General features: G+C 50.0%; 2 protein-coding genes across 2 annotated transcripts; both read left to right on the top strand.

The window, feature by feature from the left end:
* The first annotated feature begins 30924 nt into the window (after positions 1–30924).
* LOC120370311 (E3 ubiquitin-protein ligase TRIM7-like) lies at positions 30925–46315 on the top strand. The gene is made up of 5 exons (XM_039484822.1): positions 30925–30961; positions 40933–40976; positions 44058–44279; positions 44911–45211; positions 46272–46315. Exons 1-4 carry the CDS (start codon positions 30925–30927, stop codon positions 44935–44937), a joined length of 330 nt encoding a protein of 109 aa, XP_039340756.1. The 3' UTR covers positions 44938–45211; positions 46272–46315.
* Positions 46316–46332: 17 nt separating this feature from the next.
* On the top strand, positions 46333–51668 carry LOC120403017 (zinc finger protein 213-like). Its single transcript, XM_039533668.1, has 5 exons — positions 46333–46384; positions 46685–46717; positions 47596–47700; positions 49623–49711; positions 50434–51668. Exons 1-5 carry the CDS (start codon positions 46354–46356, stop codon positions 50587–50589), a joined length of 414 nt encoding a protein of 137 aa, XP_039389602.1. The 5' UTR covers positions 46333–46353; the 3' UTR covers positions 50590–51668.
* Positions 51669–70609: the final 18941 nt, after the last annotated feature.

The raw sequence follows: 70609 nt of genomic DNA, 5'->3' as shown, positions 1-70609 counted from the left end.
GCCGTTTTCCAGGACAAATATAGAAGGGAACACGTGGCCAAGGGCTCAAAGGGGGCTCCCATAAGCTTGGCTAAGACCAAGTTCAAATCCCAGGTAGGAGTTGGGCGCCATACCGGAGGGTATAATTGTTCTAGCCCCTTAAGAAAATGGGAAACCATCTGATTGGAGAAGATGGAACGTTCCCCTATGTTGGGCGTAAAGGCGGAAATTGCCACCAGGTGCACTTTCAAGGAGGAGACTGTGAGGCCTTGCTCCTTGAGGGACCAGAGATAGTCCAGGATCTTGGGAATAGGTATCAGGAGAGGGTTGAGACCTTTCTGATCGCACCAGAGCGTGAAACGCTTCCACTTGGCGAGGTAAGTCGACCGAGTGGAAGGCTTCCTGCTCTCCAGCAGCACCTGCTGCACTGCAGCGGAGCAGTCATGCTCCGCTCGGGTTAGCCACGCAGGAGCCAAGCTGTAAGGTGGAGGGACTGCAGGTCCGGGTGGCGAAGCCTGCCGAAGTCCTGTGTTATGAGATCCGGCCATAACGGGAGGGGAATGGGATCCGCCACCGAGAGGTCGAACAGCAGGGTGTACCAATGCTGTCTCGGCCACTCCAGAGCAATGAGAATGAGGCGGGCCCTGTCCCTCCGGAGCTTGAGCAGTACCCGGTGTATGAGGGGGAACGGGGGGAAGGCATACAGCAGGTGATCTGTCCATGGGAGGAGGAATGCGTCCGAGAGGGAGCCCTGGGAGCTGCCCTGGTGAGAGCAGAACAGATGGCATTTCCTGTTCTCTCTGGAGGCAAAAAGGTCTATTCGGGGAAAGCCCCACGTCTGGAAAATTGTGTGGACCACATCAGGACGAATCGACCACTCATGGGAGAGGAAAGACCTGCTGAGACGGTCTGCCAGCGTGTTCTGCACTCCCGGGAGAAACGATGCACACACTACCTCTGGATCCAACCACCAGTTGAGCGATGTGAGGGTCAACCTCGGGATCGTGACCACCGTGTCTATAGAGTCCCTGTGCGGGCGGTAAACTGACGCCAGCCAAGTTTGAAAGGTGCGAAGGCGGAGCTTCGCATATAGGGTCATGAAAGTGCACGCTGCCATGTGGCCTAGGAGGCTGAGTCAGGTGCGCACCATTGTTGTTGGAAAGGACTGCAGGCTTCGGATGATGGAAGCCATGGACTGGTGCTGAGGCAGAGGGAGGTAGGCCCTGGCTAGATTGGAGTCCAGGACCGTGCCGATGAATTCTATCCTCTGCTTAGGGGTGTCGTGGAAAAATTGACCACGCCTTTGATTTTGGGTCAGACACACTGAGGCACTTTTATTATAGTACAAGCATGCATGCAGGGAGAGGGTTAAAACTCCCCTCTGCCTGTTACAAATTTTACCAAGCTTATAAAGTTTAAAACCGCAAATTAGCATTTACTTAAAATACCCTTATTTGGGAGTATCAGTTGTGACATTTGCAAGCTACTTCAGTTTTTTTCATACATGGTGTTTCCTTTTATTGTTTCTGGGCAGTTTTCGTTGGTAGTCTGCCTGCCTGTAAGACCCCTCCTTTGCGGTTGCATTGGATAAGGCTCAGCATTCTAGCTGAGCTTCCCTCAGTTCCCCTTTCTCTGGTTTCTTCATCACCCCCCCCCTCATGCCCCTGATATAGACAGACAAGAATTGCAGAAGTTAACCTTTGTTCTATATAGCAATTGGGTTTTGCTAACAGACCTGGGCCTGAAAGGCAGGGGTTAGGATGCAGTTTGCTTCTGACCCTATGGGTGGGGGTCTGGATCTTAATTGTTAATAACGCCTTATTGTTTACCAAATTGCCCAATACAACTACTTCCAATAGAGTTGCACAGCAAGCCCCCTCCCAACTACATGTGCGCCCACCTACGTGCGGCTACATTGTACAAGACTCTTTATTAATTTTCCATTGCTAATATGCTGTTATACTAGGCCATGTTTCACAATTATCAGTAGGCGTTGGTTCCCCTTTTCTATAGGCCTCTTTAATTACGCCATATCATACTATTACAAATTTTCCACTTGGTCTATAGTAGCCTACTGTTACTTATGCTAAGCCAACTTAATGCTAGGCCTATTGCTTATGCCAAGCCAAGCCAACTCACTTGGGCCTGCGAGACAGAGTCTTGGGGTCTTGTGCATGGGTTATAAGGAGGGTTTAGAAAATCCCCAACAACCCCCTCCTTTTGATGCATTTTGCATCAACTTCCTCAATGTGAATATTCAAAAAGGTTGGGAAGCAAGGGTTGTTATGTGGCCGTTATCTTCCCAACAAATATGATCATGGTCAATAACAATTTCTCCAGGGTTAAGCTTTCAGACGGACTGGAGTTGAGGGGGTTCTAAGGACCATAATGTCCATAGATTACCTAGTTCTATCCAGAGACCCTGTCTTATTTTCATGGTACCGATTAAGAACCAGTTAGGGCCCTGGGGTGGTTTAACTGGTTCACCACCTTTTCTGTAGTTCCAAAAGCAAGCTCAGCTGTCATAATATAATAGATATTCTGGTTTCCCTTTATCCAAGTCTAGTTCCTCTTTCTGGGGCCCTGACCACATCTTCCTGCCCCCACATGCCCTTTGTACAGAAAAACCACTGTTCCATTTTGGGAACTTTCCACTGTGACTCCTTTTACCTTTTGACACACAGGAGCAACTTTCTATCACTCTTTCATCACTCTGTCCCCTCCTCTCTTTTCCTTATACACAGAGACAAGTTGAACCAAAGTTTAACACAGTCTGAAGACAAACTTATCCAAAGTCTAGGTCCAAGAGCCTAGTCAAAGTCTTAAGCCTACCGTATTTTCCCTCTTTTCCTGCTTATCCGTATACACATTCATCACTGCTCCTGACTTCCTTTCTTTCCAACTGTTGCCATAAAGTTCATTAACAATTATTAGCTTCATTCGCTCTTATGCATTAAATCTAGCAGGTTTAGGACTGGGCAAGTAATAATAAATGCATCCATTACAAAGGCAACAATAACATAAAAGCAATAACATTTCTATGGCAATAAAACAATGGGGTTGGGATTACTAAATGGTTACAAAACACAAAACATCATATTTAGTACACAAAATAGAAATCCTATAGGCTATATTAAAAGCATTATTTTTTAATTTGATATATATTCTGAACTATGTGAATTTGCCATTGAAGTTCAGAAATTTTTTGTGCTACTGGTAAGACTGCAAACAAATTCTGGAACCAGTCAGGTACTAGGGTAGTCCAATTAAAGGGTATCTAAGCCTAAAGGGCTGGTTGTAAAATTTCTCTTTTAGGCCAATTTAATATATGTCTGTCTGCAGCAGTGGTGAGATCAAATGTATGTTTTGTAAATAGTGGTCTCTACAAGCACACAACTATCATTAGCTTAAAGAAGCAGGTGTCCTGTCAGGATAGTTTCTTGTTCTATATTCTTCTAACAAAACTGTGAGAACTTCTCCTGGCTTCAGTTTACATACACACTGAAGCTGTGGGGGTTCTAATGGGGAGAGCATCCATTGGTTACCTATCCCAATCCAAATATTGATATTTCAGGAGCACTAACTATGAATTGGCTAGGCATATCAGGTGGCTTAATTTCCCAAATGTCTTGGTGAATTACCCAATCTCATATGCATCCTTCCCACGGGCCTGGCAGGATTCGGTATGTGGAAGCTCACACTTTCTTTAACTGGTCCATATGCTTGGAAGGAGTACTGTGAATGCACACGCTTTTGCCCAGAGAATTTCCAATTATGCTTCCATGACCACAGGTCAGATGGTACTCCTGAGATGTCTGTAAGGGCCGTGGGCCAAGCCTGGTGCTCAAGATCACTCTGAATGGCCATTAGCTGGTCACTCAGGAAATCCCAAACATGCCAGATCCCACTGCAATTCCTTTCCAGCATCAGTGATATTTAATACCACCTCTTAATACCTTTTGGGTCATAGAACTAAGGGCTGAAATAACGTGCAATCCACCCATTCCTGCCTACACCTGAGTTAACTGCGCCCCAGAAATAATACTGGGTATACTTTTCCAGTTGGCCCAATTTACCTTCAGGCTGTTGGGTTTCACAAATACTTGGACAAATAGCGGCAATTTGAAAGGGAGTTAACGGTAAAGTAAACCTGATAGTTCCTAACGTGGCATTAAGTATAATTTATTTGAATCCCTCTGGGTCTCTTTTCTATAGGGGCTATACCACAGCTATTGGTTAATATTCGTGGACAACTTCCTGCGATGCCTCTGGGTTTGTAGTACGAGAGGGAGAATACTGTAATAAGGTACAGGTGATGTTATCTGCTACAGGGATGGCCTCTAGGCAGGAAAACAGACTTTTCCATGAGTATCGTGGCAGATTCCAGAAACTAGCATTTTATCTACCTTGTCATAGAATGCATCTATGTCAAAGATTGTTTCCTTACACAGTTTGGCTAGTTTGTTTGCAAGTTCCCCTTTTCCCGTTCCACTGTCCCTACATACTGAGGGTGGTGAGCACAATGTAAATGCTGCTCAATGTGGAGAGTCTTGCAGACTTGCTGCATGTCCTGACCCATAAAGTGGATACCTCGGTTACTGTTTATAGAAACAGGGAGACCGAATCATGAATAAAAATCCCTAAACAATTTCTTTGCTACTGTGATGGAGGCAGCCTCTGCACAAGGCAAGGCTCCAATTTATCCAGAGACTATACAGACACATATTCATATGAGCAACCGTTTGGCATGTTGATAAAGTCAATCCAGATATTCACAGACAGGCCCCACAGAGTGGGGTGAGCTGCCGGTTAGTCCGGACTGGCTTACCACTATTGTGTACTACTAGTGTCATGACACCAGTGTAATCATCCCTCCTTTGCTCACGTGGGCCAAACCATGGGTCACATGAGCAAAGCAAGGCAACAAAGTCTTGGGCGCTACCGAGCGACCATCCAGCTGCTCCATCAGCCCCATCCCACCCTAAGTTCATTAAGGAGGAGAGTTTGAGGAACACTACAAGTTTCATTTTCAGGTAGTTTTGGCTAGCTTCCGCAAGCTATTCTTCGAGATTTCGTAGTCTTAATTCACTTAGCTGTCCGGCAGTGAGGCAGCAAGGGAGAGGTTGCTAGCACTATCACCTTGCTTGCTTGGAGGCTTTATTATGTCCTCAGGTGGAAAGGTTGTGTTCTTAGTAAGATTCAAAGGCTCAGTGGATTTGTCAGCAGACAAAGGAAAAGTTGCCACATCTTTACCCTGTCCTTTACTCCTGTTGTCTAGAAGGAGCAACAACGCCAGAAGGAAAGATAGACCGCTCATCAGTCGGAGAGCCATTACAGTGAGAAACATGGGCAGGTAGTCAGTTCTCGGCACTTCACAGTGGTGTTGGTAATTAATAGGATTTGATAAGGGTCTTTCAGAATGAGGCCAGAGTAGTTTCTCACTGGTGGACTTCCATGTAGATTCAGCCTTCTGGTTCCAGCAAGCAGCAGAGCTATTATATATAAAAAGACCTAACACATTTCATTAGTCTCTTGCAATAATTAAGCATTGTGTTATTTATTAAATGAATGTCCATCTGAGCCAAAGCCAGCAGGGCACTGTTGATAGTTGCATTGGGTGCCCTGGTATAAATTTTATAAAAGCTTAATCTGGCCTTTCAATTGGGAGTGGCCTTCAAAAGGCATTTAACCATACTAGATCTATGAAGTTGCACAACTTGTTATAATTTTTTTTTCAGTACATTAAGTTCATAATCACTGTTGCTACTCACAGTTTTACAGCAGTTTTGGCATTTGTCTTTTCACAAGAGAATACTTTACTAAAACTAACACATACTTACAATTACAACATTCAAACAAAATTAATCTAAATAATTTTCCTTACTGATTGCAGGCAAAACTGAGGAATTACTTAAATTACTCCCCATATTTCCTGTATTTGTTCTATAGACAGGTCAGGTTTTAATGGTTTCTACCTTTTAACTTCTGTTCTTAAATACATGTTGATTTTTAAATGGAAAACACAAGCCATTTTGGCTTTTCTTTGACAACATAACCGTTGATTGCATAGAGCCACCTTAAGGCTTAGTGTGGGGGTACTTACTACAGCTTTTATTTGCTATTTGTTACCAAAACAGATTTAAAATCTCTTACCAAAATTTTATAACACATTACATTACCTTAAGAATCAAATATTAAATACCAAAATTAATACTAGTTTCTTTTTGTTTGTTTTTACAACCCCAAAACAACACCAATTTATTATAAAAGAAAGATTGTACCCACCATACGTGTTTTTTAACAAAATTGACTATCTTTTATAGTCAAATAATTTTACTTATATAACCTCTTGCCTGGATTATTCACAGACACTCCCAAAGGAATGACTGCAAAGAAACCAAGATTTTTCTTTTCATAACACCTTCTTTTAATATTTATACATAGTTTTACTGCTTAATTTTCTCCAATAACTATAGAGTTAACTTTTAACTTTCCTTCTTTTAACTTCCTCAAACTGCGGTTGCCTGCTTGTATGGGCCCGATCCTTTTTCTTGCTACATTTTTTCTTTTCATGGGCACAGGCATTGTTTCACTACCAATTTAACAAGGAGGGCGGGCTTTTGACTTAACCCCCCATCTATCTATTTACATACACACATCACATTTTGATGCATATTATTTATTAATAACATTTTTATATGTCTAGACTTAATACAATCCTTCTCTGAGCTGGTGACAACCCCTCAGCACTGAAAACAACAGCATGAACAGCACAGTAAAATTCCTCTCTCGGTCTAGTTTGAGAGAGGGTTTACTACACTTTGGGAAGTGGTCCTGCTGGGTTTAGACAAATTTCAGCCAGTTGGGCAGCCCCAATGTGCCCAACCCGGTTGGCATGATCGGCTCACAATGCCCACAGGGAGGGAGAGACTTTAACCAGCTGTTCCTGTTGCAACGAGGAAGGGCTGGGGTCAGTCTGCTCCTTCAGAGTGTCCTTCTGAAAACCTGCCAGGACCTCATTGTGAGCGGGATCAGACACATCCAGATACACACCATTTGGGGTACAACAGATTGCACAATTTAATTCGCAAAGCAAATCTTTTGATATTTCTTCCCCTCGGGGCCAGTGGAGGCCGGGCAACAGCTCCCTGCCTACTTTCTAGGACCATAATATGAGTATATATACGTGGCAGGAGTGCCCTTCTCTGGCATGGGAATCTACCTAGATTCCCCTTTTGCCCCCATTACGGATACCGGGCAGACAATTACAACCTAGCTGACAGGCATCCCCAAAGGGCTAACTATAAAACACTTAACAGACATGCTAGCACAGTGGACAAAACATACAACAAAACACATCACACCCCTTTGCTCTCTCACCAGCAGTCAGGGTGTAACGCTCAATTATTTCAGCATTCACTGGCACATCTACGGGCTGTTAGCTTCAATTACTGACAGCTAGTTTTACGGCCCTCCACTGTCTGCCTATTGCTGACGGGAGCCTTGGCCAACCTTATTCTCTAGGACCACTCCGGGTTACTCACTTCCCCAGGGTTCATAGCGACTTCTACCTCGGGGTTCTAACCCCAAACCTATAACCGACACAAAACAACCTTCACAATACAGGCATGGCGTTGACAAGGAGTGCACCCTGAGGTGTACAATCCCGTCAAGGTCAAAACTTCCCTTCAGGGGAAATTGCAGTTTTGGATCATTTCTGGTATACCAATTCCATTTTTCTAAATATTTACACGTCGACGACCTATAATGTACGTACATATAAGCAGCAGGCGTGCCTTGGGGTGGGACCAGCAGGACTTTCGATCCTTTGGCCCCCATGCTCACCACAGCACACTTCACTCAAGCCAATCACACCAGGATGCTAACTCGGGGGTTACCACAGTTCTACACTAATGGCCCAACTCGGCCTGCCCTTTTTCATGGCAGGAACACAAGGAGCAGGTTCCCAGGCATTTTCCTCTAGCAAACCTGCAGGAAGGCAGACAAGGGGGGGCGGGCTGACAGAACAACCCGTGGTCCCCGTACGTCTCTCTCCAGCCCTGGGCACCAGCCTGCAAGCCAACGGTGCTGCAGTAGCTTTTGAGCTGACGGTACGGTTTCCTGGGGCTTCCCTCCTCTCCGAGGAAGGGAAGGGAGCTTATGGCTCCGGGGGGAACAAAGAGGGACTCTGTGGCCTTTTACAAGGCAGTGCTCAAAGGGCGGTCACAGGGCCATGGGGATATGGAGGGGTAAGGGACACAGGATAGGGAACAACACAAGCACCCTGACTGGTTAGCCACTTACCAAAGCCTGCCAGTCAGGGAAGCTTTTCAATCTCTCTTCAAGCGGGTTGTGGAGCTTGCTTTCCACAACCAACAACACTCCGGCTGCTCGGCCTTATACACACACACAGGCCGCACGGCCTCACACACACAGGCACGTTTCCTGGCACAGCTCGCCAGGGCGGAAACTACCCCTGGTCCCTCCCAACCTAGTGGCTCCGGGACGCCGAACGCCCAGCTCTAATAGGCGATCAGTTTTCTCCGGACCCAAAGAGCGTGGTCCGAGGGGCTGCCGGCACACCGAGATTCCCGAACACCGGGCCGAGGCAGGGCTCAGCCCGGGGTTGAGCCGGATACTCAACCTGATTCCCGAACACCGGGCCGAGACAGGGCTCAGCCCGGGGTTGAGCCAGATACTCAACCTGATTCCCGAACACCGGGCCGAGACAGGGCTCAGCCCGGGGTTGAGCCGGATACTCAACCTGATTCCCGAGACGTCTCCCGACTACGTCTCCCGACTGCACTAGACACCCGTTCCCTCCCAAACCCCAGCTCGAGTCTATCAAGGCCTAAGTAAGGGCCTCAGGTGTGTCTGACCATGTCCCAAGGTTGGATCCAGCTTGTGACTTACCCCAGCCAGAGCCTACGGACCAGTCCTCTCCCAAGCCCCTAGCAGCAGAGATTTCAAAAGGTCTCTTACCTCTCAGATGGGCCCTGGGGTTGGAAGGGAACTGCCCGCGGTCCTCTGATCCAGGGATGTCATCTGTGGATCCCGGACGAGCCCCCAAATTGTCGTGGAAAAATTGACCATGCCTTTGATTTTGGGTCAGACACACTGAGGCACTTTTATTATAGTACAAGCATGCATGCAGGGAGAGGGTTAAAACTCCCCTCTGCCTGTTACAAATTTTACCAAGCTTATAAAGTTTAAAACCGCAAATTAGCATTTACTTAAAATACCCTTATTTGGGAGTATCAGTTGTGACATTTGCAAGCTACTTCAGTTTTTTTCATACATGGTGTTTCCTTTTATTGTTTCTGGGCAGTTTTCGTTGGTAGTCTGCCTGCCTGTAAGACCCCTCCTTTGCGGTTGCATTGGATAAGGCTCAGCATTCTAGCTGAGCTTCCCTCAGTTCCCCTTTCTCTGGTTTCTTCATCACCCCCCCCCTCATGCCCCTGATATAGACAGACAAGAATTGCAGAAGTTAACCTTTGTTCTATATAGCAATTGGGTTTTGCTAACAGACCTGGGCCTGAAAGGCAGGGGTTAGGATGCAGTTTGCTTCTGACCCTATGGGTGGGGGTCTGGATCTTAATTGTTAATAACGCCTTATTGTTTACCAAATTGCCCAATACAACTACTTCCAATAGAGTTGCACAGCAAGCCCCCTCCCAACTACATGTGCGCCCACCTACGTGCGGCTACATTGTACAAGACTCTTTATTAATTTTCCATTGCTAATATGCTGTTATACTAGGCCATGTTTCACAATTATCAGTAGGCGTTGGTTCCCCTTTTCTATAGGCCTCTTTAATTACGCCATATCATACTATTACAAATTTTCCACTTGGTCTATAGTAGCCTACTGTTACTTATGCTAAGCCAACTTAATGCTAGGCCTATTGCTTATGCCAAGCCAAGCCAACTCACTTGGGCCTGCGAGACAGAGTCTTGGGGTCTTGTGCATGGGTTATAAGGAGGGTTTAGAAAATCCCCAACAGGGGTCAAGGTAGACTTCTTGGCGTTGATCATAAGGCCTAGCTGTTGAAACAGCCCTATGATCATGGACATTTGTTGCGCTACGAGCTGCTGGGACGTTCCGCGGACCAGCCAGTCGTCGAGATACGGGTAAACATGTATCCGATGATGGCAAAGGGCCACGGCGGCCACTGCCATGCACTTGGTGAAGACCCTCGGTGCCGTGGAGAGGCCGAAGGGGAGCACCGTAAACTGGTAGTGCTGGTGGTTGACGACAAAGCGCAGGTAGCGTCGATGAGGAGGGTAAATAGTGATATGAAAATACGCGTCCTTCATGTCGAGGGTGGCAAACCTGTCTCCCGGATCCAGGGAGGGAATAATGGTCCCCAGGGTCACTATGCGGAACTTGAGCTTGACCAGAAATCTGTTGAGCTCTCGGAGGTCCAGGATTGGTCGCAGACCTCCTTTTGCCTTGGGGATTAGGAAATATCGGGAATAAAACTCCCTGCCCCACATGCCTTCCGGCACTTCCTCTATGGCACCCAAACTCAACAGAGTCTTGACCTCTTGCAAGAGGAATTGCTTGTGAGAGGGGTCCCTGAAGAGGGACTGGTAGAGTGGGTGGGAGGGAGGGGGCGAAACAAATTGGAGGCGGTAACCAGACTCCACCGTGCAAAGTACCCAGCTGTCGGATGTTATCTGGGACCAAGCCAGTAGGAATTGGGAGAGACGGTTGGAAAACAACGGGGAAGGATCCGGTAATGAAACTGGTGGGCCGTCCTTGGGCGTCCCATCAAGAGTTCTGTTTGGGCCCTGAAGTAGGCTTCGAGGGCGGTTGGGACTGGTTTCCCTGATTGCCCGACTGTCTGCGCCGGTTCACTTTGCCCCGGCACCTATTTTCGGCCGCGGTCTGGGCTGGTTGAACGGGCGGTATGGCTGTGGCCGGAAGGACCTCCTCTTGGTAACCGGGGTGTGCATGCCCAGGGAGCGAATCGTGACGCGACCATCCTTAAGGGTCTGCAGCCTTGAGTCGGTCTTGTCAGAGAAGAGACCCTGGCCATCAAAGGGCAAGTCCTGGATGGTGTGTTGGACCTCCGGTGGCAGTGTCGAGGCCTGAAGCCACGAAATTCGCCTCATGGTCACCCCAGAGGCCAAGGTCCTGGCTCCCGAATCTGCCGAGTCCAGAGAGGCTTGGAGGGCCGACCGGGACACTTTCTTACCCTCCTCAACAAGGGCCGTGAACTCAGGCCGGGAGTCAGGTGGCACAAGCTCAGAGAATTTCGACAGCGACACCAAGGTGTACCTGCTGAGGAGAGCCAGTTGCTTGGCAACTCGTAACTGGAGGCCACCGGCCGAGTAGACCTTGTGGCCCAAAAGGTCCATGCGCCGTGCTTCCTTGGATTTAGGCGCTGGCGCTTGTTGGCCATGTCGCTCACGGTCGTTAACCGACTGGACCACCAATGAGCATGGAGCAGGGTGAGTATAGAGGTACTCGTATCCCTTGGACGGGACCGAGTACTTCCTTTCCATCCCCCGGGCAGTCGGAGGGATGGAAGCTGGTGACTGCCAAACAGTATCTGCATTCCGCTGGATAGTGCGGATAAATGGCAGGGCCACTCGAAGAGGCGCATCCGCTGAGATTATATTGACGACGGGGTCGTCATCTTCCGCCACCTCCTCAACTGGCAGGTTTATGTTCTGGGCCACCCGTCGTAACAAGTCCTGATGGGCCCGAAGGTCGATCGGAGGAGGGCCCGAGACGGATGCCCCTGCCGCCGCCTCATCCGGGGAGGAAGAGGATGACAGGCCCGGGACCAGAGTGTCCTGTGGGGGTTCAGCGAGCTGCTGGGGGGCCTCATCGACGGGGGGATGCTCCGCCTCGATGGACATCAGCGGCCCCTCTTCCATGGCTGTGGGAGTAGGCCTGCTGACCGTCGCCTCAGGCGCCCTGTGGTCGGAGGGCCTGGAGCGCTGAGTGGGAAAGGGGGCTCCTTGCGCCTCATGGTACGCCCATGGAGTCCAGAAGGCCCATTGAGGAGGACCTTGGTCTTGGCCTTGAGGCTCGGTGCGCTGGTCAGCTGCGCTATCGGCCTGGGAGGAGACGGATGGCTGTCTCGAAGGCCACGGCAGTGCCGAGAGACTGTGTGACTGCGCCGTCGACTCCACCGGTCTGTCCCTGGACGGTGCCGGGGAACGGTGCCGGTCTTCGCGGTGCTGGGAATGAGACCGGGACCATCTACCGCGCCGGTGCCGGGAGGTCGACCGGGATCTCGAGTCCCGACGGTGGGAACGGCTGCATGAGGACCGGTACCGGGAACGGTAACGAGAGCCGGATCGGTGCCGATAGCGCCTGTCAGGAGACCGGGACCGGGATCGTCTCTGCGAGTATGACCAGTACCACGATGGAGAGCGGTACCGGGACTGCGAGCGATGCCGAGATCTGGAGCGGCGAGAACAGGAACGTCTCCGGGACTGGGACCTGGAGTAACGTCTGTCCTGCCTGTCAGGGGAAGGAGGCCTCATTATAGCCGGCTTCCCCGCTGATTTAACAACCCTCACCGGCGGTGCCGGGGGTTGAGGATGCGTTGGCTCCGTCAACGCTATCAGCTCTCTCGCCATCGAAAAGGTCTCAGGCGTCGACGGGAGAGCGAGCTCGACCACAGTGTGCACCGGGGAGCAAGGAGGTACCGGACTTGACGGCCCTTGCGGCGCCGGAGTCAACGGTACAGCGCACGGTTGATGCGCTGTCGGTGTCGGTGCCAGGGGTGCCGGAGGTCGGGCGACAGGTTCAGGTGCAGAGACCTTGGAGGAGGTCTGTGCCGTCTTACGTTTCCTCGACGGAGAGAGGGAACGGTGCTGGGGGGCCGGTGCCGGCTGCTGCTTCCTTGGGGCCTCGGTACCGGAACGGATGGGAGCCGCTGGAGCGCTCCGCACCGAAGGTGTCTGCGGAGCGGCTGGTGCCGGCGCTGCAGGGCTAAGTGCCAACTCTATTAGGAGCTGCTTCAAACGAAAGTCCCGCTCCTTCTTTGTCCTTGGCTTGAAGGACTTGCAAATGCGGCACTTATCTGTAAGGTGAGACTCTCCTAAGCACCGCAGGCACGAATCGTGAGGGTCTCCAATCGGCATCGGCCTCTGGCAGGCCGAGCACGGCTTAAATCCCGGTGCCTTGGGCATGAGCCCGCACCGGGTTGGGAAAAAGAAGGGCTAGCCCCTCAATTTCCCCTAAGTAACTAAACGCTAACTACAACAAACTAGTAAACTAATCTAACTATATTTTACGAACGATATACAACTATGAGAAAGAACAAGTGAGAAGCTAGGGCTGTGGAGGTCAGCAATGTTGCACTCCACTGTTCCAACGACTGTCACGGGTGGTAAGAAGGAACTGAGGAGCTGACGGGTCGGCAGGGGTATATATCTAGCGCTATAGCGGCGCCACTCTAGGGGGCACCCAGCCGACCCACCGAGCATTGCTAGGGTAAAAATCTTCCGACGAGCGTGCACGCGATGCGCGCACACCTAACTGGAATGCATATGAGCAATCACTTGAAGAAGAACATTTTCTCCCCCTGAGCAATGCAGTTATATTAAACTAACCTCGGTGCAGATAGTGCTGTGTCAACAGGAGGGCTTCTCCCATCAACATCGCTTGGGGAGATGCTTGGTTAGTGAAGACCCAGAGAATAGGTGGCCCATGACTCTTGCATTTGGGGAGGCTGGGCATGAGCACTGGAAGCTCTCTAGAAGTAGGGGGGGCCATCAGTACCTAGACCGTGGCACTGCCCCCAACTCCACCCTCTTCACTTGTTCTCCTCCATCTGAGGCCCCACCTGTACTCCGCCCTCACTCCCGTTTGGCCACTTCCCACTCCCGCTCTGCCAGTTTGGCTGAGGCCTGCTGGTCCACCTTTTACTCACTCCTTTCCTTCCCCTAGGTCTCCTCACCTGCTGCTTGTGCCTCTCCACCCTCTACCCCAAGGTCTGCCCACCGCCCCCACCTCTCTGACCCCTCCCCTGAAACCCACCCTGCCCATCACTCACACCTCTCTGCCCTATACCCTGAACCCGCCCTGCCCACTGCTCGCATCTCTCTGCCCCCTCCCCTGAGACCCACCCTGTCCACCTCTTTCTTCGGTCATCTGTTGTTATTCCGTGAAACATCAAGGATGGAATAAAAAGCTGAGTTTACTCCAGTGTGAGGAAAGAAAGGAGCCAACAATCCCCTGGCAAAGCTCAGTGCCCCAGAGAAAACCTGCCCCCTGCTATCACAATCACTGATGTGCTGGGGATATGACGGTAAAGGGACTGTCTGATTGATCAAGGTAGGAAATGGACAACAATCTACAGCAACGTCATTAACCACAAACACACTCTCTTCATGCTCCAGCCAGAAGGGAAATGGGCAGAAATTCTTCCAGTTCAGCTATGGACACACTTACACAATGGCACAGCAGTGAGTGTGCTGTGGAAGCTGGTCTGAGGAAACAATTGGAAATGATCAGTCAGTGAGAATAGAGCTAGAGTGTAGTGAAAAATATGTATAAAGCAAGTAGTTATGGCCAAGTGGTTAAGGTCATGGGCTAAAAATCCATTGGGGTCTTCCTGTGCAGGTTCAAATCCTATTAACTGCAGAGAAAGTTGTGGTTCTTTAGCTTCAACAGACACTGGGTCTTGTCTAAGGGCATGTCTACACTATGGGATTATTCCAATTTCACAGAAAACAATTTTTGGAAACAGATTGTATAAAGTCGAGTGTACATAGTCATACTAAGCACATTAATTCGGCGGTGTGCATCCATGTACCTAAGCTAGCATTGACTTCTGAAGCATTGCACTCTGGATAGCTATCCCATAGTTCCCGCAGTCTCCCACGCCCATTGGAATTCTGAGTTGAGATCCCAGTGCCTGATGGGGCCAAAAATTTGTCGCAGGTGGTTATGGGTAAATGTTGTCAATCAATCCTCCCTCCGTGAAAGCAACGGCAGACAATCATTTTGTGCCTTTTTCCCTGGATTGTCCGGGCAGACGCCAGAGCACGGCAACCATGGAGCCCGTTCAGCCTTTTTTCACTGTCACCGTACGTCTATTGGATGTTGCTAACAGACGTGGTACTGCAGTGCTACACAGCAGCATCCCTTGGCCTTTGCAAGTTAGCAAAGACAGTTACCAGCCCTACTGTACCATCTGCTGCTTTGCAAGTTGATAATGATGGTTACCAGTCATACTGTACCGTCTGTTACTGTCATGGGTGCTCCTGGCCAGCCTCAGTGAGGCCTGTCAGGGGCACATGGACAAAAATGGGAATGACTCCCCAGGTCAGTCTCTTCTTTAAGTTTTGTCTAATAGAGAGTCAGTCCTGCCTAGAATATCAGGCAAGCCTACTAAAGAACCAGAGAGGCAAACGGCCAGTCTGGGTAGGGTGATCAGACAGCAAATGTGAAAAATCAAGACAGGGGTGGGGGGTAATAGGAGCCTATATAAGAAAAAGACCCAAAAATCGGGACTGTCCCTATAAAATCGGGACATCTGGTCATCGTAGGTCCGGGTCAGAGCCCCAGCCATCCCACAAAAATGATGAGCTGCATGCCATTCTAGGGGATGCCCCTGCAACAACGCCACCCATTGCTTCCCTCCTCCTCCCCTACTCCTCCTGGGCTATTGTGGCAGTTATCCCCCCATTTGTGTGATGAAGTAATAAAGAATGCATGACTAAGAAACAACACTGATTTTATTGCCTCTGCAAGCAGAGATCAAAGGGGGGAGGGGAGGGCAGCCTCCAGCTGCCATGATATTCCAGGCAGGAGTGAATCTCCAGGAGACAAAGCTTCGAGAAGAGAATGACCAGGAGTCATTCCCATTTTTGCCCAGGCGCCCCCGGCCGACCTCACTGAGGCCAGCCAGGAGCACTCACGGGATGACGATGATGGATATCAGTCATACTGTACCGTCTGCCATCCACAAGGGAAAGGAAGGGAAGGGGATGCTGCTGTGTAGTGCTCCAGCACCGTGTCTGCCAGCGGCATCCAGTAGACATTGAAAAAAGGTGAGAAATGATTTTTTTCCCTTTGCTTTCATGGGGGGGTGGGAGGCTGACGACATATACCCTGAACCACCCGCAACAATGTTTTTGACCCTTCAGGCTTTGGGAGCTCAGCCAAGAAATCAAATGGTTTTTCAGAGAGTACGGAAATTGAGTCATCAGTTGCCCCTCCCTCCGTGAGTGTCCATTTGATTCTTTGGCTTTCTGGTACGCTTGTCTCAGCTCCTTAGTTTCACGCAGCACTGTGTTGAGTCCCTGTTGTGAGCTCTGTCTATCATAGCCTTGGAGATTTTTTCAAATGTTTTGGCATTTTGTCTATTGGAACGGAGTTCTGATAGAACAGATTCATCTCCCCATACAGAGATCAGCTTCAGTATCTCCCATATGGTCCATGCTGGAGTTCTTTTTTTGATTCTGGGACTGCATGGTCACCTGTGCTGATCAGTGCTTCACGCTGGGCAAACAGGAAATTAAATTCAAATGTTTGCGGGGCTTTTCCTGTCTACCTAGCCAGTGCATCAGAGTTCAGATTGCTGTCCAGAGCGGTCACAATGGTGCACTGTGGGATAGCTCCCGGAGGCCAATGCCGTTGAATTGCGGCCACACTAACACACCAATCTGAAATGGCAATACCGATTTCAGCGCTACTCCCCTCGTCGGGGAGGAGTACAGATATCGATATTAAGAGCCCTTTATATCAAAATAAAGGGCTTCATTGTGTGGATGGGTGCAGCGTTAATTCAGTTTAACGCTGCTAAATGTGAAATAAACTCGTAGTGTAGACCAGGCCTTAGCAGTCTACACAGCCACAGCCTGCTCCTCCATCCGGCGCCCTGAGGACTTATTCGTGTTTTAGTTAAATATCAAACCCGGGAGAAAACACAGTAATACAAAGCAAAATGAAATCACAAACAGAAATGTCATTGGAAATACAAAAATTAAAAAGGAAAATGCAATCCCCATCACTTTATCATATCTGGGCCATTCCTGTATCGAGAGCACCCGCTAAGGTCCCTGTGTGCTTACGAGAAACTGGAGGAACTCATACCACAGCCTGTACATGAAACTCAACTGCTCCCAGGTACTGCAGTAAAACCCTTTCCCTGTTGTGACGTTGCACTCCATAGGATTTTATGAAAATATGCTAATGAGTGTGAATATAAAGTAACTGGAATATGCTTCATGCAAAAGGTCTCTTGTAAGATATCATTACAAAGCTTATTATCTATTGTGTGTGTTCATCCTATTTGTATGAACCTATCCTTCTTTATCTGAAACTAGACATATGAAATATAATTCTGAGGTCCTGTTGTAATGATGCAAGGTGTGGGCCATTAATAGTGGTTTGGAATCTTGATGGCTCCCATTAACCAGGACAATTGACTGTAGATGGCTCTGTCCTGCACCATCTGTGAGTCAGGCCAGGAAGAATGAAGACTTGTGGGGTCTCACAGGACATGTGACCATGTCCCCTGGTACAGGAATCCATCTTAAACCTGGGGCTTTTCCATAGGAGAGAGACAAAAGATTCCTGCCTTGTAGCAAAGCTGTATAAGGGGGTAGAACAGAAGAAAGGTGGTTGCAGTTATGAGAAATCCCCTAGCTACCACCTGAGTTGGAACAAGGACTATACCAGGTGAAAAGATTGGGCACAGTCTAGAAATAAGTCTAGTCTGTGAAAGAAGCTTATTGGAAGATCTGTGAGGATGAGATTTTATCTGTATTGAGTTTCATACTGTATAAGGCTTCGACTTGCATGTTTTTGTTTTATTTTGCTCTGTGGAGAATACAAACTCCACAGAGAAGGAAAAGTTAATGCCTTAGAAAAGTCTGTGTGTGTGTGTTAGATGGGTGGGAGGGTGTCTAGAAACCACTCTCATAGTTTCTTTTCTCTGATTTCCTTTAGAAAATCTGAAGCAGGGAGCAAAATTCATTGCCTTCTCTGAGGCTTGAACTCAGGACCTTCAGATTATGAAACTGATGGGCTGCCAACCCCACTAAGAAGGCTTGGAAAAGCTTTTGGCTCAGCACATTTAGGACCCTCCTACAGCAGTGACTGGGGCAGGGAAGGAGCCAGGAGTGTGCTGGAAGAAGCAGGGAGATCTGGTGCCCCCACACCTGTCCTGGCAGCTTTCTCAGCAGCAAAGAAATCAATTTGCCCTGCCAATGAACAATCTACTGGAGCTGATGGCAGCACAGAGTGGATGTTTCCAAGCTATGCACTCACCTCCACATTTTAGAACTTACTCTCCTTTTCCTAGTATGGCACTTTCCATGGGAATTAGGTAAAGCAAAGTACACAGGCTGGGGAAGCTACATGGGTAACAGAAACCAGTGCTCCAGATAAGGCTTGAACTCATAATCCCAACAGACTTCCCCTCTGCATTAACCAGTTGCACCCCTGCAGGTGCTTTTTTGACACTTTCAGGAAGCAGGCAGTTATCAGTCTCTGTGGTTCACACCTTTGCCTGGTACTTGAAAGGCAGCTGGTTTAAACCTAACTCAAGATGTGTCTTTTCAGCTATGAAACTCCAGTACCTTTTAACAGGAAGAAAATCTCCTCTATTCTGGGTTAGCCCCATTTGACTCCTTCTGCCCATCTTCTTCCCCCTCTCCCACCCCGCAGTCTCTTTCCTTCCCCACTGGGGCCATGCAGAGAGGAGCCCCAGTCAGTCTGTGTCACAGTGAGTCTGTATCCCATAAAGGGAGGGAGGGGTCACTCTAAAACTTTGATAATGGGGAGGGGTGTGCATGGTTAGGGGAAGAAAGGATGGAGAACTAACAGTGGGGCCCCAGATTGGGGAGATCCCCTGCTGCCCCCCATCAGCCAGCTGTGGGAAGAACAACTGTGGTGGTGGGGGGTCTCCACACACTGCCCCAGCTCTGAGTGCCAACTCCGCCAACTGTGGCAATGGGAGCTGTGGGGGTGGAGTCTGCGGGCAGCGGTGCACAGAGACACCCCCGGCCCTCCTGCTTAGAGGCTGCTGCCAGAGGGGCGTGTGGGTTGCTTTTCGGAGATGCCCAAGGTAAATGCTGCACCTCTCACCCTCTCCTGCACCCCCAACCCCCTGCCCCAACCCAGACTCTACACCCGCACCCAAACTCCCTCCAAGAGCCTGCCCCCCGCACACCCTCCTGCACCCAACTCCCTGACTGAGCCCAGACCTTGCACCCAAACTCTTTCCCATAGCCCAATCCCTCTCCCTCCCACACCCAAACTCCCTCCCAGAGCCTTAGGGTATGGCTACACTTGCAGCTGTACAGCGCTGGGAGTTAAACCTGTCTTCGTACAGCTGAGCAGGGAAAATGCTGCAGTCTGACCACACTAACAGCTGCCAGCGCACTGTCAAGGCCACATTTGGAGCATCTGCAGCAGCATTGGGAGCGGTGCATTATGGGCAGCTATCCCAGTGTTCAAGTGGCTGCAACGTGCTTTTCAAAAGGCGGGGGTGGAGTGTGACAGGGAGTGTGGGGGAGAGAGAGAGTGGATTTTTGGAGCCGACACTGTGTCAGCAGCTGCCTTGCAAGTTTCGACCCCCTCCCCCACCCCTCTCTCTCACTCAAACAGCAGCTGTTTGTTTTTTCTCACAGACCAGATAAGCAGCCCCTCGCCGAAACAGACCCCCCCCCTTCCCCCTCTCTTCTAGCAAACACTAGCTGTGGGCATTCCAAAGGGAGCCCCCTGCCTCTGCTCATTCACAGCAAACAGGAGCTGTGTTTTGTTTTTTTTTATAAGTAGCTCCGGGAGCCCGGAGTTCGCAACAGAACAAGGAGCAGAACCTTCACTTAAAAGGATTATGAGGTGTTTCTGGAGGTCAGTCTCTGCGTACTAAGGTTACTCCCCGTTTACACTGGTGCCCCAGCGCAGCAGCAGCAGGGCTATACTCTTTATTCCTCTCATGGAGGTGGAGTACAAGCAGCGGTATAGCCAGGGAGATGCAGCGTTGTATGTGCCTTGCCAGTGTGGACAGGGAGCACGTTACAGTGCTATAAAGCCACCAACAGCGCTGTAACTCTCAAGTGTAGCCAAGCCCTTAGATTTCTGTCCATTGGCAGGTCCCTGCATACCTTGCTGGTCACAAGGTGTATCTGCCTTCTCTCAATGGCTCGATTGTATAGCTGATGGTCCTTAATGGGCCATCAAGCAAGCTAAGCAGAACTGACACCAACTTGTCTGGGGTGTTCCCCGGAAGCATAGCACAAGTTTGAAATACGGGCAGCATAGAGCTAATATTCATAACGTCAACTACAATAATGATACATATCTAGAGATAGCATCATTATAATCAGCCAATCAGAACCTCTCCATAGACCCCTTACACGATAACCTTTATACAGTATTGGCTGCAAATATAGAACAGTGGTCGCAACGGTGATCTATACAGTTACAGATTATGTTAATAACGTAACAGGAGGTGACACGGCATCAGTGAGACTGATATTGGAATACTGCCTCCAGTTTTGGTGTCCTCATTTGAAAAAGATGTTGTGAAATTGGAGATGGGGAAGCAAAGAGCCACCAAATGTTTTGAGGGCTGGGGAAAAATGCCTTCTAGTGAGCTATTGAAAGAGCTCAACCTGTTTAGCTTATCAAAAGAAGATTGAAAGGTGACTTCATTGAAGTGTTGAAGTGCCTTAATGGAGAGAAAAGATTGGCTATTAAAGGGCTCTTTAATCAAGCAGAGAAATGCATAACAAGACCCAATGGGTGGAAGGTGAAAAAAGACAAATTCATATTACAACTAAGGCACAAATATTCAACAGCGAGGATGATTCACCACAGGAACAAGCTACCAAGGAAAGTGGTGGATTCTCCATCTCCTGATGTCATTTAACGAAGACTAGATGCCTTTCTGGAATGTGTTTTTCCCCAAAGTAGCTCTTGTGTCATACAGGAGGCCTGTGAGCTGCAGGGGGTCAGATTAGCTGCTCTAATGGTCTCTTCTGGCCATAAAGTCGACTAATTTATGAAAAACTGAGTGTAGCATTGGGAGCAGCGCCTGATGTTTTACTGTCTAGCCGGCTTGCTGCCTAGAACGAACGCTCCTTGAGTGGGGTGATCCACAGGGAGTAGCTCAAACCTCCAAAGTGCCTGGCCAGGGGCAGGACATTAGCACAGCAAGGGAGGGGTGTGGCAGTGACATCACAAAAGCCTTTTGCAGGACCTCAGACTATTGGTCAAAGGTGGTGGGGAGGTGGTGACCTCACAGAGAGATGCTGACTTCAGCCAGGCAGGACAGGGGCGAGGGGCCAGGGGCCCCTCAGAGACCCCTCAGAGACCCCTGTGGCTTTGCTTTAGCAAGTCTCCTTCTCCAGGTCTCTCTTTGAGGACTGAGAGAGTTTTTGGGTTCATGTACGTGAGCGCCAGGAGGAACCTCTTTCGAGTTTTCTCCTTCCCTTTTAGTGATTTTACTAGAAAACAGCCATCCCTGTTTAGAAGGTAAGAGCCTCCTTGAGGTTTGAAACCTGTTCAGTCTGATCCATCTGGTAAGACTTGAATTCTAGGTATGGAAAACACGAGCTTAAGGAGACAGAATTTTATTCTGCACCTGGGATTTTGTCCCTCACACTCACTGGGGACATTAGAGTTTGTCCTTTTTGTTTCACCTTTTCCTCCACCTCTCCCTCCCTCCTTTCTCTTCTTCTCTTGCTTCTTTTGTCCTTTCTCCTCTTCCCCTCCCAACACCAGGAGGTAGAGTGTGTATGTGTGTGTGTTGTGGGGGAGTGCTCAGCAGCTCCCACTGTGAGAGGTCCACCCAAAACTGTGGGGCTGCGGTAGTGCTTGGGCAGCGATCTCCACCAGTGACCCGGGCCATCCTTTGGGCTCTTTGGTGAGAACCCTCCGCCTCCCGTCCTCAGTCTCTACCCTGATTAGCTCAGCAGGGGGTTATTGACAGGAAGGATACTCAAATCTTTGTTCTCTTTTAAGACCAAGTAACTAAGTCATAACCAGTTATATGGTTGATGAATTTTGCTGCTTCTCTGCATTAATTGTTTCTGAGCAGTTCATGATTCTCTCTAACATTGCAGTTCTCAAATACTTGCTGAATAATTACTGTGCACAGTTGTTGGTCTGGAGCTCATCTGAGAGCACTTTACTCAGGTCATTCAATGTCTGAAATTCAAGATCCGATGGTTAGTTTGAAAATCAGGGCTCTTGGGTCCTATTCCCAATTCTGCCACTGACTGGGTGTGTGACCTAGGATAAGTCAATTTTCCTTTCTCAGCCTTAGCTTCTCCCTCTTTCAAGTAGGGTAATAATGATCCGCTCCTACCTACCTCACAGTGTGTGGAGGCAGGGCCAGCTCTAGCTTTTTTTCTGCCCCAAGCAAAAAAAAAATTTGGCTGCCCCCACCCCAGCCCTGGGCTCCCCCCCAACACACCCCTGCTGCCTGAGCCCTGGGCTCTCCCCCCCACACACACCTCATGCTGCCCCAGCTCTGGGCTCTCCCCCCCAACCTGCATCCCCTGACGCCCCAGCTCTGGGCCTCCCCCAACCCGCAGCCCCCTGCTGTTCCAGCCCTAGGCTCTCGCCCCACACCCACACCCCTGGGCTCCCCCCCGCACACCCCATGCTGCCCCAGCTCTGGGCTTCCCCCTCCCCACCAGTGCTCCCCCATCCACACACCCCAGCCCTGGGCTCTGCCCCCTCCACCCGCACCCAGGACCGGTACAAGGAAGTTTCGCCTAGGGCGCGAAACTTCCACCTTGCACCCCCCCAGCCCTGCGGCAGCTCCCCGCGCCCCCTGCTTTGAGGCACCCCCCACACACAGCAGCTCCCCCACTCCTGGGGAGCCGTGCGGCACCTCCCCACCCCAGCTCACCTCTGCTCCACCTCCACCCCGGGCACGCCGCCTGCCGCTCTAATTCTCCTCCTCTCCCAGGCTTGTGGTGCCAAACAGCTGATTGGCACTGCAAACCTGGGAGGCGGGAGAAGTGGAGCAGCAACTGCGTGCTCAGGGAGGAAGTGCTGTAAAAAAAAATTGGGGGCACTGCTTTTTGGCACCCCCAATTCTTGGTGCCCTAGGCAACCGCGTAGTTTGCCTCAATGGTAGCACCGGCTCTGCCCGCACCCCCCTGCCGTCCCAGCCCTGGGATCTCCCCCACACACATCCTGTGCTGCCCCAGCTCTGGGCTCTCCCCTTCCCCACCAACAGTGCTCCCCCACCCACACACCCCCTGCTACCGCAGCCCTGGGCTCTGCCCCCTCCACCTGCACCCCCTGCCACCCCAGCCCTGGGCTCCCCCCCCCAAAACCTCCTTCTGCCCCAGCCCTGGGTCACTGGGTGCCAGGAAGGTGTCCCAAAGGAACAGGCCCGCCGCGATGCAGAAAGAGAGGGATCCTGGGACCTCCCATAAGGAAAACGTGGAGAACTCCCTCCCAAGGGGAACATCCGGTGTCAGGGCCAACCAACCAGCTCGGGGGGACCAATGGGACATGGGCTGCTATCACTGGGCCAAAGAGGCCACATACGGACCCAGTGCCCCAGGCTCAGGTACAGACCAAGCAAACTGGACCCACAGAGGGTTAACTGGGTAGCGGCCCAGCTGGACGAGGGGCAGGCTTCCCAGGCAAGGGGGGCTGGCACCTTATCAACTGTTCAGGAGGGCCCCAAGCCAACTCCTCCGCAGAGCTGGATGCTCCGGACATCAGGTTTTCTGTTTACAGGGTGGGCACAGGGCTGTCCCTGCGGAGCGAGTGCCTTGTCCCCCTGGAGGTGGATGAGAGGAAAGTCTATGGATACTGGGACACGGGCACTACGGTAACGCTGGCCCGGCCAGAGGTGGTAGCTCCAGATCAGGTGATGCCCAACACCTATCTGACCCTGATGGGGATGGGCGGGACCCCATTCAAGGTGGCCGTGACAAGAGTACACTTGACATGGGGGGACAAGGAGGGCCCCAAGAAAGTGGGGGTGCACCCCAATTTACCCACTGAGGTGTTAATGGGGGGGACATGGAGAACTGGCCAAGCAACCCCCAGGGTGCCCTGCTCATGACCAGTAGCCAAAGCCTGCATGGGACATTGCACCCTGACCTCGGGAAGGGTACCTTGCCCGAGTAGCAGGACCCTACCCTGGTGGGGAGGAAATGCCCAGGGACACGGCTCAAGGAGGCTGCAGCTTCAGACCCAGCCGGTGAGCGAGAACAGGTGTCCATCCCTGCCCCAGCTGCTGAGTTCCAGGACGAGTTGCAGAAATATCCCTCCTTGCAGAAGATAAGGGACCTGGCTGACCTCAGTGTGGTAAAGACCATGGGGAGAGATTGCTGGAAAAGGTTCCTGTGGGAAAAGGGGTTCCTGTACCGAGAATGGGCTCCCCCAGGGAAAATGGAGTTGGGGGGATCAGGAGGCAGCTGGTGGTACCCCAGAAGTATTGCCGCCAGCTGCTGTGCTGGGCCCATGACATCCCCCTCTCAGGGCACCAGGGAACTTGGCGTACCCAGCAGAGGCTGCTACAGAACTTTTACTGACCTGGGGTCTTTACTAATGTCTGGCAGTACTGCCGATCCTGTGACTCCTGCCAGAGGGTGAGGAAAGCCCGGGACAAGGGGAAAACAGCTGTAGGACCCTTGCCCAGCACAGAGGAGCCTTTCCAGAGGGTGGCCAAGGTCAAAAGGGGGGCTCTGAACCAAGAGCGCTCGAATCACAGCCCTCCAGACTGGACCGCTGGGAAAGGACCTCATCCCAGTTTGAGCCCCACGGGTATTGGGGTGGGGAAAGAGCACGGGCTGCATAAGCTTTCTCACATGCAAACTACAAGTGCCATCGAGCACCCCCGACCTAAAGGCGGGTGTGAAACTGGAAGGGCCTGGTGTAATTCTCCCCCCACGAACAGGGCATCCATAGGAATGTCGGGGGGGTTCAAACTTCCCCAGGTCACTGGCTAAAGGGGCGAGAGATGTGACGAAGTCTCCATGGCAACTAATGGCCAGGCCCTTCCCCCCTTTCAGGGGGATGCTAAAGGTGTTGGAGACAGAGATATCAGGTGACCTCCTGGCCAGGGAAAGAGACAAAGCCCAGAGAGGAGGGGCTGGAGGGGGTTTGGTAGTTCTGGAAGCTGGCTGGAAAATGGAGGAGAGCCCCGAGGAGGCTCAGGTCTCCCAACGGGGCTCTGGCCTCCCTGGGGGCCCCAGATGGACCTTACTAAAGGGGGTCCTGTTGTCTGTACTGGCAAGACCTGTTTTGCACTGTGTTCCTGTCATCTAAATAAACCTCTGTTTTACTGGCTGGCTGAGAGTCACGTCTGACTGCAAAGTGGGGGTGCAGGACCCTGTGGCTTCCCCAGGACCCCGCTGGGGCGGACTCACTGTGGGAAGCACATGGAGAGGCAGAGGATGCTGAATACTCCAAGGAGAGACCCAGGAGGTGAAGCCGTGTGAGCTTCTTGCCCTGAAACAGTCTGCTCCAAGGAGAGGTGGCTCCCCAAAGTCCTGACTGGCTTTGTGGGGAGCAGTTCCAGAGCATTGCCTGGGGACTCCATGAAAATCAGTATATTTGATTTGGGAGAAGTGAAGTAACAGCTGCCCAAACTGAGGTTGAGCACTCCTGAATTTTGAGATGTTCAAATCTGGAAGGCAGGTGCTAGATTCCCTTTCTGAATATTAGCTAAATCTGGAAAGGAAAAAGTCAATTTCTGCTTCCATGGCTCAGAAGTGGAAATCCTCCTATGTGCCTGGTACTGTATCTAAAGCTGCCCAGGTCCAGTAGAGCCTCCCCTCCCTTACTTTTCATTTTAAATTCTAGTGGGATCCACGTACCTCCCTTGCCAGGCTTAAGATAGAGAGGGGCACTGTCCACTTAGTCCACCCAATTCCTTCTTTGGGGGCTGCAAGGTGAGGTCACACCAGTATCCCTAATCCAGTCTGGGGATGTCTTCTGAAGGAGATATCTGGGCCAAAGCCTTCTACTCCTTGGGCACACTTGTTCCCCATTCACAGTGCCACCCCGCTCTAGCAGTGAGATCTCCATTCACAGCAAGCTGCAGCAAGAGGTTTCAGCTACCATACTCCCTCCCCCTCCCTTTCCTGTTGATAGCAGCCAAGGGAATGCTGGGAAATGTAGTTCTTTCCCTGCTCCAGGGCTGGCTCTATAGGCAGGGAGCTAACCAAGGAACTACAGCTCCCAAGGCCCCCTGTTGGTTCTCAGCTCCCAGGCTAGATCCCTGCCAGCTGTTGCCCCTGCAAACAGGCTGCCTCAAGCACCTGCTTGCTTTGCTAGTGCCTAGAGTCGCCCCTGGGAGCGACAAATGTTAGTTTTAATCCTCTGAGTCAGGAAAACCACAAAAGCCTCTTCTTTTGTACTAGGACAGACAAAAATAAGGTGACACTAAATTATTCTGATTGCTAAAAGCATGTTTAGGGGGTTGTGTATTTTTGGGGAAAAAAAATCAATACTGATCCTTCTAACTAGCAGCATGAGATAAAAAAAGAACACAGACAAACCTTGTCAGTAAGGGCTAATGTCCTAAATGGGAAATCAGCAGCTGTTTGTAGCTGAGGGAGCGTACAGTCTGAATGTGTATGACCCGACGCCAGCCCCCACACAGCAGTAGGGCTTGGCACTCTCTCTGTGCATTGGTGTGGTGGCTGAGTGGTTAACTAAGCAGTGACAATCCAAGGAGGTTCCCTAAGTCAGTCTCACTCCTGAGGAGATTCTGCAACAAAAAAATTCTGTGCACAATATTTCAAAATTCTGCAAATTTAATTTGTAAATAAATAAATGTAGAGGCTCCAACATGGCAGTGGGGAGCAGAGGCTCCTGGATGCACAGATGTGGGATCTCACACTGCAGCCCCCTCTCTCCTCCAGGGAAACAGACTTAGTGGTGAGGCTGCATCTCTCTGCTGCCTACTCCAGGAGCCCCAAAAAGACTCCCCAGAACTGCTCATGACCACTCTTGTGGCTTCTCTTTGCTTCCCCATCAGAAAGCCTGAGCAGCTGGCCCTGGGCAATTTGAAAGGGCCCGGGGGCTCCTGCCACCACTACTGGCAGCACAGTCAGGCTAAAGCAGATTCCTGCCCACCCTTGCCCATGGTGCATCACTGCCAGAAGCATCTGGCATGTCCCTGCAGCGCCTGTGAGGTGTGTCTCTTGCATGCTGCCCCCGCCCCAAGCACCAACTCTGCCATTGGAACTCCGGCAAGGGGGCTGCAGGGGTGGTACCTGTGGGCAGTGGTGCCAGGAGACCCACCACCCCGGCCTCCTCCATGTAGGAGTTGTGCCAGAGGGGGCTGTGGGTCACTTTCAGGAGCTGCCCAAGATGGGTGCCACACCCCAACCCTCTGCTCCAGCCCAGAACCTGCACCTCATGCACCCAAACTCCCTCCCAGAGCCCGCCACTGCCCCCATGCCACAGCCCAGATCCCGCACCCCACCCACACCCAAACTCCCTCCCAGAGCCCGCCACTGCTCCCCCTGCACCCCAACCCCCTGCCCCAGCCCAGAGCTCACACCCAAATTCCCTCCTAGGGTCCGCCCCCACCTCCCCTGCACCCCAACCCTCTACCCCAGCCCAGATCCTGCACCTCATGCACCCAAACTCCCTCCCAGAACTAGTCCCCCTCCTGCACCCAAACTCACTCCCACAGCCCACCACTGCCCCCCCCACACCCCAACCCCCTGCCCAGCTCAGAGCCCACATCCAAACTCCCTCCCAGGGTCTGCCCCCTGCCTCCCTTGCACCCCAAGCCCCTGCTCCAGCCTAGAGCCTGCACCTCATACACCCAAACTCCCTCCCAGAGCCTTAGGCAGAGGTGGGGGCGGGGCAGGACTTGGACCAGATGTTGCAGGGTGTGTGGCCGCATAAGGAAGAAGACAGGGGTTTGGAGGGGAAGAAATCTGTCCCCTGGGTCGAGACAGCTTGTCTTCAGGTGGTGATTCCACCCAGTGGTGGGTGCAGTGTGGGGTAGAGGGACCTGGGACCACCCTACTCCACCAGGTCCTGACCCAGGGCCTTTCGGAACCAATACTCCTGTGTCCAGGCTTGATCGCTCACTCCAACAGTCCTGTTCCCTGAGTCACTTCCCACCCTTACTTCCAGCATCGGTAATCTCCCGGCATCCGACGTCTTGGCCAACCTTGGCAGTCGACTGGGTGTCTGCAGGGGCCTCAGCATGGCTGGACACTGCAGCCTGGGAGTCCTGTGGCTTCCTGGCAGGAGCCAACAACATGGTTTGGTCTCCTCCTCAGTCCACCCAGGCTGTGCTGAGCTGCTCCCTTTTATACTCTGTCTCCAGTCGGAGCATGCCCAGAGAGGGTGAGGGGGTGTGGCCTCTTCAGCCCACACAGTGCAGTTAACCCTAGCAGTGCCAGTTCAGGGTTGATACACCTCATCACAGACAGCATTTCCCAACTTTTGGGATTAGCTAGGAGATCTCTTCAGGAGTAACCTCCTGTAGGGACTGGGTCACAAATACCTTTGGAACCAAATACCTGGGCATTTTGCCTAGTTCCAAGTCACTTGCTGTGGAATTCTATCCCTGGATCATCTGAGACAATATTGACTTAAACAATTTAACTACTCTGTGACCATGTGCACTTACTTCTGTCAGTTGCCCCATTTGGGGTCTGCTGCTGTTCACCTTTTCAGAGTGGAGATTTAAACACACGACTTTCTCTGATAATATGTCCAGCAGCTTGGAGTATTCTCTCCTGTTGACTGAACTGTATTTGAATTTTCTCCATGTCACCATGCAGGGATAGGGGAAAAAACAAACCTAAAATAAAAAAAAATGATGGTAATTTGTCTTAAATTTCCCAATAAATCTGAGCTACATTGTGTCAAACAAAACTAAGATGACCAAGGAGCCTTCATGAAAGATAGAAAACCCATATCAAAGAGAGGTAGAAAGCACTTTCATTTTAATTTAAAGTGAAATTCCAGAGTAGGTTACATCTGATGTCTCAGAATCAGGATGAGGAATTCTCCCATGATCCACTGAAACCTGCTTCACCCAGCACTGTCTCATTAGTGTTATTTACAGAAGTTTTAGCACCTTCATAATGGGTGGAAAAAACAGCCGACCTTCCGAGAAGTGGCTTTGACAATAGAGGGAAAAGGGGATTTTAACAGTGCTTGGGATCCATTTGAAATCCCCTTCCAAGTCTGTGACATTTTCATCTCCTGCCAGACTGACTCTGATTTAGGATCAAAGACGTTCAAGCACCATTCCCAAGCATGGATAGCCAAGAACACGACTTCACTGGACACTTTGGGAAGTGAAGGAATATGAAGGGGTGAACTGTGCATGGCTCAGATACAAGGTAACAGTTCTGGGGTGATGGGGAAGGAGGTAATCTCTGAGTCAGCCCACCTCCTTCCAGTGTCAGAGAACGTGAAATGACATTTCCCTGACGCTGCTCTCACTCTTTGTTATATTTAAATATATTTTAAATAAGGGAAAAAAGTCAACAAAATAACTGCTGTTCTGCACAATCCAGGATAAAGTGAGAACAACTAGAAATGAGAGAACTTGACAACTCGAACAATAACTTTGCACTGGGAGGAGGAATATAAATGTCAATCTCCAGGTTTGTTTAGACAAGGAAATGTGATGGTGGTTAGGTCAGATCAGGAGGAAGTGTGCTAGATAACCCCACCCACTATCCATGACCCATGTCTTTACTGCAAGAATAGCTGTGTTTTTACATCAGGAAAGCAAACTCAAGCTAGTTAACTCCATGGAAATCACAGTGATGAGGCCCAGGTAGATTTTACCTCTATGTAGCTGGCTGAAGACACCCCCATCTCCCCCACTTGGGGTGATGGACATTCCTGGTAGAAAGGACAATGGAGTTGATAGAAAGGACCACAGGATCCACCCCAAAGACGGGCGAGCTTCAAAAGTGGGCAACTCATGAGTGGGAGCTGAGGGACTACAGTGTGCAAAAGATGCAAACAGCCTTAAACTACCTGGGAACTGTCAAAAGAATTCAGAAAAAAAATCTTCTGACAGCTCTAGAGCAGGTTTTTATGAAGTTTATCTCCTTTACGGATTCTCTGATGATAGAGAAGGCCTGAGCTCTGAGAGAAGCTTTTCCCACACTCACAACATTCATAAGGTCTGTGTCCTGTGTGGATTCTGTGATGTGTAATAAGGGTTGAGCTCTGAGAGAAGCTTTTTCCACACTCACAACATTCATAGGGTTTCTCTCCTGTGTGGACTCTTTGATGAGAGATAAGGGAGGAGATGTCAGTGAAACTTTTCCCGCACTCACTGCATTCATAGGGTCTCTCTCCTGTGTGGATCCTCTGATGCGTAGTAAGGTTTGAGCTTCGGGTGAAGCTTTTCCCACACTCAGAGCATGTGTAGGGTCGCTCTCCTGTGTGGATTCTGTGATGAGAGAGAAGGGCTGATCTCTGAGTGAAGCTTATCCCGCACTCACAGCATTCGTAAGGTCGCTCTCCGGTGTGAATTCTCTGATGAGAGATAAGGGCTGAACGATGATTGAAGCTTTTTCCGCACTCCCTGCATTGATAAGGTCTCTCCCCGGTATGCCTTCTCTGATGGGCAGAAAGGTCTGAGCTCTGAGTGAAGCTTTTCCCGCACTCACAGCATTTATAAGGTCTGTCTCCTCTGTGTATTCGCTGATGTCTAATAAGGGCTGAGGTATGATTAAAGCTTTTCCCACACTCACAGCATTCATAGGGTCTCTCTTTCGTGTGGATTATCTCATGTCGAATAAGGGCTGAGCGGTAATGGAAGTTTTTCCCACACTCACTGCATGTATTCTCTCTCTCCTCCCTGAGGATTTTCTCCTGGGATGTAGTTTCCTTGAGGTCCCTGAGAGTTCCCTGACAATTAATGGGTTCATCCACTCTCTCCTTCGAGTGGTTTCCCTGCTTTCTCTCTGGTCTGTGGTAACTTTCACCAGCTTTTCCCAGCTCATGGCACCTGGACACATTCCCTTTAGATCTTCGCAGTAATGCCCCATGCGCATCAGCTAGCTCAGCATCTTCCTGGTGAGGATTCTGCTCCTCGCTCTCCCTCACCACCCCATCACCTGCTAGAAGAGAAGAGAAATCTCAGAATTGGGGATGGAGGCAGAGAGCAAACCCAAGTAAGTGCTGGAGAGAGAAAATAAAAATCGGGGCTGAATTCCCCCAAACTCTTCCCCATAGGAGACAGTGGAGGGGATCAATTCTGCTCCACACCCAGGAACAGCCTTTAGGGTGGGCCGTACAGGTGCCCCACCCAAGGGGTGCCAGGCGCAGGGTTTGGATTCCCACCTGACCTGCTGCCGAGAGGCTCGCTGGGCTGATGAAAGCAGCACGGGGACCAGATAAGCAGCTGCGTGGGGGAGTGGGAGAGACCTGAGCTGCAGGGGGCAATTGGACGACCAGCCGTCAGAGCAAGGTGACTGCTCCGGAGCAGAGAGGCGGCTCCTCCACCCTGCTCCACCTGTGCAGCTGCTGCTGTTCCTGTCCCCCCACTCTCTGTTCACCCCTGGAGTCGCCCGTGTCCACTCCTGACTGGGAGCATCCTCCTGACTGCTCTGCAGGGGGGAGGGGGAGGTGCTGATTGATGACGGGGTGTCCCCCTCCCCCCCCCTGAGTACCCGATTTCCACTGAGCTGGGGTGATGGGACAGGGGGAATCTGCGTGTGCTGCTGCCTCTCTGGGGCCGGAACTGCCGGCAGCTGCTTGTGTCTGAACAAGCCTAGTTCAGGCTCCTGACCCTGAGAGCTTTCTTAAAGAGACAGCGCACTCACTCACTCAGGCACACACACACACAGTCCTTCACACACTCCCTTCAACATACACACACTCCTTCACATCCTCCCCTCAACACACACACACATACACACACAGTGCCCCTAACACACACACCAGGGCTCCCTGCATCCAGGTCACTTCTCCACCTGGGCTGTGCTGAGGCATCAGGAGCTGCTGCTCTCCTGCCCTCCCCTTATGCAGCCTGCAGGGAAAGTGACCTGGGTGCAGGAAGCCATGATGTCGCTCCTTGCTCCCCTCTCCCAGCCCCCTAGGGCTGCATGGGGTGGAGGAGCAGCACTCCAGTGGGGGAGCGAGCAGCAACGCCAGCTGCTTTGTGCATCCAGGTCAGGTTCCCCATTTGGGGTGCAGGAGGATGCAGGGGTTAGTGGCAAAGGGGGCACAGTGCAGGGGTTGGGGGATCAAGAAGGGGCAGGTGTTGAGGTGCAGGGGTTGGGGTGAAGGGGGTACACACCATGCAGGGGTTCAGAGTGCAGGAGGGAGGTGCAGGGGGTACAAGTGAAGGGGGCACAGTGCTGGGATTAGGGGCACAGGAGGGAGGGGGTACGAGTGTAGGGGGCACAGTTCAGGGCTTAAGGGCACAGGAGGGGGCAGGTGTGGGGAAGGGTAGAAGGGGAGGGGCAGGAAGGGGCAGAAGTTAGGAGTGAAGGGGTGCAGGAGGGGGAGCAGGTATTTGGAGCGAAGTGGCACAGTGCAGGGGCTAGGGAGGAAGGGAGGGTGGGGAGCCTGGGGAGCCCATGGGGGCCAGAGGGAATGGGGGGGTGCCATGCCCATGGGAGCCAGGGGCACCAAAATGCAAGTTTGCCCAGGGTGCCATTTCCCTAAGGCCGGCCCTGTCCACATCCCATCCAAGCATTCAGTAGGAAGGGAGGGAGCTCCTGTCAAGGTGTCAATCATCCTCTGTAGGAAGCCAGGAGTGAGATCTGCTGGGGACTATCATGAGCTCACAGAGTCTGTGTGGAGAATCCCGGCTGTTTCTCTCAGGCACTTACAGTTTCTGGGTTGATTTGATGTTTCCTCACCTGTGCAGGGACTTCTCAGGATCTCACTTTCCTCTGAACCCTGGAGATCCAGGGCCCACAGCGCTTCCCCTCCTTCCAGCTGGGAGATCACAGAGGGTTTGGAAACTGGAAACCCTGCTCAAGGGAAAGAAAACAAGGAAGCTCAGGGGCTGGGCAGGAGGGTCCCATGGGCCAGATGTGGCCCGAGGGCCATAGTTTGCCTACCTCTGGTATAGATGGTGACTAAACTTAAACCTCTGCAAACCAGGAAATGAGAAGTTAATGTAAATGCCACCCCTCCAATGCAACCTTAACTTTGCCCCCAACCCTTAACCCTGCAGCTGGCAAGAACCACTGAGAATGGCTCTGTGTGGGCCGTGCAAAGGTTAACAAACTGCCACAGGAACTCAGGGATTCAGCTCAATGCAGCAGTAACGGGATGAATTCTATGGTCTGTGGTATAAAGGACGTCAGAGTACATGACCTAATAGTCACATCTGGCCTTCAAAGCTATGACCCTATAATCGATCCAAGGAAAGACTAAGAGAACATCCCATTGTCTGTGTTGTGTTCACAGATGGGAATTCCAGCATCTATCCGCATGCCCTCAAGCTGTGTGCAGTGGGTCAGCTGTAGCTGTAACTGGCTGATGGAGGGATGGGTTGGAGCAGCTGGACAGAGCTGTGCCTGTGCTACGCAGAGAGGTGCATGTGAAACTTGAGGGGGCAATTCTGCCTCATATCCGTGCTGAGTGTTGCAGGCTTTGTCAGCAAAGATGCCCACGAGTGTGTTCTTGCCATGGGGATTGTCAGCACCCTGGTGGCGTATGTTTGAGTGATCTGTGGGGCTTAGTGAGGGGTAAGTGAAGGCAGTGACTCAAAAGAAAAACTCAGGTTGAGGGCAAAGGGGTGGTAACACTGTGCGAGTCTCAGATGGTCTGTGTGCAGGAGGTTCAGTACTGGAGAGCAGGCCAGGGGGAGGAAGCTTCTCTTTGCTATGATGGAGATGAACCTGAATATTATCTTAGCAAGGAGAAGTTGTGAGACTTTCTGCTGTACTGCTCTGTTCCCAGCGCGCTCTGTAATAGGGGAGGGGAGAAGGCTAGTGTGTGTGTCTCTGGCATGTTGGGGTGATGCTGAAACAGGGCAGAGTAGGGGTAGCATTGTGGGGCTGGCGTGAACCTTAACTTTTCATTTCCCCTTCCAAGGACCGAGGGGACAGGAACTCTTACCCAGCGAGGTCACAGTCTCATAATCCTCCTGCATGATGTCTCTGTAGAGGGCTCTCTGAGTGGGGTCCAGCAGAGCCCCCTCTTCCCTGGTGAAATACACAGCCACCTCTGCGAAGGTCATCGGCCCCTGAAAGAGCAGGATTCCAACTCTCAGGACCTGCTGCCCCACTCACAACCCCACTATTCATGGGGGAGAGGAGCCAATCAAATGGATGCTCTGAGAGAGAAACCGTCAGCAGAGTCCTATCCCCATACTGTTGAGAGCAGCCAGGGGACATCACGGTGAGAGAACAAATAGAGACCCCTTGTCTTTGCCAGCAGATCCATCACACACCTACAAGCCAGAGGCTGAAACAGCCCCATAGTAGGAATCTCAACACCCTCCCCACTGCCAGCAGCTGGATGTGAGGGACTCAGACATCTTCCCTACACCTTCCTGGTGGGTGCCCCCTTTCCATGTCACACCAGTCTCTGGCTAGCAGGCTGAGGGTTCAGCACTGGAAGTCTGGTCAGTTTTCCCAGCCCTGCCCGGGGGTTACTTTGTCTGTTTCCTGTTTCACAAATTAGGGAATTTTCTCCCCCAACACCCAAGCGTTTGTTCTGAGGATCTAGGCCCACGTTAAACAAGTCCCAGCAGGTTTGTCACACTCTGTCCCCCTCCGTTTCCTCAGCCAGGGTATTCCCTGCCCCCTCCAGACCTAACTCCTCAGAAGTTGCCACCTCTTCAGTATTTACGGCCCCTCCCCCTCCAGCAGGAACCAACCAGCAACCCCCCAATAATCCCTACCTGATCTGGCCCAACTGCAGCCATTTCTCTTCACTGTCCCAGGGGAGGCTGGGATGAGCTGGAGCGAGACGTGGGTGTCATTCTAGAGCCTGGCAGGGTGAGAAGGGCAGTCCTAGAGGTTTCAGAACAGGATTTAGTTCATTTCACATCACGATTCCCTCAGGCTCTTTCCCTGCAGACAGAGATTGTAGATTCTGCCATGCTGGGAACATGCTCAGTCCCCATAATACAGCACAGACCTTGTCCCTGTCCTCCAGCCTCCCCCAACTAGGACTAAAGCCACCAAGACATTTTCAAACCCTCCCAGCAACAGAGTGTGAACCCAACCCTAGAAAAGACCAGAACCCTTTGGGGGGATTCCCCCTGACACTGCCCCCAGGGCAGCACACTCCTGCAGCAGGGGAAACAAGGAGAGTCAGGGGCTGGTTCTTCCTCTCTCTGCTTCTCACCTTGTTCACAGGAAAGTGACCCTGTCCAGGGATGCTGCAGTGAGCGTGCGGGGGCGGGGGGGAGGTGTTCAGAGATCTTAAAATCTGCCCCCGCCCCCTCTAATTTGTCCTGACACCGTCTTCCATCTCTTCCTCCTCTTTCCTACCCCCTGGTTGGGAGACTTGGTCATCATCACATTCTTAGGGGCTCTCTCTCTCCATGGCTGCCCCGCTCCGCCCGTGCGGGGAAGGGGACACCAGTCGGGGAGACCTGCTTTAGCCACCCACATTACTGGGCACAGCAGAGAGCCGGTGGGAGCAGGTCAGACTCGCTGATGGAAGGATCCTTCTGGCCTTAGTGATGCAGCAGCAGCTCCGGGCTCCCGGACATCCGGGGGGGCAGAGATGGGGGCGGGGGGCACCGTGCAGAGTCAGGGACCTGCCCAGCCCCAAGGGCTCAGTCACCTGGAGTCTCAGCTCAGGAGTTGCCCTCAGCAGAGTCCGAGGCGGTTTCTGGCGGGAGAAGCTCCCCCGGCCGGGCCCAGAGGGGTTAATGCCGGGCTCCCCCCAGCACAGACCCCGCTGGGGAAGCAGCAGCTGCTCAGCTCCCAGCTCCCGATGGAGGCAGTAGCGTCTGGTCTCTCAGGAGCTGCCGGGGGCTGATGCTCCCGGTTCTTTGTTCTTCCAGCTCCTTCCTCCCGGCACCCCCCAGCTGCTCCAGCCCCTTCCTGTGCCCTGCACCCAGCTGCTCCAGCCCCTTCCCGTGCCCTGCAAACAGTGGTTTCCCCAGGAATTGAAATTAGGGGGGGTGTTCGAATTTACAGGGGGGGTGTCAGGACCAATGAGATATATAAAAAAGATATGAATAAAGTACATGTTTTGTTAGGATTATGCAAATTTAACATAAGAATAATGCAAGTTACACCAAAACACATAACAGGTCTAGATTTCTAAAAAACCATACATTTAAAAAAAAGTATTTAATTTAAATTGACTTTTGAAAAGTAAGCCATCATAGGGTAAGAGGAAAGTCCTCTCATGGATCAGTAACTGGTTAAAAGATGGGAAACAAAGGGTAGGAATAAATTATCAGTTTTCAGAATGGAGAGAGATAAAAAGTGGTATCCCTGAGAGGTTGGTACTGGGACCAGTGCTGTTCAACATATTCATAAATGATCTGGAAAAATGGGTAAACAGTGAGGTGGCAAAATTTGCAGATGATACAAAACTATTCAAGATAGGTAAGTCCCAGGCAGACTGCGAAGAATTACAAAGGGATCTCGTGAAACTGGGTGACTGGGCAACAAAAATGGCAGATGAAATTTAATGTTGATAAATGCAAAGTAATGTACATTGGAAAACAATCTCAACTATACATACAAAATGAAGGAGTCTGAATTAGCTGTTAACACTCAAGAAAGATCTTGCAGTCATTGTGGATAGTTCTCTGAAAACATCCACTCAGTGTGCAGCGGCAGTCAGTGATTCCCAACATTCTGTTTGCTTTTTTAAAAAGAACAGGAGCACTTGTGGCACCTTAAAGACTAACAAATTTATTTGAGCATAAGCTTTCGTGGGCTACAGTCCACTTCATCGGATGTAGACCATGAAAGCTTATGTTCTTTTTGCAGTACAGACTAACATGGCTGCTACTCTGAAACCTTTGCATTTTAAAGAAAGTGATAGATAATAAGACAGAAAATATCATATTGCCTCTATATAAATCCATGGCACATGTACACCTTGAATACTGTGTGCAGATCTGGTTACCCCATCCCAAAAAAGACATACTGGAAATGCACAAAGTACAGAGATGGGCAACTAAAATGATTAGGGGTATGAAATAGGAGAAGAAATTAAAATGACTGGGAATATTCAGCTTAGAAAAGAGACGACTAAGGGGGGATATGCTAAAGGTCTATAAAATCTTGACTGATGTGAAGAAAGTGAACAAAGTAAATGTTTTGTTAGGATAATGCAAATTTAACATAAGGAAAATGCAAGTTACACCAAAACACATAACAGATCTAGATTTCTAAAAAAATATATAATTTAAAAAAAATGTATTTAATTTAAATTGACTTTTGAAAAGTAAGCCATCATGGGGTAAGAGGGAAGATCCTCTCATGGATCAGTAACTGGTTAAAAGATGGGAAACAAAGAGTAGGAATAAATTACAGTTTTCAGAATGGAAAGAGATAAAAGTGGTATCCTTGAGGGGTCAGTACTGGGACCAGTCCTATTCAACATATTCATCTGGAAAAATGGGTAAACAGTGAGGTGGCAAAATATGCAGATGATACAAAACTATTCAAGATAATTAAGTCCCAGGCAGACTGTGAAGAGCTACAAAGGGATCTCACACAACTGGGTGACTGGGCAATAAAATGGCAAATTAAATTCAGTGTTGATAAATGCAAAGTAATGCACATTGGAAAGCAATCTCAACTATACATACAAAATGATGGCATCTGAATTAGCTGTTAACACTCAAGGAAGAGATCTTGGAGTCATTGTGGATAGTTCTCTGAAAACATCCACTCCATGTGCAGCAACAGTCACAAAAGCAAACAATGTTGGGAATCATTAAGAAAGGGATAGATAATAAGACAGAAAATATCATATTGCCTCTATATAAATCCATTGTACATGCACACCTTGAATAGTGTGTGTAGATCTGGTCACTCATCCTAAAAATATATATATATTGGAATTGGAAAAGGTACAGAGACGGGCAACTAAAATGATGAGGGGTATGAAACAGGAGGAGAGATTAAAGTGACTGGGAATTTTCAGCTTAGAAAAGAGATGACTAATGGGGATATGACAGAGGTCTACAAAAACTTGACTGGTGCGAAGAAAGTGAATAAGGAAATTTTATTTAATTCTTCACATAACACAAGAACTAGCAGTCACCCAATGAAATTAATAGGCAGCAGATTTTAAAAAAACTAAAGAAAGTATTTCTTCACATAATATAAAGTCAACCCAGGGAACTCTTTGCCAGGGGATGCTGTGAAGACCAAAACTATAACAGGATTTTAAAAAGAACTAGATAAATTCCTGGAGAACAGGTCCATCTGTGGCTATTAGCCAGGATGAGAGGGATGCAACGCCATGCTCTGAGTGTCCCTAGCCTGTTTGCCAGAGGCTGGGAATGGGCAACAGGGAATGGATCACTTGATGATTCCCTGTTCTATTCATTCCCTCTGAAGCACCTGGCCTTGACCACTGTTGTAAGACAGGGTACTGGGCTAGATGGACCATGGGTCTGACCCAGTATGACCATTCTTATGTAAAAATTAATTATAATAAAAATGTTTAGTACAGAAACTCCCCAACATAATGACCTCCCAAGATAGCAACAATGTGAGATAACAACCTTGGCAAATACTGCATTTTAAAAATCTTGGCCTACTGGGAAACATATTTATATAAGTTTCCATTCCCAGTCACAAATCCAGCATTCTGGAGCAAAGTGACTAAAATATAGTCCAACAAACAAATGTTTATTTAACATGCCCCTCACTTTTCCCTCCACCACTCCACTCACTGGTGTTGTCCTTGGTCAGTGGAGACTCAGAGTTCAGAGGTGCTTTCACGTGAGTACACCTTCCAGGTGGAGGACAAAAAGGCACAGTTTTCTCTGGCCACGGCTGTTTGTTGTGCCACCGTTCACTCCACCGCTCTGTTGCCAATGGCCCTGCACAGTCACCTTCTGCTGTCACCTACCACTGTGACCGCTGCGAGTTGGTCTCTTGAGGTTCCACCAGCTCTCAGTGACTTCAGCTGAGCTCTCAGTGCGGGAACCTCGCTGCTAGTGCAGTCTGGGCTGTCTCTTACACAAAAACACTGTACCCACAGGAACACTGTCCCCACAACAGGACTAAGCACTTAGACCTGATTGTCAGTGATTTCAACTGCAGTGGTCACTTAACAGAACAAAAGACTATCTATTGGAGCCTAATCAGCTCTGTCTTTAAACAGTGGAGAGGGACAGGTCCCCACCCTCTCTCTTGATGCCTTCAAATCATCACAGGCTAAGCACAGTTCTACTGCCCTTTACTCATACAATAAGAACAACATTTCATCCCTTTTTCCCCCACATTCAAGTGGTTTGTAATCCAACCCCAGCCAAAATCTATCACTTGGACAACACAGCTCTGTTTGCTGCATACCTAGGTAGATTAGGTGTGAATGTAAATATAATCTGGCCCTGAAGCCTTAGCCCCCAGCTCATCACTAGCTGTCAGGGAGAACTCATTTAGACTTTGCTTACAAATCAGCATTTGAAATTATTAGGTTGGCCAACATCACCGAAATGAATGCACTGACATCATAAAAAAACATGGTGTCAAGTATCAGAGGGGTAGCTGTGTTAGTCTGGTTCTGTAGAAGCAGCAAAGAATCCTGTGGCACCTTATAGACTAACAAAAACATATGCACTGACATCATAGTCTATGTTCATAATTTTCAAATCTATTATACTTTTTCAGATACACATATTTTATCATACACTATATAAGCTTTTAAAGTGTGTATTAATGTTTCAGTTTAAATTCAGATTTCCAAACAGTCACTAAATTGGTATGTAACTAGCTCACAAAACTAAGGGGGGGTGTTGGGGAAATTCAGGGGGGGGTGTAGGGAAATCACTGCCTGCAAACCCTCCCCGGGTTGCAGCGCTCGCCGGGGCTGTCTGCAGCGGCTGGAATCCAGCTGACACCCTCTGCTGAGCCGGGCACTGCAGGGCTGGGGGTAGCCGCTCTACCGGCTTCCCCGCGTGTCCCAACCCCCCTGCGAGGGGCCCGGGGGGCAGGGCCAGGCCGGGCCCAGGGAGGAGCCACCCCTTCCTGTCCCCCCGGCCTGGCCCCCACCCCTGTGTGCGGCGGCGGGGCCATGGCCGGGGCCGGGAGCGCCACGCGGAGGCTGCTCCAGCTCTGCAGCCCACGGGGCAGCGCGGTGGGGCCGGGGGCAGCGCGGCGCGGGCAGGGCCCGGGGAGCGGGGACACGCGTGGGGCGGACACGCTCCTGCCGGGAGGGGCCGGGCCCGGCTGCCTGGTTCGTCCCCTGCCCGGGGGGGTCCCCGAGCTCCCCGCGGCCGGAGCGGGGCGGCCCGGAGCTGCGGGGGGCGAGTGGCCCGCGCGGGGTGGAGCAGCCCCTGCTGCGGGGCCGGGGCGGCGGAGCCCGGGAGCGGCTGAGCCGGGAGCTGCAGGAGGGGCCTGGAGCGTGGCTCGGCTACAGAGCTCGGAGCCCAGGCTGGGCCCGGGAGCGAGGGGAGGGGGATCTGGGGTGTCAGAGCCAGGCTGTTGGGGGGAGCGGCTGGGGATGGGGACTGTGGGGCTGCTGGGAGTTTGGGGTGTACTGGGGGGTCAGGGCTGGGGATTGGGAACATTTGGGGGGCTCCATGTTCAGATCTGGCCCTGCGGGAGCTTTGGGGGCTGGAGCTGGGGAAAGTGGGGGAGTGTCTGAAGTTGGCTGCTTGGGATGTGGGTGAGGCCCCGGGGAGCTGGGGGTTGGGCTGCACCCCTGTCACTGCAGCCTGGGGCCCTGTGTTTCCCCTGGAAAAGCTGCTCCCCGTTTCACCAGCTCCTCTCAGTCTGAGTCCCAGCGACTCTGCACAGGCATCTGCAGGGCAGGACGGGCCCTGAAATCTGGCAGCTGGGAGGTTTGCAGCAGTTTCTAACCCTTCCTCCCCTGCTTCTTCCAGGAGGTACCACAAAAGCATCTGGCCCCTCTGGTAAAAGAGAGAGAAGCAGCCAAAGCCGAGGAGGAGTGGCAAAGCAAGGAGCTGCTGGTAGGTGCCCAGAGCCCCCCATCACTTAGGTTTGCCTGGCATAAGAATGACCTGGTGAATGCAGGGCCCACCCTGCCCGCCAGCCTCAGCCAGGGACCCATCCCCACTGGAGCCCAGGGAGACAGCAGGGTCAGACACGGGGGTAACATGATGCCCTTAGGATGCAGGAGAGGGTCAGTGTGTCCAGAACCCCTGCCCACTGGCTGTCTGGATGTCAAAGTGACCAGGGATCCTTTCTAGCTCTTGGGGGGGATGGGGAGGAAGGAGATGAAATGAGGGCTGCAGAGATGGAGGATTTGGCTCAGTGCAAGTTGATGAGGTTTTGGGGAGAAGTGTCTCTCCTGTTGGTGATGTACAGCTCACCCCGGCCCTGATCCCACTTCCCTTCCCGGGATAAATGAACTTCCTATCACTCACTGCAAGAGATCTTGTGTTCTGGTAAATAACTCTGCCACCTGCCCCAAGGCGCATTTATGATTTTCCCCAGTTACTGAGCCTATGAATTTCAATGTTGATAAATGCAAAGTAATGCACATTGGAAAAGATAATATCAAATGGACATAAAATAATGGGGATCTAAATTAGCTGTTTCCACTCAAGAAAGAGATTTTGGAGTCACTGTGGATAGTTCTCTGGAAACATCCACTCAATGTGCAAGAACCGTCAAAAAAGCAAACAGAATGTTGGGAATCATTAAGAAAGAGGGAGACAGTAAAACAGAAAATATCCTATTGCTTCTATATAAATCCATGGTATGTCCACACCTTGAATACTACCTGCAGATCTGGTCGCCCCATCTCAAAAAAGATACATTGGAATTGGAAAAGGCCCAGAGAAGGCCAACAAAATGATGAAGGGTGTGGAACAGCTTCCGTATGAGGCGAGATGAATAAGACTGAGGCTACACGCCGCAGCTTTTAGCGACACGGCTGTGGCGCTCCAGCCGTGCTGCTGACAGGCGCACAGTGTAGCTGCTGTTTGGCGGCAGGAGAGAAGTGCCAGTGTAGACCAGTGGTCCCCAACCTTTGTGTGGCCAGTAGCACATTCATGTTTTCAGAAGAGTGTGGCGGGCGCCAACAATTTTTCAAGGCTTATTTTGTATTTGTACATTAAATAATATGAAAACCATCATATTTAATATTACATAATATATGAATCTGGAGAGAAGAGAGAAACCAGAAAGAAACCGCGAGGACAGAGAACACTGGCTCCCGCAGCCCCGGAGAACTCTGTCCCCAGCAGGCCCCGGCCTCTCTCTCTTGCTGGGCACTAGGCGGCCCCGCACCTGCCGGGGCAGGGCCGGCTCTAGGTGTTTTGCTGCCCCAAGTAAAAAAAATTTTGGCTGCCCCCCAGCCCTGGGCTCCCCGCCCACCAGTGCTCTCCCCCACTCGCACCCCCTGCCGGCCCAGCCCTGGGCTCCCCCCCCCACAACTGTGACCTCCTCGTTCACCACAGCAATCCCCGTTTACACTTGCAGTGGAGATTTCTCCTATTTTTTTTCACTTTAGTATAAATCTCGCCCCCCCCCCGTCCCCCGCAACCCCATCTTTAGTGCTCCAAATGCACATGGAAGGCCTAGGGACTAACCCTTAAACCTTGTACCCAGAAAGGGATGGGGATCTAGTAAAGAGGATTCAGGCAGCGGAGCAGGTGTGAGGGTGCTTGGGGGCTCTACACTGGCAGAGAAGCTGGGTGTGATGTACTCGTGGAGGAGGAGAGGGGATACCAGGAGAGTTGTGGGAGAAGAGGTGCAGGGGAAGGGGGGGGTGTGGGAGGAGAGGGCTGGGGGAGGATACAAGGGGAGAGGTGCAGGTGAAGGGAGAGTACAAGGGGAAGGGATGCGTCGAAGGAGCGATGGGAGAAGGTACAAGTGAAGACGCTGCAAGCGGGATGAGGGGTGCAAGGGCTGAGAGGGGCAGGCGCTGACAGCTGCTTTCCCAGCCCCCTGCAGGCAGAGCCGAGAGGATGGACACTGACCCCCAGATGCTCGAGGTGCGGGGGTCCCCCGGCGGGGCAGGCAGCGTGGGGCTGAGGCAGGGGAGGTGCGCAGCGGGCTGGGTCCGGGGGCAGGAAAGGGCAGCTCGGGCTGCCCAGCCACTCGTCCCATCAGTGCACGAGCCGGGATCCGTGCCCCCTGCCCAGCCCGGTGGCGCCCTGCACAGCCCACTCAGGCGGGGAAACGCTGCGCCGCCCTGGGAGACTCAGAGCAGCAGCAGTGGCGGCAGCAGGACCCCTCCTCCCTCCCTGCATCCCGAGCCCCACTTCCCTCCCTCCCTGGCTCCTCACACACTCTGGGAGCCCCTCTCGTAGCTGCGGCCTGGACTCGGCTCTAGGGGACGATGCTCTGGGTCTCCAGCAGCAGGGCTGTGCCGGGGACCGAGAACACCAGTGCCCGCAGCCCCAGAGTTCTCTGTCCCCGGCTGGCGCAGGGCCGCAGCTTCTCTCCCCTGCTGGGCACTAGGTGGGCGCACATAAATGCCCTGGCAGGCGCCATGGCATCCGCGGGCACCACATTGGGGACCACTGGTGTAGACAAAGCCTGAGTCTGGTCAGCTTGGAAAAGAGACGACTAGGGGGGGATATGGTAGAGGTCTATACAGGCATGACTTGTGTGGCGAAAGTAAATAAGGAAGTGTTATTTCCTCCTCATAACACAAGAACTAGGGGTTACCCAGTGAAATGAATAGGCAGCAGGTTTAAAACAAACAAAAGGAAGTATTGCTTGACACAACACACAGTCAACCTGTGGAACCCCTTGCCACAGGATGTTGTGAAGGCCAAGACATTAACAGGGTTCAAAAAAGAACTAGAGATGTTCATGGAGGATAGGTCCATTAGTGGCTATTAGCCAGGATGGGCAGGGATGGTGTCCCTAGCCTCTGTTTGCCAGAAGCTGGGAATGGGCAACAGGGGATGAATCGCTTGATGATTCCCTGTTCTGTTCATTCCCTCTGGGGCACCTGGCATTGGCCACTGTCAGAAGACAGGATACTGGGCTAGATGGACCTTTGGTCTGACCCAGTCTGGCTGTTCTTATGTTCTATGTTCCCCTGTAATTGAGCCGCCTTCTTCCTGTTGCAGAAACAGACAGAAGCCGAGAGGCAGAAGATCGTCTGGGAGTGGCAGGAGCTGCGACGGTTTCTGGAGAAGCAGGAGCAGCGGCTGCTGTCCCGGCTGGAAGAGCTAGAGAGAGGCATAGTCCAGAGAAGGGAAGAGGGTGACTGCAGCCTGTCCTGGGAGATTTCCCTGCTCAGCGAGAGGGGAGGAGAAATGGGGCAGCAGCCGCTGAGCCAACCCCTGCAGGTCAGGCTGTCATTGCAATGATCATACACAGCGTTTTTATAGGTGCTTCTGAGCCCTGGACCCCAAAGCACTTTACAGAGTGGGGTCAGGGGCATTATCCCTCTGGGACAAATGGGGAAAGTGAGGCGGAGGGAGGGGCAGAGCCCTGGCCCAGGTCACACAGTGAGTCTGTGTCAGTGCCAGGGATGGGTCCTGGGAGTCCCAGATGCTGCAGCCCCAAGACCCTCTCTCCTGGAAATGTCTCTCTGCATTTGCACTTGGAGGGTGAAATCCCCTCCCCCACCATGCTGAGGTCCCAAGCCAGGCCCCCTCTCACTGCAGGTTAATGGGCTTAGTGGGGCCAGGGGCCTTCTGGGTCTCTCAGCACTGGAGGGAATTTGATTCTCAATGCAGAGAAATATCTTCTGCCTGTAAAGTGCCCAGGGAGAAGATTTCCGCAGTGGCGACCTGCCCACAGGGATTGCTGGGGCTGCGTAGGGGAAAGTCCCTGGTAGGGGAGGCAGCTGCTCTGGGAAGGTAAACCTGAAATTCCCCTACTGCCTGAGGCTTCAATGGTGACCCCTGCAGAGCAGGAGGCCTCCCCACCCAGAGACACTCCCCCTGACGGCCTCCTCTTTCTCTCCCTCTTTAGGGTGCTGGGAGCACTGGGGGCAGATAAGTCCTGGTCTCCATTTCCCTCCCTCTCATGGGCCATTAGGTTTGATAACTGCACTGAATAGGAAGCTGCCTTCTGCCCTTGGAGCATGTGATTCTGTCTCCCCTAGTGGCTGACTCAGGTAGAAGAAGAGCCGGTTACTGTCTGATCGCTAATGAGATCACAGCCGGGCTACTAGACACAGGGCCGATGGGACAGACCTGGCCTGTCTCCTGGACTGATGTGGCCGCGTCACGTATTCTGAGGGTGCAGAATCTCAGCTTTCACATTTGTTAAAGTGAGTTGGTGGCCCTCAGCACCTCCCCAGTGGAAACAGAGACAGTGTTGTCTTGCTGGGGCTGCCAGCAGCCTGAAGCCGTAGCTCTGAGAGCCTGAACTCTCCTGTCCCCTATTAATGTCATCAGGGTGTCAACTGAAATGGCAACACTTTGATGTCAACATTCAACGTTTCCTGGCTGATCACTTGAGCAGGTGGAACGGGGAGGGGGCGGGAGTGAAGCCTTTGCGGAGTGGAATAGCGGGTTGCTGTAGGGAGGGAAGAACAGAGGAGAGATGTAACAACAAGGAAGCAAGAGAGAAATGGAGAAAGGAGGGTGGGAAAGGCAGGGAAACACAGGGAAGAACCAGCAGGGCCCTACAGGATGTCCAGGAAAGGGCTGTTTTCCTCCTGAGTGACACTGAGTATGATAGACAAAGACTTGGCAAAATACTAAGAACTAAAATTTTATTTACGAAGGGCAGATTCTCCCCTTGTTCTTTGTATGTGGGTGTCCCATGGAGAGCAGTGGGTGTTCTGCTGTGAATGGAGCAGGGCACAGAGTCCTAAACTGATGCCTTGGGCCACTGGCTGTAATGGACAGGGCAATGTGGCCCTCTCTGCCAAATGAGCTGGACACCCCAGGGTTACTGCTTCAGCTGAAGAGCTTGAGGGTTTTGGTGTTTAAGGGCCCACGTTCATTCCCTGTTGGAGACCTGGGCTCTGTCTGTGGCCACTGTCAGCATGTAGGACCTGCCGACTCTCTGGTCTGTGTCTCCTCCCTTTCCACATAATCCCAGTGCTGGTGCCCCTTGTTATTGCAGTAAACCAGCGTAGGGGGTGGCTCTGCCCCCCACAGAACCAGAGCGTCCCTGAGAAAGCTCCTGAACAATGTCTCCGTTCCTTGCTCTAGTGTCTCCCCACTTCCCATCTCTCTGGGGAGCACAGGGTTGAGGTGACTCACCATGACAATGACCATCTCAGGCTACAAAGCTCAGAACCAGGTTTCCCAGAGTTTGGGGGTTGCTGGGCTCAGGGTCTGGGACTCAGGCCTATTTCTCACCCCTCCTTTCCCCAGCAGGGAGGACGGGACGTTTCGGAAGCCAGAGCCAGCGTTTGTGGGGCTGGAGAAGAGACTCAGCGATTTCTCTCTGAAAAGTGCTATGCTGCAGGAGGTGCTGCTGGGATTCAAAGGTGAATTGGAGTCTGGGGGTGGCGTCTCCTCTGGTTAGAGCGACCCTCACCCTGGGGAGGAGTTGGGGACTCTAGTGATGTCACTGATCCTCGGCTCCATCTCACAGCCCAGCTCAGCGAGTCGCCCTTCCCCATGAAGCAGCCCTGTGGGGCTGGCTCTGTCTGCAGCCGCTGCGTTATCGGCCTCTGATCTCTGTTACCATCTCGTAGTTAACAGCAGTTCCATTAATAAGCAATGGGGATTTCTCCATGAATGCGAGGGCCTGAATTCTCACCTCTCCCATCTTCTCCTTCCCGTAGAGACGCTGCGACGGGGGCTGGGGAGCGACACAGGTACGTGTCTGTCTCTGACTGGCCATGGGGAGATTTCAGACCAATAACCATGTTAACGACAGGGGATCGCAGCCTCCAGCACCTGGAAGCTGTGTAACAATGATGGGATTGTTACACAGGGATGTTACTTTGTTCTTGCACCACTACATTTGCAACTGACTTGTCTCTAAAATATTTTAGCTCATCAATATAATGTAAGCATTTAAAGTGTTTTGCAGTTTTTTACTATTCATTAATTTTTTTGCATTTACTTTCTTTAATTATTGCATTTTTTACTGACTACATTAATTTTAAGAATTTTATTTTTTAATTGCAGTAATAGTAATAGTGTTTTTAATTAAGTTTGCATAGTCTGATTTTAAAGCTTTTTTTAAAGACCACTAAGGTCTTTGACAGCTTTTCCTGTGTTAAAGTGCTTGCTTGATACTTTTAAAAAAAAATACAAAGCCTGAGCTTTTTTAAAAACATATTTATTTGAAAGTTTGTTAGTATAGTTAGTTTTTTGGCTTTTTAAAAAAAATATATAGACTTTTTTGTTGTGACTCTTTAAATTGGTGATGTATTCACATTTTTAACTTATGATTATTTTAGTGCACTATTTACCTCTTGTGACACAGGTTGTAGCTGATTTTTTACACTTTAAATAAATAAAACAGCTATTAGAATCTAATTTTGTTAAAACAGCAATTCAATATTTCTTTTTTGCATAACCTGCACTTCTTTAAGAATGCAACATTTGTTTGGTTCTTTTAATTAACTTTTTGCTCTAAACTTTTTTTTTTATGCTTACATTATGCCTTAAATTCATTTATATTTCTTGGAATGATTTTATTCATTTAAGATAGAATCTTAATTTTTTTCCCCCAATACATTCCTAGCCATCCCGATGATGATTAATTTCTGGGAAACATCCTCAGCAGAATTATTTGAAGGTGTTGCACCGGAGAGTAAAGGCACAGAGGCAGTGGCTTGTGGGAACGAGGGTAAGTCTCATTACTAATCCTGGTCTTAAAAAGAGGGGTCTTTTTAGAAAACTAGTTTAACTTACAAGCACTGAGAGACTTTAAGAAAGTCACTAATCACGGGAGCAATGGGTCTCTTTGGAACATATTTTAACTGACAAGCCCTTAGAGCCTTTCTGAGAAACAGGATAGAACTATGGTCAAAATGAAGTGCAAATTAATGATTGTGCTTCATGAGGAGAAAGAGGAGGGAATACAAGTTAAAATATAATGAAAACAAAGCCTCTCAGAAAGGAAATATATCAGTTTAGTAGCAGTGTTGCCATGTTAGGGGTGAGGTGGGAGATGATTTTCTTTCTCTCCCCCCCCCCCCATCTCTTTGTAAAAATCCCAAAAGGAATAAAAGTGGGTGACATGGTTTATTTTTTATTATTTTGTTTACTAATTAAATCCATGTCCCTAAGGCCAAATTTGGCCCTAGGTAACTTTGTTCCCATGTTTTCTTGTTCACCAAGCATAGAGCTTAGTGCTGGCCCTGAACAACATCATTAGCCCCCTTTTGTTTGGACTAATTGGATTTTCTGTCATTGGTCTTCTTGCACCTGTGCATGGCCTTCATAGCTGAAAATAATTTAACCTACTTTTCATCAACTTGTTGCTATAGGGTATTGTAAGATCTTAGAACTTTCGTCTTCTTTTTACAGTGAGTAAGGAAGAGAGTTCAAAATGAGGGTGTAATTGGAATTAACATTTCCCAGGGTTGGTGCATACATGCCATTGCACTGGGCTCATTCATGCTTTGTCCGGATACAATGTAGCACACTCTTCCCATACCTAGTCAATGCCAATACAAAAGAATGATCTAGGCTGGTGTTTCTCTGCTGGTGGTTTGTGACCCCTGGGGGCTCAGGAAAGGCAGTCAGGAGGCTGTGAGATGTTGAGGGGGGGGGGCGGAGTTCACAAGCTCCCAAACATGCCCATATCTAGTCATAAAGTCTAAGGCCAGAAGGCACCACTGGATCATCTGGTCCGACCTCCTGTCTAGCACTAGCTGCCAACACCCCCCAGCACCCGCCCACTAAATCCAACAGTTGGAGTGAGACCAAAGTCTTGCAGTCTCCAGGAGACTAGAGTCTTACATGCCCCAGGCAGAGAATAGGAGGGACTGAGGTGCACCAGTGCTCCAGGTCCCTGCAGTGGCAGGAAAATGGTTAAATGAGATACTTCCAGGGAATCCTAGTGAGCGCCCCACACCGCACGCTGCAGGGGAAGATGAAACTCCCCGCCCAGGTCACTGACAACCTGACCTGGGAGGGAAATTCCTTCCCCATCTCACCTATTGTGATCAGTTAAACCCTAAGCATGGGAGCAAGAACCAGCCAGCCAAGCCCTGAGAGAGACAGAGATTGATCTCACCTCAGAGCCCTAGTCCACCCCTCCCAATAGCCTGTCTTCTTCTCTGGCCATTTCTGAAGTTTCAGAGGAAGGAGATTAAAAAACCCTCTCAAAATACATTGGATGAAAAGTCCCTTCCTGACCCCTGCGAGTTGTGGCCCTGAAGCATGAGGCTGAAGAATATAATACATAAAGTGGAAGTGAGCCCCACTTAATGTTCCACTATTGGTCTCCATTGACAATGGCTTCCATCTTAATATCACCAGCAAACTTTATTTAATTTACTGCACCAGCACTGGGCACTCTTTGTCCTGTCCCTGCCTCCGCCTGGTCCCCACCATTGGGGGAGTTTCCCTCAGGGTTTTAAAACTAGCACAGTGGGTTTAGTGCTGGTGGGAAAGGCTGGGTCTGGGCTGTGATAAAGTGATGGAATATTTTCCCAGCATGCGAGTCAGAAACATCTTGTGCAGGGAAAGGGCCAGGGAAGATCATGATGTGACAGGAACTAACTTCTGAAATCTTCCCTGTCACCCTTCTCACCCTGACAGGCAGCAGAGAAACACCCACCTTTGGCTCCAGATTGTCCCAGCCTCCCACGGGACAGGGAAGGGAACTGGCTGTAGTGGAGCCAGTCCAGGTAGGGATTATTGCGGGGTTGCTAGTGGGTTCCTGCTGGGAGGAGAGGGGCAGGAAATACTGAGGGCCTGGGATCTTTGGGGGAGCTCAGTGTGGAGGTGGGATGGGGGCAGGAAATACCCAGAGTGGAGAAAGGGATGGGGACAATGCATGTGACAAACTTGCTGGGAATTGTTTAACACAAGTCCTGGATTCCGGGAACAGACCCATGGAGTTTTGGGGAGGAAACTACCCTATTTGTGGAATGGGGCTGGTGGGGGAACCCTGGACAGTGCTGGGGAAATGTATCCGATTCCCAGTACAGGAACATGAACCTACTGGCCAGAGGCTGCTAGGAGATTCGAAGGAGCGGGTGGGAGGTTACCCACCAGTGGGGCCTAGAGTAGATAACCCCTCCCCTTCCTTCCAGCTGCTGGCAATGGGAAGCCTGTTGGGATTCCTACTGGGGAGCCAACCCTGGAGCCTGCTGGGGCCCCATCCCCCGCATCAGCCTCTGGCTTGTAGGTGTGTGATGGATGAGAAGACCCTTCCCCCTCTGTCTGCTGGGGGGGGGGCGTGAGGGGATCTCTAGCTCCCCTCCTGTTTTGCCTCCTGGCTGCTCTGAACAGGGTGGGGGTGGGACTCTGCTGACTGTGACCCTTCCAGAGCTTCCCTTTGATCAGCTGAATAGTGGGGCTGTGAGTGGGGCAGCAGGTTGTGAGTGAGGGGCTCTTGCTCTTTTAGGGGCCGGTGACCTTCGAGGAGGTGGCTGTGTATTTCACCAGGGAAGAGTGGGCTCTGCTGGACCCCCGTCAAAGAGCCCTCTACAGAGACGTCATGCAGGAGAACTATGAGAATGTGACCTCGCTGGGTAAGGAATCCTGTCCCCTTGGTTCTTAGAAGGGGAAATGAAGAGTTAAATTTGTGCCACCCTCACAATGCCACCTCTGCTCTGCCCTGTCTCAGCAACAGCCCATTGAGAGCATTGAAATGGGGCAGACTAGGCCCCTCAAGGTTCAGATGCACTTCCCTTCATATCACAGTCACAGCTCTGCCAAGCTGCTCCAACTCCTCCCTCCACCATCCAGTTACAGCTACAGCTGACCCAGTGCACACAGCTGGAGGCGTGCAGATAAATGCTTGTATTCCCATCTCTGAACACAACACAAACAGTGGCACATTCCTAGTCCTTCATATCTATTGAGGAATCATAGATTTTATGGCCAGAAAGGGCTATTAGGTCATCTAGTCTGACCTCCTGTATAACACTAGTCATAGAATTTCATCCAGTTACTGCTGTACTGAGCTGAATACCTTGTGTTGGACTAAATCCTCCCCCAGAAAGGCATCCACTCCGACTTGAAGACTTCAAAAAATGGAGAAACCTCCACTTCCTTTGTTAGTTTGTTAATCTTTGCACCAGCCTTACTGAGACGCTCCCAGTGGCTAGTGCCAGCTGCAGGGCAAGGGGCAGAGTTAAGGTTGCATTTTAGGGGTGGTGTGTATATTAACTCTTCCTTTTCTGGTTCTCGGAGGTTTAAGTTTAGCCACCACTCACCTAGTACAAAGGCATGCAGCAGAACTGGCCAACTGGTACTCAGTATTTATGTAGGTTATGGACATTTGATTTTCTTATTTTTTTAATAGACTTTTTCGGTACTCTGTCTGCATGAGAGATTTTGCCAACATAATTATGTCAATTAAGGATGTGGTTTTTTGCGCCTCTAACAAACAGAGCTATGCTGACAAAACTTTGCAGCTCAGAAGAGGCCAGAATCTGCAAGTGGATTTTAAAACACTTTAAAATATTGCTCTCAGCCCTGAAATTTTGGAATCGGCGGAAACATCTAAGAAGAACTCCTTCAGAATGCAGCAAAACACACAGTACACCTAGTCTGAAAGTTAACAGTGGTACGGCTCCAACTCAGATGAATGGGTGTAGCTCAGAGGCAGTGGCCACAGTGTGCCCTCTTGACCTAGCCAACCAATGACTGTGAGAGCAGTGTGAGGTTCCTATTCAGGAGTTCTTGGTGGGTAGGGGGTAAGGAGAGCAGGGATGTGTGGGGTGGGAGAAGATGATGGGAGAGCTAGTGCTTGTGGGGTGCCACAAGGTAGGGCAGACTGAGTGTAGTGGGAGGAAAGGAATAGGTATGTGGAAGATTAGACTAGAGGGAATCAGGGAGGGATGGGTACCATGGAAGGAAGAGGAGGTGAGGAATCAGAGACAGAATCTCAGGAGAACAGGCAGTGTGGTGGGTTGGGGGAGTGGAAGACTGGGAATGGAGAACAGGGGGTGGAAGTCCCAGCGGTGGTGCTGTTGGAGGGGGAGGATTGGGTAGGAGATCTGGGATGCTTGGAAGTGGAAAAGACTGAGGATAGTGGGAAGGGGATGGGGAGAAGTGGGAAGGGAAGGTTTCAGGGAGGCAGATATTTGGGGCCCTTCACTGAGAATACTTTTGCCATAGTCTCTTAATGACCTCTCCCTAAGCAAAGCTCAGAACTAGTGCTCCATCCTTATTCTTCTTGACTCATCAGCCACCTTTAATACCACTGACCATGGTCGTCGTCTTGACATCTTGTCTTCTTCCTGGCTCTCCTCCTACCTCTGTAACCACTTCTTCAGTGTGTCCTTAGGAAGATCGTCCTCACCCCCACTCCAGTTTTCTGTGGGGGTTCCACAGGGCTCAGTCCTTGGTCACTTCCTCTGCACTTTATCTCTGGGAAATCTCAGTTCAGCTACTGGCCATATGCTGATGAATCACAGATCACCGCTCTACTCCAGACCTGTCTCCTTCTGTCCAAACTGAAATCTCAGCCTCCCTCTGATGACTCCTTGTGGATGGCTAGCCATCAACTCAGGCTCAACAGCTCAAGTGTTGATAACAGAGCTCTTAATCCCCCAAGCCAGCCCCCTACCTCCTTTCTTGCTGTTCACCCCAGAATTAGCTGATGAAATCTCAGAGTCTCTGGCAATATTTGCAAACTGAGATGACAGGAGAGGTCCTAGGAGATTAGAGAAGGGTTAACATAGTGCCCATCTTTACGAAGGGGAAAAAGGAGAAGCTGGGGAACTATACACTAGTCAGCCTGACCTCGAGAGCAGGAAAGCTACTAGAGCAATGTATAAAACATTCAATTTGTGAATACCCAGAGGATGAAGGGGTAATCGGTAGCAGCAAGCATGGATTTACTAAGAACATAGCATGACAAACCAGCTTGATATCCTTCTTTGGCCATGGCTACACTTGCAAATTTGCAGCGCTGCAGCAGGGTGTGAAAACACACCCTCTCCAGCGCTGCAAATTGCGGCGCTGCAAAGCGCCAGTGTGGTCAAAGCCCCAGCGCTGGACGTTATTCCCCACAGGGAGGTGGAATACGGACAGCGCTGGGAGAGCTCTCTCCCAGCGCTGGCGCTTTGACTACACTTAGCGCTTCAAAGCGCTGCCGCGGCTATTAATGGAATGATGTCAGATTGGAGGGATTTTCAAACGGGGTTTCACAGGGATCTATTTTGGGTCTGCTGCTATTTAACGTCTTCATTAATGACCTGGATGTAAGAATAGAGAGCATACCGATCAAATTTGCAGATGACACTAAGCTGGGGGGGTTGTCAACACTTTGGAGGATAGAGCAAAACTTCAAAGGGATCGTGATAAATTGGCAAACTGGGCTATAGACAACAATGAAATTCAACAAAGACAAGTGTAAGGTGCTACACTTTGGGAAGAAAAACCCAATGCACAAATACTGACTGGGGGATAACTGGCATGGCAGCAGCACTGCTGAGAAGGATCTGGGAGTTGTGGTGGATCACAACCTCAACAAGAAGTCAACAGTGTGATGGTAATGCAAAAAGAAGCAAATGCATTAACAGAAGCATAGCATGCAAATCACAGGGGGTGATAGCACTGCTCTACTCAGCACTGGTTAGGCCTCAGGGGGAGTCCTGGGTCCAGTTTGGGTCATCAGTGACTAGACAGGATGTAGAGAAACTGGAAAGAATCCAGAGGCAAGTGACAAAGATGATCAAAGGGGTGGGACGCAAACCAGTGAGCAAAGGCTGATGGAACTGGGTGTGTTTAGTTTGGAAGAAAGAGTTAATGGGGGGGATATAACAGCAATTGTCAAATACGCAAAAGGCTGTGTGAGCATGCGTGGCCGTCCCTCCTGGTCTGTCTCAGGACAGAGCTGCAAAGTCTCCAAGCCCAGGCCCTCAGGCAGGGTGGGGCAGCAAACAATTAGGGGCTTTTCCCAGGGCGAGCACCAAACAGTCTGGGGCTCAGGCAGGGGCAAGTACCAGTCTAGCATCCTAGCTCGGCGAAAGGTCGACCAACACAGGCCTCCTGGCTGAAGGTGGGGTGACAGGAGGTAGGGGGACCCTGGTCCACCTGACTCCATCGGATCCTAGTGCCAGGCCCAACAGTGGCAGTGTAATCCACCACGCGATCATAGGGGATCTGCCCACAACACCCTTACTCAGTGTCAGGCCAACACTCAGCCAGACGATGGTCTAGTTGCCCTGGGCTACTTCCTACAATCCCCAGGGTTTGGTACCTCTGGCCTCCATTTCCCCAGGGTCGGTGTCTGTGGCAGCCACATCAGCTCATTGGCACCTCGACTGGCTGGTGACCCTGGGAGCTCTGGCCAGTCCTCTGGCATCTGCCCCAGCAGGTCCTCAGTGTCCCGCTCCGGCATGCATCCGATAAAGTGGGCTGTAGCACTCCATAGTGGCCAGGATGGTGTTTTCGGGAAGATCACCAATGGACTGTAGTTTCCTCAGGAAGTCAGTGGTGTCTCAAAGATAGCTGGGAGTGCTGGTAGCATAGGGCCTGAGGAGGGAGTGTACACAGCCAGACTATCCTGCTGTCAGGGTGCCAATGCCAGAGATGATGGGGCGTCCAGGATTTCCAAGTTTATGGATCTTGGGTTGCAGATAGAATAATCCTGGTCGGAGTTCTAGGGATGTGTCTGTGCAGATTTGTTCTGTGCTTTTTCAGGGAGTTTCTTGAGCAGATGGGGTAGTTTCTTTTGGTAACTCTCAGTGGGATCAGAGGGTAATGGCTTGTAGAATGTGGTGTTAGAGAGTGCCTAGCAGCCTCTTGTTCATGTTCCGACCTATTCATGATGATGACAGCGCCTTCTTTGTCAGCCTTCTGGAGTATGATGTCAGAGTTGTTTATCAAATAAATTTGTTAGTCTCTAAGGTGCCACAAGTACTCCTTGTTCTTTTTGGTGATACTGACTAACACGGCTACCACTCTAAAACCTATTAATTTATCTAGTTCCCTTTTAAACCCTGTTACAGTCCTAGACTTCACAGCATCCTCAGGCAAGGAGTTCGACATGTTGACTGTGTGCTGTGTGAAGAACCTCCTTTGATTTGTTTTAAATCTGCTGCCCATTAATTTCATTTCATGGCCCTTAGTTCTTATATTATGGGAACAAGTAAATAACTTTTCCTTATTCACTTTCTCCACACCACTCATTATTTTATATACCTTTATCATATCCCCACTTAGTCTCCTCTTTTCCAAGATGAAAAGTCCTAGTCTTTTTAATCTCTCCTCATAAGGGACCCGTTCCAAACCCTAATCATTTTAGTTGCCCTTCTCTGAACCTTTTCTAATGCCAGTATATCTTTTTTTAAATGAGGAGACCACATCTGTACACAGTATTCAAGACATGCGTGTACCATGGATTTATATAAGGAAAATATAATATTCTCCATCTTATTCTCTATCCTCTTTTTAATGATTCCTAACATCCTGTTTGCTTTTTTGATTTCCGCTGCACACTGCGTGGACATCTTCAGAGAACTACCCATGATGACTTCAAGATCTTTTTCCTGATTAGTTGTATCTAAATTAACCCCCATCATATTGTATGTATAGTTGGGGTTATTTTTTCCAATGTGCATTATTTTACATTTATCCACATTAAATTTCATTTGCCATTTTGTTGCCCAATCACTTAGTTTTGTGAGATCTTTCTGAAGTTCTTCACAGTCTGCTTTGGTCTAAACTATCTTGAGCAGTTTCGTATCATCTGCAAACTTTGCCATCTCACTTTTTACCCCTTTCTCCAGATCATTTATGAATAAATTGAATAGGATTAGTCCTAGGACTGACCCTTGGGGAACACCACTAGTTACCCCTCTCCATTCTGAACACACCGATGGGTGAACCTGGAGAAAGTGGTGGCAGCCCTTCGATAGGTCAGCTGGTACAGCAAAGGACTGGAGTCGGCACTCAGGAAGTCATCCTTATGTCGCCCTTCTGACTCCAGCTTGAAGGAGAGTTTCTTTTTCTTCTCCTTGCGGAGAAAGAGCAAGAGAAGAAAGAACGGTCAGGTGGGCCAACTTGGTGCACAAGTCCATGCTGTCTTTTCTTGCTTGGGAGCCTGAAATGAGGGACTCCTGGTGACTAAAGGTACTGCTGTGTTTCCAGAAAAAAGGTCACTGCTGCACACAAAGAGCATGCCAAAGTATGGGCATGAACCAGGGACCTCTAGATTGTCAGTCTAACGCTCTCCCAACTGAGCTATGTCAGCACCTGGAAAGCACTTTTTGGCCTGCTCCTTCTCTGTCCAGGATGTTTTTGTCAGCCCTGGCACACAAAAAGGGCATCATTGCGAGCGCCCACGAAGGCAAGATGAATTTTTTCCTGCCTTGCTCAGCTTGACTTGCTTCCTCACCCCATTCCTGCCTTAGATCCTGGGTTACCTGGTGGCTGAAGATGGTCCATTGTTTCAAGCAGTGCCAGAGCCTGACACAGTGCCCCTGGGCAGCCTTTGCTCTGCACATGCTGGCCGTGCACATCTGCAAATACTTTAAAGCTCCTGTCAGTAAGTTCTGGGGACAGTTGCTCACCTTCAGAGGAAGCTCCCTAAAATTGACCTGTCTCACCCAGTGGTATATTGACCTCTGTTCAGACTGAGCTGAAGGGGGGGGGGGGGGCTCGCTGTTGTGGCCGTTGCTGCTGTGAGGGTGTCCACTGTTGTGGATTAAGCCATCCTGCAAGCGCCTTCCACCTAGCCACCCACTGAAAATCCTGTAGGATGTAAGGTGGGAGTAGAAGAACACTGAGGGGGGACTTCCTAATCTCCTTCCCCTTCCGCCACCATCAGCCATCCCATACCTGGTGCTGCACCCAGTGGGGTAAAAAAAAAAGTCCATATCCAAAGAGTCAGTTGAGTTCTTTGTGGTTGCCCCGCCATTCCCCTCAGGCCTGACCTGCCCTCCAGCTCAGCCACCCACTGAAAGTTGAAACACAAAAAAGTAGAGCCGTAAAAGGCTTCAAAGCCCACCAGGCCCAACCTCCTTTCTAATACCACAGAAAAGCCACGCTTCTCCTGACTAGGTAAGGACATCCTATTGCCCCACAAGAAGTGGAAGGCCATCCTGTTCAGTCTCAGCAGCACTCGTGGAGCAGGGGGAAATACAGGGCTGAGGAAATTCCCCACAGCCAAAAGATAAGCCTTGAGCATCACAACTTTGTAGGCTAATGACAAGGTCCACTTATGTCACTGGCTGAGCCATTCCTCACAGGCCAGCAACCAATTCTCCCATTTTGCGTTCCCCACCACGTCCCCAACCGAATGCTAGAAGGCCCAGCCATCTACCTGCCCACTCTTGCAGCCCTCCTCTTCCACCCTGACTGATAGGGAGGCGTATTGAGCCTCCCTCCCGTAGGCCCTTCAGCATCCCTGGGGAACACCAACACCGCCCAAGCGACTTTGGGCCAGTAGGTCAACCAACAGGGCTGCCTCCTAGGCCAGACTGCTGCCCAGCTTCAGGACTCAGAGGAAATGGAGCTCGCATCCCTACCTACAGGACTTCAGGCACGGCCAGGCTTCTGGATCAAACGTCCCATCTTGTGCTCAAGTCGCAACAGCTAGCGGGTAAAAGACAGGCTACCATGTCATTTGAGAGAGCAGGATAGACCCTTGGAAGATCCAGCAGGGTTAGGTGGCACACAAATTGTCCTCAGATCCCACCGAGACTTCAACTCAGATTGCAGGATTCAAAGTCCTGAGTGCTGGCCCTTACAGCATGGGACCAATAGGGAACACCTAGACCACTGCTGAGTTCTGGTGTGGATGACTGTCACAGAGTGTGGGGGAGTCTGGCCCTGCACCCCTCTTCCTGGGACTCACAGTGACTCTCAGCCAGCCAGTAAAACAGAATGTTTATTGGACAACAGGAATGCAAGATACAGCAGAGCTTGGAAATATGGCCAGGACCCCTCAAACTGGTCCTTCTGGGGGTGCAGGGATCTTAGTTCCCAGCTTGGGATTCCCTGCACTGCACCCCCCAGCCTCAAACCAAAACTGACCCAACCATCTCCACTTGGCTCTCTGCCTTTGTCTAGCTTCCCAGGCAAAGGTGTTGACCTCCCCTCCCCCCTGCCTAGCTCAGGTTACAGGCTCAGGTATTGTCCATCACCTAAAGTCCTCCCTGGCTCTCCCATCCCCCCCACAGACAGTCCCTACTCCATCACAATGACCCTGTGGGGGCAGCCCTGCATTTGCTCACCAAGTTGGCATGCAGCAGTTTGTTGCAGCTCCCAGAGGCCTTTCTTAATCCAGACTGAGAGACCAGTGAGCATGTGAGGAAGTTGCCCCTTCAGTCCCAGGCAGTACATGGCCCTTCCCAGGAAAGGCCAAGTCCTAGGAAAAAAAAAATCCTGTCAAATAACATGCTGTAGTTTTGGAGGTAAAGATTCTTTCTTTACCTGACCAGGGACTTGAATCCTGGACTCTCAGATTAAAAATCTGACATATTACTAACTGAGCTAGGCAGGCTCACACAAAGAAGGGCAACTTTGGTGCAGAAGAGAAACTAGTCAAGAAAAAGAGGGCAGAAAATTCAGAAAATTTTCTACTCTTGCTCCCTTAGCAGCCCTAGTCCCATCTTGCTTCTCTATCTGGTGCCCAGAGGAATTCTTCTTTTTTTTGTTAAATATCAGATCCAGGAGAAAACATGGTTATGCAAAGCAAAATAATTTTGACCGGTCTCATGCAGTGGTACATTGACCTCTGTTCAGACTGAGCCTAAGAGCCTCACTTTTGGATCAAATGTCCTTTTTTGTGTGAGTCACAACAGCTAGCAGGCAAAAGACAGGCTGCCATGTCATTGGAGAGAGCAAGACAAAGCTTTGGAAACCCCAGGATGGTTAGCTGGTAACCAAAGGACCCCAAGGTCCCACTGGGGCTTGAACTTTGATTTCAGGATGCAAAGTCCTGAGTACTGGCCCTTAAACCATTGAACCTGTTGATTTTGGTTGACTTCCTGCAGGGAGGACTCTATGGGGACAATTTTTTCTGGCAGGGAGGACCCAGTGGGAACATGCCTCTCTGACGTGTCCAGCATTTGCTCGAGAACTCAGCACACAGTGCTTTGCTGCAGGCCCAGAGACCTTTCTTCCTCCAGACTGTGAGGCCAGTGGACAGGTGAGGAAGTAGTACCTTCAGTCCCAGGCAGTAAAGGGCCCTTCCTAGGAAAGGCCAAGTCCTGAAAAAGGAAAAACTGAAGTCAAGGAAAGTCCTCAAGAGATACCTTCTGAAGACTTTGGGGGAATATCACAGGAAGAAGTTTTCTTCTGCTTGACCAGGAACATGAGCCCTGGACCTTCAGGTTAAAAGTCTGATACTCTACCAACTGAGCTAACCAGGCTCACATGTAAAAGTGGCAAATGTTGTGCAGAAGAGAAACTAGTCAAGAAAATGAGGGTGGGAAACAATACAGAAAACCTGCTACTCTCACTTTTTTAGCAGTCCTAGCCCCAGCCTGCTCCTCCATCCTGAGGCATTATTCTTTTTTTAGTTAAATAGCAAATCCAGGAGAAAACACAGTTATACAAAGCAAAACAAAATCACAAACTGAAATGTCATTCGAAATACAAAAATTAAAAAGGGAACTGCAATTCTCATCACTTTATCATAGCTGGGCCATTCCTGTATCGAGAACACCTGCTAAGGGCCATATATGCTTATGAGAAACCTGGAGGAACTCATACCACAGCCTGAACATGAAACTCAACTGCTCCCAGGTGCCGCACTAAAACCCTTTCCCTGCTGTGACGTTGCACTCCATAGGATTTTATGAAAATATGCTAATGAGTGTGAATATAAAGTAACTGGAATATGCTTCATGCAAAAGGTCTCTTGTAAGGTATCATTGCAAAGCTTATAATCTACTGTGTGTGTTCATCCTATTTGTATGAACCTATTGTTCTTGTATCTGAAACTAGAAATAAGAAATATAACTCTGAGGTCCTGTTGTAATGATGTAAAGTGTGGGCCATTAATAGTAGTTTGGACTCTTGATGGCTCCCATTAACCAGGACAATTGACTGTAGATGGCTCTGTCCTGCACCATCTGTGAGTCAGGCCAGGAAGAATGAAGGCTTGGGGTCTCACAGGACATGTGACCATGTCCCCTGGTACAGGAATCCATCTGAAACCTGGGGCTTTTCCACAGGAGAGAGACAAAAGATTCCTGCCTTGTATCAAAGCTGTATAAGGGGGTGGAACAGAAGCAAGGTGGCTGCAGCCATGAGAAATCCTCTAGCTACCACCTGAGCTGGCACAAGGACTATACCAGGTGAAAAGATTGGGCCCAGGCTAGAAATAAGTCTAGTCTGTGAAAGAAGCTTATTGGAACATCTCTGAGAGTGAGATTTTATCTGTATTGAGTTTCATATTGTATTAGGCTTAGACTTGCACGTTTTTGTTTTATTTTGCTCTATGGTGAATACAAATTCCACAGAGAAGGAGAAGTTAATGCCTTAGAAAAATCCCTGTGTTTGTGTGTGTTAGATGGGTGTGGGGGGGTGTCTAGAAACCACTCTCCTCTAGTTTCTTTTCTCTGATTTCCTTTAGAAAATCTGAAGCAGGGAGCAAAAGCCATTGTCTTTTCTGAGTCTTGAACTCAGAAATATTCAGATTATGAAACTGTATTGCTGCTAACTGCGCTAAGAAGGCTTAGCAAAGCTTTTGGCTCAGTGCATATAGGACCCTCCTACAGCAGTGACTGGAGCAGGGAAGAAGCCAGGGGTGTGCTGGAAGAAGCAGGGAGATCTGGTGCCCATAGACCTGTCCTGGCATCTTTCTCAGCAGCAAATAAATCAATTCTCCATACTAGCAAATAACATACTGAAGCTAACGGCAGTACAAAGTAGATGTTGCCAAGACATAGACTCATTTTCACAAATTACTTTTACTGTGTAGTGGGCAAAGCAAGTTGGGGAAGCTACATGGGTAATAGAAGCCAAGGCTTGAACTTGTAGCCCAAGTAGTATGCTCTTTTACACTAACCAGTTGCACCACTACAGGTACTTTTAGAGAAAGATGGGAAGCAGGCAGTTATCAGTCCTGTGGCACCTTATAGACTAACAGACGTATAGGAGCACAAACTTTCGTGGGTGAATACCCACTTCGTCAGATGAATGTAGTGGAAATTTGGAGGGGCAGGTATAAATATGCAGGCAAGAATCAGTCTAGAGATAACAATGTTAGTTCAATCAGGGAGGATGAAACCCTCTTCTAGCAGTTGAGGTGTGAACACCAAGGGAGGAGAAACTGCTTTTGTAGTTGGCTAGCCAGTCACAGGATTCCCACTCCATTCATCTGACGAAGTGGGGATTCACCCACAAAAGCTTATGCTCCAATACGTCTGTTAGTCTATAAGGTGCCAGGACTCGTTGTCACTTTTTACAGATCCAGACTAACACAGTTACTCCTCTGATACTCAAAAAGACAGTGTCCCCTGTTGGGTGTAAATCGCTGACCTCTCTCCTCTCTGAGCACTGACTGCCCCTCTGTTTCCTTGCCTCTCAGTCTGTGCAGATGGGACCTTTCCCTCCAGTGTTGGAGGATTCGCCCTTCCCATCTACCATTGTCCAAAGCAGCACAGCAGGTGGGAATCTTAAATGTACCATGGTGACTTAGGAGCAGAAACCTTGAAATAGGTTTGTGTGTATGATGGGTTACACTCAGAGCCCTCCTATTTCCAGAGCATCCAGTGGCCTAAAAGCAGCATGGCCGACATATTCCCTGCTCTGAGGCCAAACGTGCTGTCCTGGAGGTTGCTGGTTCATAGGGGTCACTTTGCAGCAGGGCCGGATTCAATGTGTGAGGCAGAGAGAGTGTGTTCCCTGGACTCAGGGTGCAGAGATACACTCAGGCCTCTCCCCTGCATTGGGTGGGAGGTGCTGCCACCCCCTGCTGGAAGGTCATGGTGGTGGGGGATGCTGTTAGATGCTCAACACCTCACCCTGGTGGCAGAAGTGGTGTGGGGAGCTCTAGGTGTTTCTAGGATCTGCTATTTCCACCTGCTTGTAAAGTCCAGCTTTCCCCAGCACATTCACTGCGGTGCAATTGGGTCACTGTTTCCATGGCTGCACAGCAAAGACTCGCTCCCAGTTTCCCTTCTGTCTGCAGCAGGATTAGCCTGTGTTGGTGGTTAATGAGGTGGATCTTGTTGTAGATTGTTATTCATTCCCCATCTTGACAATTCACACAGTCCCTTTCCCATGCAGATTCCCAGCACCTCAGTGATCCTGGTAGCAGCGGTTGGGTCCTGAGACTTTCAGGGTTCTTTTCCCCTTCACCTGGAGTGAACGCAGCTTTTCCCCCATCCCAGACAATCCATGAAATAACAACAGCAGCATAAAGGAAGAGGGGAGGGAACATCTCACTGCCAGGGCTGGATGTGCCCAGGGCCCCCTGCTTGTCCATTTTTTCCATGGAATTTGTCCCCCTGCTTTGCACAAGGGACAGAGAAAGATCTTGTTGTTCCTGTGTCTGTGCAAAGAAAATTGTGCTTCTGTATGAAAGAGAGGAGGGAAATAGCCCCATGGTGAGACAATAGCCTCAGGATTAAGACCTAAGGACTCAGGCTGAGAACTGATTTAACTCCACTCATCTGGGATTTAACAAATTATCTTCCATGGAGACACTGGGAACTTGTGACATTGATCCAGACTCTGGAGGTTCGGGCTGCTTTAACTCTTGGTAAAAACATGAACTTGATTCCAAGAACGGAGAGAGGAGAAGCCTGAAGCTGACTTTAGTCCCAGGCTGGGGTCTCCTGAACAGTGGGAAACATCCTTGGCTGCTACCCAGGGACAGCAGGCTACTGGTGACATACCAGGGCTGGGATAAGAGAGGAATGTTGCATGGACTTTATCATACAGGCCCCATCCTGCTTCTCAGATCCCACAGGCGAGAATCTAAAGGAGGACGAGTCGTTTCTCAGCTACACTCTAAGGAGAAGCTGGTAGCCGTCCTTGACCAGACACCCAGGAGAGCAACCACGGCAGTTCTGAGGAGAGCTCTGGCTGCCAGGGGATCCAGCTAGGAGAGGGAGTGCTGGGGGCTCTGCAGTTTTTGCAGTGGGGAGGAGGGCCAGACCAGTGGGGCTGTCTCAGGAGTCACAGCTGGCTTTGCCAGTGGGGAGGCTCTAGGTCACATGTTGGAGGGGGGCGGGGAAGTAGGGACTACAGGATGTGAGTCTGGTTAAAATGAAACTGCACAAAAAACCTCCCCCTTTGCTCCAGCTAAAGGCCCTACTTTGGCCTCTCCCTCTTTCATAAAAATCTCCATATCTACCCTGGCTCTCAGAAACCCCCTTTCTCCCATTGGTATTTTCATGGTTTCTTCCTTTTTTCATGGTCTCATACAAATATTTTTGCTATCAAAACAATCAAGTACATTTAAAATGAGAAAAACAATCAAACAACACATCTGTATCTCCTTCACCAGACATAGTGTGTGTCTGAATTTATCCCCTGAAAAGTCCAGGCAGGCAGAGTCACCCCTAAATTCACTTCACATGAGGCCCAGACTTGCACCCAGCAGTTCTTGGGGCTGTGGAAAGAACTGAGCTGCACTGGCAGCAACGAGGGAGGACGGTTGGGGCTGAGCTGTCTGGGGAATATTTTAATCCTTATCTATTGTTCAGAAGATTTAATTAATGCAGCTTCCACTTCCCCGTCTCTCCCCAGGAAATAGACTCATAGACTCATAGACTTTAAGGTCAGAAGGGACCATTATGATCATCTAGTCTGACCTCCTGCACAACGCAGGCCACAGAATCTCACCCACCCACTTCTATAACAAACCCCTGTGGAAGCAGGGAAAGAATTAATAAGGATTTGAAGGGGATCTTAATGCATGTCAGTCAGTTAGCAAGAGTCAGGCCACACTGTAACCCTAATGACGTGAGACTTGCAGAAGCGAGGCTGGTGTGAGGCGAGAGGGAAAGAAACTGTGTAAAAAGTTATTACGACCTTGCAACTTGTAACCAAATATGCAGACTGGTGTCTTCTAGGAGTGAGAAAAATAAGTTAGCAGGATGGCTTATGTATAAACAAAATGCAGCTGTTGCTCATTATTGTCTGTATTATTGCTTGCTACTGTCTGTAACAAAGGTATAAATGCTTGCTGTAATTGTTTATCTGTTGAGAGACCTGTCCGGGACTGGGGCGACCCTGTGTCCTAGGACACTCTCTCCCTCCATTGTAATTACTGGAGAAATAATAAAGTATGTGATTTTGCTGCACCCAAAGAAAAAGCGAGAACTGAGTTTTTCTCCGACACCCCTAACCTATGTCTGAGTTATTGAAGTCCTCAAATTGTGGTTTGAAGATCTCAAGCTGCAGAGAATCCTCCAGCAAGTGACCCATGCTCCATGCTGCAGAGGAAGGCGAAAAACCTCCAGGGCCTCTGCCAATCTGCCCTGGAGGAAAATTCCTTCCCGATCCCAAATATGGCGATCAGTTAAACCCTGAGCATGTGGGCAAGACTCACCAGCCAGCACCCAGGAAAGAATTCTCTGTAGTAACTCAGATCCCACCCCATCTAACATCCCATCACAGACCACTGGGCATACTTACCTGCTGATAATCAAAGATCAATTGCCAAATTAATGGCCAAAATTAGGCAATCCTATCATACCATCCCCTCCATAAACTTATCAAGCTTAGTCTTGAAGCCAGATATGTCTTTTGCCCCCACTACTCTCCTTGGAAGGCTGTTCCAGAACTTCACTCCTCTAATGGTTAGAAACCTTCGTCTAATTTCAAGTCTAAACTTCCTAGTGTCCAGTTTATGTCCATTTGTTCTTGTGTCCACATTGGTACTAAGCTTAAATAATTCCTCTCCCTCCCTAATATTAATCCCTCTGATATATTTATAAAGAGCAATCATATCCCTCCTCAACCTTCTTTTGGTTAGACTAAACAAGCCAAGCTCTTTGATTCTCCTTTCATAAGACAGGTTTTCCATTCCTTGGATCATCCTAATAGACCGTCTCTGTACCTGTTCCAGTTTGAATTCATCCTTCTTAAACATGGGAGACCAGAACTGCACACAGTATTCCAGATGAGGTCTCACCAGTGCCTTATATCTCATCTGATGCATCCTAAAACTGCATTGGCTTTTTTCACGGCCATATCACATTGGCGGCTCATAGTCATCCTGTGATCAACCAATACTCCTCCTCTGTTACTTCCAACTGATGCTTCCCCAATTTATAACTAAAATTCTTGTTATTAATCCCTAAATGCATGACCTTTCACTTTTCACTATTAAATTTCATCCTATTACTATTACTCCAGTTTACAAGGTCATCCAGCTCTTCCTGTATGATATCCCAGTCCTTCTCTGTGTTAGCAATACCTCCCAGCTTTGTGTCATCCGCAAACTTTATTAGCACATTCCCACTTTTTGTGCCAAGGTCAGTAATAAAAAGGTTAAATAAGATTAGTCCCCAAACTGATCCCTGAGGAACTCCACTAGTAACCTCCTTCCAGCCTGACAGTTCACCTTTCAGTATGACCTGTTGTAGTCTTCCCTTTAACCAGTTCCTTATCCACCTTTCAATTTTCATATTGATCCCCATCTTTTCCAGTTTAACTAATAATTCCCCATGTGAAACCATGTCAAATGCCTTACTGAAATCGAGGTAAATTAGATCCACTGCGTTTCCTTTGTCTAAAAAATCTGTTACCTTCTCAAAGAAGGAGATCAGGTTGGTTTGGCACAATCTACCTTTTGTAAAACCATGTTGTATTTTGTCCCAATTACCATTGAACTCAATGTTCTTAACTACTTTCTCCTTCAAAAATTTTTCCAAGACCTTGCATACTACAGATGTCAGACTAACAGGCCTATAGTTACTCGGCTCACTTTTTTTCCCTTTCTTAAAAATAGGAATTATGTTAGCGATTCTCCAGTCATACAGTACAACCCCTTAGTTTACTGATTCGTTAAAAATTCTTGCTAATGGGCTTGCAATTTCATGTGCAGTTCCTTTAATATTCTTGGATGACATTAAGCTGTTCGAGTTTGGCTTCTACCTCGGATGTGGTAATATCTACCTTCATATCCTCATTCCTATTTGTCATCCTTCCATTATCCCTAAGCTCCTCATTAGCCTTATTAAAGACTGAGGCAAAGTATTTATTTAGATTTGGGCCATGCCTAGATTATCTTTAACCTCCATTCCATCCTCAGTATTTAGCGGTCCCACTTCTTCTTTCTTTGTTTTCTTCTTATTTATATGGCTATAGAACCTTTTACTATTGCTTTTAATTCCCTTTGCAAGGTCCAACTCTACATGGCTTTTAGCCTTTCTCACTTCATCCCTACATGTTTTGACCTCAATAAGGTAGCTTTCCTTGCTAATCCCGCCCATCTTCCACTCCTTGTAGGCTTTCTGCTTTTTCTTAATCACCTCTGAGGCCTGGTCTACACTAAGGGCGGGGGTCGAACTAGGGTACGCAAGTTCAGCTACGTGAATAGCGTAGCTGAACTCGAAGTACCCTAGTTCGAACTACTTACCCATCCAGACGCCGCGGGATCAAAGTCCACGGCTCCAAGGTCGACTCCGCCACCGCCGTTTGCAGTGGTGGAGTTCCGGAGTCGACCGGAGCGCGCGGGGAGTTCGAACTATCGCGTCTAGATTAGACGCGATAGTTCGAACTCCGAGAAGTCGAACTCACCGCATCGACCCGCGTGGTAAGTGTAGACCTACCCTGAGATGCTTGCTCATCCAGCTTGGTCTACAACTCCTGCCTATGATTTTTTTCCCCTTTCTTGGGATGCAGGCTTCTGATAGTTTCTGCAACTTTGACTTGAAGTAATTCCAGGCCTCCTCCGCCTTTAGATCCACAAGTTCTTCAGTCCAATCCACTTCCCTAACTAATTTCCTTAATTGTTTAAAGTTAGACCTTTTGAAATAAAAAACCCTAGTCCCAGATCTATTTTTGTTTATCCTTCCATCTAGTTTGAACTGAATTAGCTCATGATCACTTGAACCAAGGTTGTCCCCTACAACCATTTCTCCTATGCAGAGGCGGCTCCAGGCACCAGCGCTCCAAATGTGTGCCTGGGGTGGCAAGCCGTGGGGGGCGCTCTGCTGGTCGCTGCTAGGGCGGTAGGCAGGGTGCCTTCGGCGGCTTGCCTGCGGAGGGTCCACTGGTCCCACGGCTTCGGTGGACCTCCTACAGGCGTGCCCTCCGTGCTTGGGGTGGCAAAATGTCTGGAGCCGCCCCTGCTTCTATGAGGTCCTCACTACTCTCCAAAACCAAATCTAAAATGGCATCCCCTCTTGTTGGTTCTTCAACTACTTGGTGAAGAAATCCATCAGCTATCACATCCAGAAAAATCTGAGCCCTATTATTATTACTAGCACTTGTTCTCCAGTCTATATCTGGGAAGTTAAAGTCTCCCATGATCACACAATTCCCATTAGTATTTACTTCATTAAAAACATTAAAGAGGTTTCTATCCATATCCAAATCAGATCCCGGCGGTCTGTAGCACACCCCAAGCACTATCTCAGGGGAGGCTCTAGTAGCTTTCTTTCCCAATGTGATTTTTGCCCAGACAGACTCTGTCTTATCCATTCCATCACTTCTTATTTCTTTACAGTTAACCGCATCATTGATATACCATGCTACTCCACCACCTTTGCTTTTATTTCTGTATTTCCTGAACAGCACATAGCCTAACGTTTCTGTGCAAAGTACCCAAACCTTTTAACATAAGAAATTAAATGGAATGGCCACATGATGTCAAGAGAACCTAAGAAATTTGTTAATCTCTAAGGTACCATGTGTAATCCTGTTCTTTTTGCGGATACAGACTAACACAGCTGCTCCTCTGAAACCTAAGAGATGAGAAGCCATGTTCTTGTTCAATGTGCATTGAAGCTGAAAAGGGAGATGTTTCCTCTTTGACTCCTAGGCCCCCAACTCTAATCCACTAGACACCCCTTTCCTCCCACAGCCAGGAATAGACCCCAGGAGTCATTGACTACTAGCCCCCCTGACCCTACTCCCTGTGACAATGAAGAAGCTCTGAGACCCCTGTGCTGTCCCCTTGCCACTCTGCCTGGGCTGCCCTTGAATCCCAAAGGGGTTTCCTTGGGCAGTTTTGACTCTTGCTGCCAGGAAGGGTGTAATTTTAGGTGCAGGTTCCAAATAATGCAATTAACCATCCAGAAGGGGCATCAGGTATCGGTGTCGGAGCCATTGAAATAATCATCACAGCAACATACTTCAGGGAAACAGTTATTAATGAAGTGTCAATAAAAGGTCAGAATTTGATAGTGTCAGTGTCACACTAGAGGGCGCTGTGATGGTTTTAAATTTGTCACCCAAACCTAGCCACCACCTAGTGCACATGTTTTAACCTCTTCTTCTCTTACTGTTGCTCCTTGTAAGGGTCCGGTGTGGGGGCTCGGCCCTCTCAGGTGCGGCTGGGAGCCAGGCCGCCTCACTACACGAGGCTGAGTAAACAGTTCAGTAATTTAAGCCCAAGCCCTAGGTCAGGGCGGGGCAACAGGCAGTAGTCCTGGGCTCAGACCCTCAGGCAGGGGCTGAGCAAACAAACAGTAATTTAAGCCCAAGCCCTAGGTCAGGGTGGGGCAACAAACAGTAGCTCAGGGCTCAGACCCTCAGGCAGGGGCTGAGCAAACAAACAGTATATCAGTCCAGGCCCTGGGTCAGGGCGGGGCAACAGGCAGTACTAAGGTAAGTCCAGGCTCCTATGCCTGAGCGTTGGTGTGAGGGGGAGACTGCCACCCGTGAGAGGGGTGGCAGGGGGGACACAGGCCCACCCACTCCACTGTGTCCCAGCCCGGGGCCCTAACAGCGGCAGTCAGTCTGCTGGGTCAGTGGGGTCCTGACCGCAACACACTGACATTGGCTCGGGGTCTGCTGCAGCCAGACTGGGGTCGGCTGCCCCTGGGCCACTTCCAATCTCCCCCTCCATTGGTACCTGTATGTCCCCAGCGTCCTCCGCCGTGTCCCACACCATGGGCTCCTCCGGGTACTGAGAGCTGGGTAGGTCGGGCTGCTCCTCAGGATACAGGGCTCGGGGAAGCTCAGGCAGCTCCTCAGGGTACCGGGCTCGGGGAAGGCCCGGCCAGTCCTCCTCAGGCTACCGGGCTCGGGGAAGGCTCGGCCAGCCCTCCTCAGGGTACCGGGCTCGGGGAAGGCTCGGCCCAGCGGGAGCTCCGGCACCAGCGTCTGTCCTCTCCAGCGGCCAGCGGTCAACTGAGCGCTGGGGCCGGGCCTTTATACTTCCTGTCCTGCCCCTTGACTTCCAGGGGGCGGGGATAGGTGGCAGTGACTCCGCCCACTTCGGCAGCTGTTCTGGCTCGGCCCTCTCAGGTGCGGCTGGGAGCCAGGCCGCCTCACTACACTCCTTATCAGAGAAGGGGAGAGGGTGAACGAGCAATAGAAACAGAGACCTAGTGACTGAAGAAAACATTTCTTTGCTCCTTGCTTGGCTCTGTCAGTTATTTGGGTACAAACTTGTTGCTGGCCCAGAGGGCCCGAGGGGGCAACAGCGGGGTTCGTTGCCCGGTGTGCGTCGCACTAATTAACACACCAGGGTGGAGAAGCAAACCAAGTTTATTTGAGCTCAAATAAGGTGCAAGGGAGAAATAGCAATCTCAAATCCTGCACACCCGCACGCAGGCGGGGTCCCAGTATTTATACCCCCTTTGTTTTTTTTTATCTGTACTTTCCCACTGTGTGGGCTATTTTCTCATGCATATAACCTTGATTACAGCATCTGCTTTCCGCCTATTTTATCTAATATTGGCTACATCTAGTGCTAACCGGCCTTGCAGCTGCTAGCAGTCAGCACATAGCACAGGAGGTTACAAAAGTTTAGTAAGGCTAACAGAAGCGCTTAACATATGTGGAAGTAGGGAAAGAGTTTTTCTCCGACACATAGAAGTACTTTGGTTCACATAGGCCTAGAGCAAGAAGACTTCATCGACACTTGTGGTCTTTCATCCTCCCGAGTTACCTAGATTTATGCCTAGTGACACCAACAAACTCACCCACCCACTGTCTGGGCTGGGCTCAATGGGCAGGAAGAGCTTAGCTGTCAGTGGGACTTGGGGAGCACGGCACATTACTGTGAGCTGCTTGAACGTTTAGGTGAAAACCACCTAAACATGGAAACAAGGTCTAGGCTGCAGTAACTCATCTTGCAACTGTGGCTGTTGAAGCTACAAGGCAGAGGACTAAGTACAACATTTAAACTTATGTTTGACCTCAGAGAATAAAAAAAAATGTGTCAGTGAAAAGAGGGGAGTCGAATTTAATCCCTTGTCACCATCAATGTGCAAACCAGGAACCTGTTGCTTTGCATTCCTGCTGTTGTGTCACCATCATGTGGCTATTCTGTCTCAGTCCCTTTAATTAAAAAAATTGTGGGGTTTTTTTCATAGAAACTATATTTTCCTTGTAGAGACACCGGGGCAGATTAATCTACAAAGGGAAGGTGATTCCAAGGCAGTTCTGGGGGAGACGGGAACATTTTCAGCATCACTAAATTATTTTGTTGTGCCTCACAGAGACAGAGAGAGAAAATAAACCTATTAATTTGAGCTACT

This window comes from Mauremys reevesii, linkage group 1, assembly GCF_016161935.1.
Source record: "Mauremys reevesii isolate NIE-2019 linkage group 1, ASM1616193v1, whole genome shotgun sequence".
NCBI classification, from domain to species: Eukaryota; Metazoa; Chordata; order Testudines; family Geoemydidae; genus Mauremys; species Mauremys reevesii.
This window is presented reverse-complemented; position numbering and strand designations above follow the sequence as displayed.

What these genes read in the sequence shown, in the direction of transcription:
- LOC120370311 (XM_039484822.1), top strand. Translation starts at nt 30,925, where the DNA reads ATGCCCCATGCGCATCAGCTAGCTCAGCATCTTCCTG. An exon ending in GCTAGCTCAGCATCTTCCTG is followed by an intron (nt 30,962 to 40,932) that starts GTGAGGATTCTG and finishes TAAAAGAGAGAG; the next exon opens with AAGCAGCCAAAGCCGAGGAG. An exon ending in GGCAAAGCAAGGAGCTGCTG is followed by an intron (nt 40,977 to 44,057) that starts GTAGGTGCCCAG and finishes TTCCTGTTGCAG; the next exon opens with AAACAGACAGAAGCCGAGAG.
- LOC120403017 (XM_039533668.1), top strand. Translation starts at nt 46,354, where the DNA reads ATGCTGCAGGAGGTGCTGCTGGGATTCAAAG. An exon ending in GGTGCTGCTGGGATTCAAAG is followed by an intron (nt 46,385 to 46,684) that starts GTGAATTGGAGT and finishes TCCTTCCCGTAG; the next exon opens with AGACGCTGCGACGGGGGCTG. An exon ending in AGTGGCTTGTGGGAACGAGG is followed by an intron (nt 47,701 to 49,622) that starts GTAAGTCTCATT and finishes TCACCCTGACAG; the next exon opens with GCAGCAGAGAAACACCCACC.